The following is a 72,089-nucleotide window of genomic DNA, read 5'->3' on the forward strand; positions in this document are numbered from 1 at the left end:
GAAGAGTGGGGTAACATCTCACAGCAAAAACTGGCAAATCTGGTGCAGTCCATGAGGAGGAGATGCACTGCAGTACTTAATGCAGCTGGTGGCCACACCAGATACTGACTGTTACTTTTGATTTTGACCCCCCCTCTTTGTTCAGGGACACATTATGCCATTTCTGTTAGTCACATGTCTGTGGAACTTGTTCAGTTTATGGCTCAGTTGTTGAATCTTATGTTCATACAAATATTTACACATGTTCAGTTTGCTGAAAATAAACGCAGTTGACAGTGAGAGGACGTTTCTTTTTATATATATTTCTATTCAACAAGGGGGGTCAATAGGGCTTTAAATTACTGAAATGTTTTGTAAATATAGCAACAATAACATTATGAACAACTTACTATAAGATTTCACCTTTATAACTGTAATCTAAATATGATCATACTAAATTACAATACAGTACTGTCACTATTTCATTTAACTGATGACAGAGAATTTTCTCCTAAACGTCCACTGAATGGTGCAGAGACACCATTCAAATGTGTCCAGACTCGTTACAACTTCAGCTCTAAGCACAAAGTGATTTCATCTGTCTGTGACCAAGAGAAAGTGGTCTTGTTTCAATTCTATAAAATTATTTCCTATTTTTTCATGTTGAGAGCTCTAAATCCGGCTGAGAATATCACAGCGAGATTAAACCACTATTGTTGCATGCATCTGCTGGACTCTCCCGTTTCATACACACTATTGCAAGGACAGCTGTGAGTTTCACAGGGATGGGAAATCGTTCCTTTGACACGTCACACCCTATGCAAATGTTTGTCTGAAACCTGACACTTCAAGTCATATCCGCTGAGAGAATGAGAGTGGAGAGCAGAGAGATGGGGCTTTTTGGGCACTATAAGTCACTGCACCCTACAACATTCACAGAGCGCCAAAATGTCAGTCGGAACCGGTCCAGAACCTCTCAAAGTCTCCCAAATAAAGGACTTAACATCTAAGAGAAAAACACTCAATCAATGACCAAAGACTTAACTTATCCATCTATGGCAGGTATGTAGTCGCCAAAGACACCAATAACGGGTTATTATCCCACGTGTTGCTGATATTGAACTCCACAAATGCGTTAATGACAAACAACAACAGGCCTCACACAGCTATAGAAAGCTAAAGGAATCACAAATAAGACATTTAAGTCATTTAGATAGTAATTTAGTTAGTTCCTGACTATTTAAGTGTCAAGCACATTTAAAGGTAGAGTCAGTGATATGACGTAGATGCAGAAGGTAAACAGCATAGTTGGTCATTTTCCACAACAACTAGGAGCGTTAAAGCGCGAGGCTCAACTTCTCTGCTGTTTTGGTCCCGTGGTGTAAATTACTTAAGTAAAAATACTTTAAAGTACTACTTAAAGACACGCTCACTTAAGCACAACAAATTCGCACACGTTGGATTTGTAAAATATCACTCTAATTGCAAAATTCGGATGATATGTCGTACGTATTGGAAAATTCATGTGATATCATACAAATTGCAAAATTCCTAACATATCACGAAATGGATGATGTAGTACACAATTGGATGACATAGTACACAAAAAATGGGGACCAGTTTTGGCTCGTGAACACCACTTTCAAAACTACTGGCTGAAATTATACAAAAGTTCGGGAGTGCATCTTTAAGTTGTTTTTTTGGGGGTATCTGTACTTTACTATTTTATTTATTTATATTTTACTTCAGTCATTTTCTATTAAGTTATCTTGAGTACTTTTTCCACCACTGCCCGTGTGGCTACCACATTGTAAAAGTGTAAAGAGAACCCGTGCACATGTGCAGATACTGTGTGTAACTGTGTGGGAGCGAAGATGCGTGTGGGAGCGAAGTCTTGCATCTTGCTCATCGCAATATCTGCTGGTTTCCTGGACACAGATTAACACAAATACTGGTCTAGAAAGCAGTGGAGATTCTCCTTTGAAAGTCCAGGACTAAACTCTGTATACTGTAAATCTGAGCATAGACCTTATTGTCACTGGCCCCCCTAGCTGTATAATACTTTAAAAACAAATATTTCAGATTTTCTCGGAAGTCTGTAGCTTTGATGTCGCGTGTAGATCTCCGTAACCAAAGATCCCATTTTCACTTGAAAGAGACTTTATGAGCCATGACTGCCTGATGTATTTTCCCCTTCTTTCTGTTGATTTAGCTGTAATACTTTCTATGGTGAAGACATATATTATTTTATAGTTTTTTTTTCTAAATTTCTTTGATTTCACATCCAGTAGAAAATGAAACTTTTAGAACAGGTTTTATAATCTGAATCATACAACTGAATCATATTAAAATGGTCTAATTCACTACATGAAAATAGGTTTATTTAAGCAATAAGACCAGAGGGGGTGTGGTATATGGCCAATATAATCTAATCAATTCAAATCAAACTTTATTTGTCACATGCACCGAATACAACAAGTGTAGACCTTACCGTGAAATGCTTCCTTACAAGCCCTTAACCAACAGTGCAGTTCAAGAAGAGTTAAGAAAATATACTGCTCAAAAAAATAAAGGGAACACTTAAACAACACATCCTAGATCTGAATGAAAGAAATAATCTTATTAAATACTTTTTTCTCTACATAGTTGAATGTGCTGACAACAAAATCACACAAAAATAATCAATGGAAATCCAATTTATCAACCCATGGAGGTCTGGATTTGGAGTCACACTCAAAATTAAAGTGGAAAACCACACTACAGGCTGATCCAACTTTGATGTAATGTCCTTAAAACAAGTCAAAATGAGGCTCAGTAGTGTGTGTGGCCTCCACGTGCCTGTATGACCTCCCTACAACACCTGGGCATGCTCCTGATGAGGTGGCGGATGGTCTCCTGAGGGATCTCCTCCCAGACCTGGACTAAAGCATCCGCCAACTCCTGGACAGTCTGTGGTGCAACGTGGCGTTGGTGGATGGAGCGAGACATGATGTCCCAGATGTGCTCAATTGGATTCAGGTCTGGGGAACGGGCGGGCCAGTCCATAGCATCAATGCCTTCCTCTTGCAGGAACTGCTGACACACTCCAGCCACATGAGGTCTAGCATTGTCTTGCATTAGGAGGAACCCAGGGCCAACCGCACCAGCATATGGTCTCACAAGGGGTCTGAGGATCTCATCTCGGTACCTAATGGCAGTCAGGCTACCTCTGGCGAGCACATGGAGGGCTGTGCGGCCCCCCAAAGAAATGCCACCCCACACCATGACTGACCCACCGCCAAACCGGTCATGCTGGAGGATGTTGCAGGCAGCAGAACGTTCTCCACGGCGTCTCCAGACTCTGTCACGTCTGTCACGTGCTCAGTGTGAACCTGCTTTCATCTGTGAAGAGCACAGGGCGCCAGTGGCGAATTTGCCAATCTTGGTGTTCTCTGGCAAATGCCAAACGTCCTGCACGGTGTTGGGCTGTAAGCACAACCCCCACCTGTGGACGTCGGGCCCTCATACCACCCTCATGGAGTCTGTTTCTGACCGTTTGAGCAGACACATGCACATTTGTGGCCTGCTGGAGGTCATTTTGCAGGGCTCTGGCAGTGCTTCTCCTGCTCCTCCTTGCACAAAGGCGGAGGTAGTGGTCCTGCTGCTGGGTTGTTGCCCTCCTACGGCCTCCTCCACATCTCCTGATGTACTGGCCTGTCTCCTGGTAGCGCCTCTATGCTCTGGACACTACGCTGACAGACACAGCATACCTTCTTGCCACAGCTCACATTGATGTGCCATCCTGGATGAGCTGCACTACCTGAGCCACTTGTGTGGGTTGTAGACTCCGTCTCATGCTACCACTAGAGTGAAAGCACCGCCAGCATTCAAAAGTGACCAAAACATCAGCCAGGAAGCATAGGAACTGAGAAGTGGTCTGTGGTTACCACCTGCAGAACCAGTCCTTTATTGGGGGTGTCTTGCTAATTGCCTATAATTTCCACCTGTTGTCTATTCCATTTGCACAACAGCATGTGAAATTTATTGTCAATCAGTGTTGCTTCCTAAGTGGACAGTTTGATTTCACAGAAGTGTGATTGACTTGGAGTTACATTGTGTTGTTTAAGTGTTCCCTTTATTTTTTTGAGCAGTGTATTTACCAAATACTTTTTTTTTAACTTTAGTGTAACACAATAACATAACAATAACGAGGCTATATACAGGGGCTATATACTGGTACTGAGACAGGTTAGAGGTAATTTGTACATGTAGGCAGGGGTGAAGTGACTATGCATAGGTAATAAACAGCGAGTAGCAGCAGTGTACAAAACAAATGGGGGGTTCGTCAATGTAATACTCCGGTGGCCATTTGATTAATGGTTCAGCAGTCTTATGGTTTGGGTGTAGAAGCTGTTAAGGAGCCTTTTGGACCTAGACTTGGCGCTCCGGTACTGCTTACCGTGCGGTAGCAGAGAAAACAGTCTATGACTTGGGTGACTGGAGACTCCTGACAATTTTATGGGCTTTCCTCTGACACCGCCTATTATATAGGTCCTGGACTGCAGGAAGCTTGGCTGAAGTGATGTACTGGGTCGTACACACTACCCTCTGTAGCACCTTACGTTCAGATGCCGAGCAGTTGCCATACCAGGCGGTGATGGAACCAGTCAGGATTCTCTCGGGTGCAACTGTAGAACTTTTTGAAAATCTGGGGACCCATGCCAAATATTTTCAGTCTCCTGAGGCGGAAAAGGTTTTGTCGTGCCCTCTTCACGACTGTCTTGGTGTGTTTGGACCATGACTGGTTGTTGGTGATGTGGACACCAAGGAACTTGAAACTCTCGACCCACTCCACTCCAGCCCAGTCAATGATAATGGGGGCCTGTTCGGCTAGCCTTTTCCTGTAGTCCACGATCAGCTCCTTTGTCTTGCTCACATTGAGGGAGAGGTTGTTGTCCTAGCACCACACTGCCAGTTCTCTGACCTCTGCCCTATAGGCTGTCTCATCGTTGTCGTTGATCAGGCCTACCACTGTTGTGTCGTCAGTAAACTAAATGATGGTGTTGGAGTCATTTTTGGCCACGCAGTCATGGGTGAACAGGGAGTACAGGAGGGGACTAAGTACACACCCCTGAGGGGCACCAGTGTTGAGGATCAGCGTGGCAGACATGTTGTTGCCTACCCTTACAACCTGGGGGCAGCCCATCAGGAAGTCCAGGATCCAGTTTCAGAGGGAGGTGTTTAGTCCCAGGGTCCTTAGCTTAGTGATGAGCTTCGTGGGCACTATGGTGTTGAACGCTGAGCTGTAGTCAATGAACAGCATTCTCACATAGGTGTTCCTTTTGTCCAGCTGGGAAAGGGCAGTGTGGAGTGTGATTGAGATCGTGTCATCTGTGGATCTGTTGGGGCGGTATGCGAATTGGAGTGGGTCTAGGGTATCCGGGAGGATGCTGTTGATGTGAGCCATGACCAGCCTTTCAAAGCACTTCATGGCTACCGACATGAGTGCTACGGGGCAGTTATAATTTAGGCAGGTTACCTTCACTTCCTTGGGCACAGGGACTATGGTGGTCTGCTTGAAACATGTAGGTATAACAGACTCAGTTAAGGAGAGGTTGAAAATGTGCTACTACACCAGCTCTGACGCGCATCGGATGTGGCAGGGCTTATTACGGACTACAAAGGGAAACCCAGATGCGAGCTGCCCAGTGACGCAAGCCTACCAGACGAGCTAAATGCTTTTATGCTCGCTTCGAGGCAAGCAACACTTAAGCATGCACAAGAGTACCAGCTGTTCTGGATGACAGTGTGATAACGCTCTCGGTAGCCGATGTGATTAAGACCTTTAAACAGGTTAACATTCACAAAGCCACGCCAGATGGATTACCAGGACGCTTCTGGGTGAGCATTTTCTTGTTTGCTTATGGCCTTATCGAGTTAGTTGAGTGCGCTCTTAATGCCAGCATCGGTCTGTGGTGGTAAATAGACGGCTATGAATAATATAGATGAGAACCCTCTTGGTAGATAGTGTGGTTTACAGCTTATCATAAGGTACTCTACCTCAGGCGAGCAATACCTTGAGACTTCTACATGAAAGAGGTTTATTTAAGCAATAAGACCCGAGGGTGTGTGGTATATGGCCAATATACCACGACTAAGGGCTGTTCTTACGCACGACGCGGAGTGCCTGGACACAGCCCTTGGTCGTGGTATATTGGCCATATATCACAAACCCCAGAGGTACCTTATTGCTATTATAAACTGGTTACCAACGTAATTAGAAAATGTAAAATAAATGTTTTGTCATACCCATGGTATACGGTCTGATATACCACGGCTGTCAGCCAATCAGCATTCAGGGCTCAAACCACCCAGTTTATAATTATTTATCTTAATTACAACACTGTGGGGCAATATTCAGGAGGTGTTTTGCTGAAATACCCTTTGTTTTGATACTGTTTTGGATACCTTTGCAGGTTTTAAATTGTTACTAAATTGTTACTACTGATTAGTTTAGCAAGCTTTAATTACATTTCAGTAATCAATTTCAGAAATATTTGTACCACACTGTGAGATACAGTCCAGTAATACCAAACTTCGAAATGTAGGTCAGTCAAGCCATCATAACATATAACAAAACCATAACACCACAACATCCAAGCTTCATTCATCCAACAAAGAATAGAGATGTCCGCTTACAAAAATATATGGGGAGCTTGTTTGTGAAACCCTGTGAAATCACGTTTATCTGATTGTTGGAAAAAAAATGCTAAGTGGAAGACAGAAGCTTTGAAAGCAGTCGTTGGCACCGAGGATGGTCATTGTCTGTTATTTATGACTCCCTCCCTCTCTTTCTCTCTCCTCTCTTTGTACTTCCCTCTCTTTCTGGGTGAGTTCCAGCCAGAGGGAGCTTGGTCATCATGCGTCTCTCCTGTCTCCGACTCCTGCAGTTCCCACACACTCTGTCCCAGACTGAGTCATACAGTATGTACTGCCACACACGCACAAGCGCGCACACATACTTGCGCACATGAATCCATGCACACAACTGTGTTTTCATAACACAGACTGCTCTATGAGGGGTGTGGTTGCTGTGAGTGTATCTTTCTGAGTAGGCATTTTCCTTCAACAACTTTAAGCACACTCTTTTCTCAGCCAAAGTATTGCTAAGAAGTGACTTAGTTTGATGTCCTGATCAAAATGTAAGGAGCTAATTTATCATCAAGCCAGCCATGACGAGCATCTTTACATCTTTGGTCATGTAATTGAATATACCAGAATCAGGTTTCTGTGACGGATTCAAGTAATGTAATGTCAGCCTGGTCTCATAGACTAGACTTAACAGAGTAAAAGCAAATCCGGGACACTTAAATTAGTATGATATGTTAGGTATGGTTACATAAGACAAAAACGAAAGTAGGGTGGTTGGTCGGGGTTGAAGGTTAGGCGTATAACCAAACGTTTGTGAGTTCGAATCTCATCAAGGACAACTTCAGCATTTTAGCAACTTTTCAACTACTTACTACTTTTTTGCAATTTACATGTTCGCTAACCCATCCCTAACCTTAAGCCTTTTTGCTAACCCTTCCCCTAACCTAAACCCTTTAACCTACAGTGGGGGAAAAAAAGTATTTGATCCCCTGCTGATTTTGTACGTTTGCCCACTTACAAAGAAATGATTAGTCTCTAATTTTAATAGTAGGTTTATTTGAACAGTGAGAGACAGAATAACAACAAATATATCCAGAAAAACGCATGTCAAAAATGTTATAAATTGATTTGCATTTTAATGAGGGAAATAAGTATTTGACCCCCTCTCAATCAGAAAGATTTCTGGCTCCCAGGTGTCTTTTATACAGGTAACAAGCTGAGATTAGGAGCTCCTAAGGGAGTGCTCCTAACCGCAGCTTGTTACCTGTAAAAAAGACACCTGTCCACAGAAGCAATCAATCAATCAATCAGATTCCAAACTCTCCACCATGGTCAAGACCAAAGAGCTCTCCAAGGATGTCAGGGACAAGATTGTAGACCTACACAAGGCTGGAATGGGCTACAAGACCATCGCCAAGCAGCTTGGTGAGAAGGTGACAACAGTTGGTGCGATTATTCGCAAATGGAAGAAACACAAAAGAACTGTCAATATCCCTCGGCCTGGGGCTCCTTGCAAGATCTCACCTCGTGGAGTTGCAATGATCATGAGAACGGTGAGGAATCAGCCAGAACTACACGGGAGGATCTTGTCAATGATCTCAAGGCAGCTGGGACCATAGTCACCAAGAAAATAATTGGTAACACACTACGCCGTGAAGGACTGAAACCCTGCAGCGCCCACAAGGTCCCCCTGCTCAAGAATACATATACATGCCCGTCTGAAGTTTGCCAATGAACATCTGAATGACTCAGAGGAGAACTGGTGAAAGTGTTGTGGTCAGATGAGACCAAAATGGAGCTCTTTGACATCAACTCAACTCGCCGTGTTTGGAGGAGGAGGAATGCTGCCTATGACCCCAAGAACACCATCTCCACCGTCAAACATGGAGGTGGAAACATTATGCTTTGGGGGTGTTTTTTGCTAAGGGGACAGGACAACTTCACTACATCAAAGGGACGATGGACGGGGCCATGTACCGTCAAATCTTGGGTGAGGACCTCCTTCCCTCAGCCAGTGCATTGAAAATGGGTCGTGGATGGGTATTCCAGCATGACAATGACCCAAAACACACGGCCAAGGCAACAAAGGATTGGCTCAAGAAGAAGCACATTAAGGTCCTGGAGTGGCCTTGCCAGTCTCCAGACCTTAATCCCATAGAAAATCTGTGGAGGGAGCTGAAGGTTCGAGTTGCCAAATGTCAGCCTCGAAACCTTAATGACTTGGAGAAGATCTGCAAAGAGGAGTGGGACAAAATCCCTCCTGAGATGTGTGCGAACCTGGTTGCCAACTACAAGAAACGTCTGACCTCTGTGATTGCCAACAAGGGTTTTGCCACCAAGTACTAAGTCATGTTTTGCAGAGGGGTCAAATACTTATTTCCCTCATTAAAATGCTAATCATTTTCTAAAATTTTTGACATGCGTTTTTCTGGATTTTTGTTGTTGTTATTCTGTCTCTCACTCAAATAAACCTACTATTAAAATTATAGACTGATCATTTCTTTGTAAGTGGGCCAAAATCAGCAGGGGATCAAATACTTTTTTCCCCCACTGTAGGTTAAAGGGTTTAGGTTAAATGTTGAGACCGAGTCGGCAGACCATTCCTTAAAAATGGAACTCTATAGGAGAAAGCCCTGCCTCCAGCTGTTTGCTTAGAAATTCTAGGGACAGTTAGGAGGCCTGTGTCTTGTGACCGTAGCGTACGTGTAGGTATGTACGGCAGGACCACATCGGAAAGATTGGTAGGAGCAAGCCCATGTAATGCTTTGTAGGTTAGCAGTAAAACCTTAATCAGCCCTTCCCTTAACAGGAAGCCAGTGTAGAGAGGCTAGCACTGGAGTAATATGATAACATTTTTGGGTTCTAGTCAAGATTCTAGCAGCCGTGTTTAGCACTAACTGAAGTTTATTTAGTGCTTTATCCGGGTAGCCGGAAAGTAGAGCATTGTAGTAGTCTAACCTAGAAGTGACAAAATCATGGATTTCTATTTCTGCGTCATTATTGGACAGAAAGTTTCTCATTTTTGCAATGCTACGTAGATGGAAAAATGCTGTCCTTGAAACAGTCTTGGTATGTTCCTCAAAAGAGAGATCAGGGTCCAGAGTAACGCCGAGGTCCTTCAGTTTTATTTGAGACAACTGTACAACCATCAAGATTAATTGTCAGATTCAACAGAAGATCTCTTTGTTTCTTGGGACCTAGAACAAGCATCTCTGTTTTGTCCGAGTTTAAAAGTAGAACATTTGCAGCCATCCACTTCCTTATGTCTGAAACACAGGCTTCCAGCGAGGGCAATTTTGGGGCTTCACCATGTTTCATCGAAATGTACAGCTGTGTGTCATCCGCATAGCAGTGAAAGTTAACATTATGTTTCTGGATGACATCACCAAGAGGTAAAATATATAGTGAAAACAATAGTGGTTCTAAAACGGAACCTTGAGGAACACTGCAATTTACAGTTGATTTGTCAGAGGACAAACCATCCACAGAGACAAACTGATATCTTTCCGACAGAAAAGATCTAAACCAGGCCAGAACTTGAACGTGTAGACCAATTTGGGTTTCCAATCTCTCCAAAAGAATGTGGTGATCGATGGTATCAAAAGCAGCACTAAGGTCTAGGAGCACGAGGACAGATGTAGAGCCTCAGTCTGACGCCATTAAAACGTAATTTACCACCTTCACAAGTGCAGTCTCAGTGCTATGATGGGGTCTACAACCAAAGCAGGAAGTACCAGTGACTTGCTCAATATGGAAGAGGTCAGATGAAGCAGATGCTAAGCTAAAGGACTGTTTTGCTAGCACAGACTGGAATAGGTTCCGGGACGCATCCGATGGCATTGAGGAGTATACCACATCAGTTGCCGGCTCATCAGTAGGTGCATTAATGACGTTGTCCCCCACAGTGACTGTACGTACATACCCCAACCAGAAACCATGGATTATAGGCAACATCATCACTGAGCTAAAAGGTAGAGCTGCCGCTTTCAAGGAGCGGGACTCTAACCTGGATGCTTATAAGAAATCTCGCTATGCCCTCCGATGAACCATAAAACAGGCAAAGCGTAAATACAGGACTAAGATTGAATCCTACTACACTGGCTCCGACGCTTGTCGGATGTGGCAGGGCTTGCAAACTACTACGGACTATAAAGGGAAGCCCAGCAGCGAGCTGCCGAATGACAACCAGACAAGCTAAATTACTTCTATGTGCGCTTCGAGGCAAGCAACACTGAAGCATGCATGAAAGCACCAGCTGTTCAGGACAACTGTGTGATCATGCTCGCCATAGCCAATGTGAGTAAGTCCTTTAAACAGGTCAACATTCACAAGGCTACAGGGCCAGACGGATTACCAGGACTTGTACTCCAAGCATGAGCTGACCAACAGGCAAGTGTCTCCACTGACATTTTCAACCTCTCCCTGGCCGAGTCTGTAATACCTACGTTTCAAGCAGACCACCATAGTCCCTGTGCCCAAGAATACCAAGGTAACCTGCCTAAATGACTACTTTTACGCTGCTGCCACACGCTGTTTATTATCTATTATCTATGCATAATCACTTTACCCCAACCTACATGTACATATTACCTCAATTACCTCGACTAACCTGTGCCCCCGCACATTGACTCAGTGGTACCCCTGTATATAGCCTCGTTTTTTTATTAAATAAACTAAACTCTCATTTTTCTTAACTGTATTGTTGGTTAAGGTCTACATCTGTTGTATTCGGCGCATGTGACAAATACAATTTGATTTGATTCAAGGGCCTTTATAGCAATTGCACTTTGACCCCAGTCAATAAATAAATATATATTTTTTTTTAATCTTTATTTTAACAGGGAAAACAGACTGAGACCTGGATCTCTTTTACGGCTGTGCCCTGTGTAAACATGTTGACATGTACAGTTTTAGGCATACAGACTAGAACATTTCAAACATACAAAACATATAACACATTTGTCCGTGAAAGATCCTTCATAGTAATCAGAGAGGAATGAAAATAGTTGTCAACTTTTAAATAGGCTAATGGCGAATGTCTGTTGAATGTCTGATATAAAACCTTCTTGACTTTGGTAAATGCAGGGTGTTTCATTTTGCCACGGAGGACGCATTCAGTCTTCAGTGAGGTCCGGAGGGCTGCATTGAAAATTGGTTATATTTCCTTGTCGAAATCGATCCATATTTATTTTCGATTATACCTGTCTAGCTTTCATTTCGGTGATTATTAGTGAGCTGGACATAGACAAAAAAAATATGAATATAGGTCCATTAACATTTATACACAGTTTCAATTGGATTTTTGATTTCATTCAAAAGTATATTGAGTTCGCCCCCCGGTGTCACCTAATGTAGCAAGCATAAAAAGACACCTGAGCGGAGTCCCCACATAGTATTTTCAACCTAGCTTTGAAACTGGAAGCATCCGCTTTCTTCCGACCTCGCGGAAAGTGCACAAGTGCTATGTTACAGATCATAACTATGATGTTAGCTTGATTTTCTAAAGTGGCTTTGAAATGGTTATAGCCGAGCGGCTTTGATTTCATGACCTAGTAGCCATGAAACGGTTTCCCAATGTCGCTATCATACATGGGATCAATTCGGTTGTCTCGGTTTTTATACAGGACTACAGGGACTGAGGACAAGGCTGGGTAGGGTGTGTCATGAATGTTTTGATAGAGCTCCCGTTCATAAATGCATAAAGACACAAACATGCATACGCATAAACAAAGACACGCCTAACCACCCACAAACCTCCTCTCCCTTAAAGTGAGACTGGGGCAATAAATGCATATTTTGCTGAGAAACCAGGAAGAGAGGAATTGGCATTCATTGGCTGGGAGTCAGCTGAGAGCTCACAGTGGTGGAGAGTGTGTCCAAAACGGTACCCTGTTCCTTATAAAGCGCACTACTTAAGTAGACTGAGGCAATAAAAACTTTAGTGCACTATATAAGGAATAGGGTGCCATTTGGGACATAACTTGAGAGTTGGGAATGATGAAGTCTGAATTTTTGCATCCCAAAATAATAAAAACAGGGGAGGCCGCAATCCCAAAAAGACGACTAAACTCCCACATCCTCTGCTTATACCCCAAATGATCACTAGATCCTGAAGACTTTCACTACTTATCAGACTCCATTTTGCATGAGAAGTAGGCTATCCTCCCATTGACAAAGTTTGTATATTTGCATTGCAATACACGGAGGTTTGTGCCCTTGATGCCGATTGGCCGACAGCTGTGGTATATCAGACCGTATACCACAGGTATGACAAAACATTTTTATATTAGTAATAAAGCAACTCAGGGGTTTTTGGTATATGGCCAATGGCTGTACCCAGGCACTCTGCGTTGCGCATATGAACAGCCCTCTGCCGTGGTATATTGGCCATATACCACACCCCCTCGTGCTAAAACACACAAATGCTACTTTCCCATTTTTCAACCGCAGCGTAATAAGTAGGGACAAATCAAGTTGACTATAAATGAAATAAATCTCAAAGTCAGGTCAAGCAGGAGGAAAAAGCTTGCTTGTTTTTTCCATTTGGAGTGATTCCTCTACAAATGCATTTGCAAGTGTCTCATTCTGACTATTTTGGTGAAAGACAGGCTTGTTCCCACGCAGGTTAGGGCTGTGTACAAACCTTTTAAACTCTCTCACGTGTCTGCTGAGACTGTTAGTTCATGTGTGAGAGAGGACAGGGATAGTCGAGGCTCAAAGGCTCATCATTGTTCAACACTCAACAGCAAATGCGGCTCATCCGCCATGTCATCAAGTCTACACCTACCGACTTACGGCACCAGACAGACCATTTGCCCCAGAAAGCAATGGAATACAAAGACTAAGCTCTTTTTGTACAAAATATTTTAATAAATATTACTTTCCAAAAAACAAAACAAAGACTTGCCAGGAACAACCCCCTCCCCCCAAAAAATACTTTAATTCTCAAGTTCTTAACACACTAAAGTGAAATGTACACATACTTTCTCTTATATCATGATATTCAGGGCAAACAAAAAAATAAATTAAAAAAAGTTTACAGCCTTGTGGTCTCCGTCCAATCCAGAAAGGCTATGTGTCACATGACAGTTTTACAGTGTTCTTATTGGATCTCCTCTCTTCAAGTATCTCAATGGTCGAGTTTGTTTTGCATGGCCTGGTGACCCAAGTTTGCTCATTGTAGACCATTCCATTGGTCCTTAAGTGAAACCTCCACCCACCTAGGGCACCGGGCCATGCAAAACAAATTCCACCCTTTATTAGAGTTCATTACAATATATGGAAATAAGATGCAAAGTAATCGCATACATCGAAACAGTTACATTTTCTACAAAGATTCTAAGGACATTTTTTCCCTGTTCTTGACACTTGTTATGCTGTACATGCAAACATCAGGCTATCAACAAAAAAAAGCTCCCTTAAAAGTATTTAATTGGCAAGCAATGTGTCTGCCACATTGAGTTGTTTCAAATGACCCTCCATGTTATTTTGTCCTTTCCCCTGCCATCCCGTTTACATTTAAGTACTTACAAAAAGAGTCCTGGCAAATATACCATAGAAATGGTTTCAAAACAAACAAACTTTTTTTTTTTTTTTTGGTGGACACAAATGCCCATCTAAATTGTTCAAAAATAAACTATTCTTTCAAGAACACTTTTGGCATTTATGAAACAAAGTGAGGTTCAAAAGTATTTGGACAGTGAAACATTTTGTTGTTTTGGTTCTGTACTCCAGCACTTTAGATTTGAAATTATACAATGACTGAAGTTAAATTGCTGACTGTCAGCTTTAATTTGAGGGTATTTTCATTGATTCATGTGGATGTTACCATGATTACAGAAAGTCATGAATGATGAAAAATGAAAGTTCAGGCATGCATATATATATATCTCACTCCCTCCACAAAATATGCTATTCTCATGTTATTGGTAATGGTGAGAGGTTAGCGTGTCTTGGGGTATGATCTTTGTGCCTCCAACTTTCTCACTCATTCACGATTATCTGTAATCATGGTAGCATCCACATTAATGTAGAAGTGTTCAGAACCATTCTATTCATATTTACAATAAGTGACTCCAAAATGACATTAACATTTAGTTCATTTAGCAGACGCTCTTGAAATCAGAGCGACTTACAGTAGTGAGTGCATACATTTTTCGTACTAGTTCATACTGGTCCCCCTGTGGGAATCGAAACCACAACCCTGGCGTTGCAAGCCCCATACACATGAGACATTATTTACCATTCAATTCTATTGGGCACAAAATAATCTGAAACAAACAGAAACAGCATCCAACAAGTTTGTAGAGTCACAAGCTTGATGTAGTTGTTGCGTGCTAGGAATATGGGACTAAATACTAAACTTTTAACTACTTTAATACACAGTGAATTTGTCCGATGCTTTTGATTCCTTGAAATGGGTAGACCGTGTAGAAAAAGGTCATTTAAAAAAAGTTAACAATATGGATGAAAATACCCTCAAAATAAAGCTGACCGTCTGCACTTTAACCTCAGTCATTGTATCATTTCACATCCAAATTACTGTAGTACAGAGCCAAAACAACAAAAAATTGTCAATGTCTGTATATATTGGACCTGACTGTATATATTGAAACAATATTTTCAAAAATAAGGAAGTTGTACGCTTACAAAGCTGTCAAACCTTCAAATCTAAACAATGCATATAAATAAAAGGAATGATATTAAGGCTCTTGATTATTAAGTTAATAAATCAAATATACACAATGATTAATAAAAAAAAAATATTTACAGATCTATACATCATTCTACATTGACACAAATTCTTCATATCGGCAGCAACTGCTGACAGACTCAACCTGCCCCAAACAAAAATAAATAATATGTTTTGATAGTTGCTGTGGTATGGTGATGCGGAAGCGTGTACAAATACAAAACCAGTTAGAGGCTAAACCCACATTAATATTAAATTGTACACTTCGTATGACTACCGGGTGAAAGCCTGTTAAAAAGCCTTCGACAGCAGCTTACCGAACAACGTAGAGATGTTCTTACACGTACATCAATCTCCATTTACAGAAGTGCCGCCTCGAAGTTAACTGGTTTTTCGTAAAAAAAAAAAAAAAACGCGAACGCAGCACCCGGAAATCCAGCCAAACCACAGCCAACCGTTATTGCCAGTGTAAGCCAGCTTGTCGAAACATAAATTAAACACATGGAAATTTGTCTTCTTTGTGAAGGGTAAATCACAACTTTTTGATTCAAAAATATGACAACAGTATCAACAACTTTGGAGCGCCCCTCAGTTGACCTTCCAACGATGAGAAACCGGTTGAAGTGGTCAGGCCAAGGTCACCAAGCTGTGCGCTATACAATGAATTCCATTCGGTTTAAGCTCTGCGCCGACTCCAAGTCTCTGTTGTCCTGTTTGTTAATCCAGTTGGGGTGTTTGCCGGCCGTGCTGAGCGGCTGTGGGCTCCGCTCCTCCCGGTCCACTAGCGTATACGGTGTCTGCCTTGGGAACCTAGCCTTTTGAAACCTCTTCTCAGACTCCTCGTCATCCGAATGGTGGCTACCCACGTCTGAGTTGTTTGTTCTAATTTTGGCGTTGATAAGGGAGTTCTTGTCCTCGTAGTGATAGTGGTTGGGGTGTTCTTTAACTGGGGGTAGGCCATTGGCCAGACTGTGTTTATCGATGGGGTTCTTGATCTGGTTGAGCTGCTCGCGTACGTTGTTGACTGCGTTGTTGGTGTCTTCGGCTGTCGTCGCAGGGGACGACGACTGGGTGTTGACACCCGTGTGGGTGCTGGGCTTTCGGCGCCGCTTGATGCACCAGATAAAAGCAGAGGCCACAGCCAGGAGCCAGATGATGATGACTACGGACACCAGCAGGGGGACCAGGTAGTCTGCTGGAAGGAGAAAGGGAGGGAAGGCATTAGTTATCAAAGACTAGAACAAAGGAGGGAGACTCAGATATCAAAAACGATAGTTTAAGCAGAAGTTGACAGCAGCAGAAATGTGATCTTCTCCCTCTTCCAATTAACAATTTTGAACTGCAAAATTCCCCAAATCCTTCAACCAGGATTTCTGGAAAACATGGGAAATGTTCAGGAACTTTTCAAACCTGGGTACGTAAAACCATCCCACTACTAGTGAAGGTCAATGTCCTTGCAGAAACAAAAAAAATGGCTGCCTGTGCCCTCACCATTGGGGTTGTGGATCTGCCTCCTCTGGACGCGGACCTCGATGATGGCTGTGATGATAGTGCTGTTGCCGTTTCGCTTGCTGACCAGGTCTATGAACTTGTCTGTGATCTCCTTGATAGGGGCCTTGCCTCTTCTGGGGTCCTCCGTCGACTAACAAATAAGAACTAATTTAGTTAAGTCTTTGTACAAGAAACGTGTAACTTCCATATATCGCATTTGAAAGAATATTGAGTATACTGCGAGAAACAGGACAAATTAATCCTTATGCAAATGTAGTCATTCTGAGGATAAGACTGTCTGCTAAATGACTAATGTATGTTTCAAAATGATCATTTGCTTGTTCTTGACAATCATGGAATTGAGGGCAACATCTTTTGCCAAGCTGTACTTACGATGGCTACATGGATCTCGTTGTTGGCTGTGGCCGATGGCTCGCATGTCATGGACACCGAGTACTCCGACGAGAGGTTCCTCACCACATACAGACTCCTTAGCTCGCTGCAGATGTTCTCAACAGTCAAGCCCTGCCACACACAGAGAGATCAAAAAGGTTCAATGTATAAGTTCAAGTATTAAAGTATCGGCATCACAGTTAATCAAAAACTGCATACTGCTCCTAGTCTTACAAAGGAATATGAAATTGCTGCCAAACTGGATGTGACAATGGTTAAATTGACTTCCTAGTCTAAGTTTGAATATTTTTATGATGTGGCTTGTGCCAACTCACCTGTGGCATGGTGTCCTTGTTGAAGGTGAAGGTGACGTTGGCACAGTTGCTCTCGGGGTGGCACTTTGCGTGGGGCTTGGGACTGTGGGAGGCCGACCAGCACTCGCCCTGGCTGGGGCATGGCTTGACAAAACAGCACTCGTCCCGGACGGGCACACACATCTGACCGACCGGGCACTCGCCACCGCTGTGGCTTTTACTGTGGACCCGGCAGGATTTGGGACCGCACCAGATCTGGAGGGGGACAGGAATGTGGTCAACTGTGGTGATAATTTGTGGTCATTCATTGCATAGCTAGCTCACATCACTATGGGGATTGAATATGGTACAAACAAAACAAAAAAGACAGCTTGTAAAACCTGTGGTTTCGTACCATTGTACAGGTGACCTTCCCATTGTGGCACTGGCAGGTGTTGCAATCGTCGTCCCATTTGGTCCCGTCCACGGCCACCAGACCGTTGACAACACAGGGTCTCCCAGTAACTGCAAAGCAGGAGGCGGCGATTTTAGTCTCATCAAGATTGGACATTAAAAACATTTGCTATAGAGGCCCAAAATCCTAGATGTACCGTGTTCTATTCAGGTTGACTGTTTACACCTACATTGACTCTTGTTAAGACTTAGGTTCTTGTGATGTTAATAAAGCTATTGTACCGTGCGCTTATACATTGTTAATCTGATGTCCTGTTTATACACTGCTCAAAAAAATAAAAGGGAACACTTAAACAACACAATGTAACTCCAAGTCAATCACACTTCTGTGAAATCAAACTGTCCACTTAGGAAGCAACACTGATTGACAATAAATTTCACATGCTATTGTGCAAATGGAATAGACAACAGGTGGAAATTATAGGCAATTAGCAAGACACCCCCAATAAAGGAGTGGTTCTGCAGGTGGGGACCACAGACCACCTCAGTTCCTATGCTTCCTGGCAGATGTTTTGGTCACTTTTGAATGCTTGCGGTGCTTTCACGATAGTGGTAGCATGAGATGGAGTCTACAACCCACACAAGTGGCTCAGGTAGTGCAGCTCATCCAGGATGGCACATCAATGTGAGCTGTGGCAAGAAGGTTTGCTGTGTCTGTCAGTGTAGTGTCCAGAGCATGGAGGCGCTACCAGGAGACAGGCCAGTACATCAGGAGACGTGGAGGAGGCTGTAGGAGGGCAACAACCCAGCAGCAGGACCGCTACCTCCGCCCTTGTGCAAGGAGGAGCACTGCCAGAGCCCTGCAAAATGACCTCCAGCAAGCCACAAATGTGTATGTGTCTGCTCAAATGGTCAGAAACAGACTCCATGAGGGTGGTATGAGGGCCCGACGTCCACAGGTGGGGGTTGTGCTTACAGGCCAACACCGTGCAGGACGTTTGGCATTTGCCAGAGAACACCAAGATTGGCAAATTCGCCACTGGCGCCCTGTGCTCTTCACAGATGAAAGCAGGTTCACACTGAGCACGTGACAGACGTGACAGTCTGGAGACGCCGTGGAGAATGTTCTGCTGCCTGCAACATCCTCCAGCATGACAGGTTTGGCAGTGGGTCAGTGATGATGTGGGGTGGCATTTCTTTGGGGGGGCCGCACAGCCCTCCATGTGCCCGCCAGAGGTAGCCTGACTGCCATTAGGTACCGAGATGAGATCCTCAGACCCCTTGTGAGACCATATGCTGGTGCGGTTGGCCCTGGGTTCCTCCTAATGCAAGACAATGCTAGACCTCATGTGGCTGGAGTGTGTCAGCAGTTCCTGCAAGAGGAAGGCATTGATGCTATGGACTGGCCCGCCCGTTCCCCAGACCTGAATCCAATTGAGCACATCTGGGACATCATGTCTCGCTCCATCCACCAACGCCACGTTGCACCACAGACTGTCCAGGAGTTGGCGGATGCTTTAGTCCAGGTCTGGGAGGAGATCCCTCAGGAGACCATCCGCCACCTCATCAGGAGCATGCCCAGGCGTTGTAGGGAGGTCATACAGGCACATGGAGGTCACACACTACTGAGCCTCATTTTGACTTGTTTTAAGGACATTACATCAAAGTTGGATCAGCCTGTAGTGTGGTTTTCCACTTTAATTTTGAGTGTGACTCCAAATCCAGACCTCCATGGGTTGATAAATTGGATTTCCATTGATTATTTGTGTGTGATTTTGTTGTCAGCACATTCAACTATGTAAAGAAAAAAGTACTTAATAAGATTATTTCATTCATTCAGATCTAGGATGTGTTATTTTAGTGTTCCCTTTATTTTTTGAGCAGTATAGTTAGGTAAACACCACCTAAAGAGCTATAGCACAAGGAACAAAAATTCAGACTAAGTTTTCAACTAAAATACAGTCAATTGTAATGGCAAAATCCAACAGGGATGATCATGATGGAAAATGTATTTATTGAAGACAGTGTGAGCCGCTAAAGGAACACACGGAGGGTATAGGTCTTACCTTCTTGGCATCTGGGGCCGGCCCTCCCTGGTGGACACAGGCAGCGGTAGCCGTTGATCTCGTCGACGCAGGTGGAGCCGAACGCGCAAGGCGACGACTGGCACTCGTTGATGTCTGAGGGGACCAGATTGGCAACTGTTAGGGTACTACTCCATTTCTGTCACTTCATCTGTTCATCAATCTATATGCATCAGTCCATCTAGCCTACTGACTAACAGACTGAGTGACTACAAATCAGACTTCCAAATGAAACACGATACGTCTTGGAACCATTTTCCTTAGACTGATATTGTTCCCAGAGCCACAGACCAAACTGTGCTAATTACAAAGTAGTATAACGTCATAAAAAAAATATTTAAAAAATTTGAAGATCAAATACTTTCAAACTCTACCCTAGTTTCATTCCTAGTTAACAGTTGGACTAACTCTGGGTGGTCAAGTTATCATTGGGAATGAGTGCAGGTGATCAACTTCTCCACCTGAGCTCTTTAACTGGATCAAAGGGCTAACCGCAGCGTGAACTTTTCTAGCCAACTCATAAGCCCCATCCTCCATTGTGTTGTCCTACAAGCACCACCAAATCCAAAAGACAAACCTGATTTAGCCCCGACTTAACTGACTTTTGTCACAGCTTAAGAATAGTAAAGGGGGTGAGGGGAGAGGAACGCAAAGGGTTAACACTCACTAATCCTGCAGTCTGGTCCTGCGAATCCTGCGGCACACTCACACCGGTACCAGTTATCGCCGTCCACACAGGTTCCACTGTTATAGCTGCAGAGAAAAGGATTGAGACAGAGGTCAGGGGTCATAGTTCTTAACCAATAAGAATTTACTAAACGGGTAGGAAATATAATTCCATGTCTTAGAAAGTATCTAAATAAGCATCACTCAGAATTCCCTCTGCATTAAATGATTTCACCACAAAAATAGTTTAACAGATACATTTATTTTATTCTTAAAATGGCGTTGGGTAGAAGAGGAAGTGGAACAAGGTACAATGTCTGATTGTGAAGACTTGAGCAAACAGGGTTACGTGAGTTGTTTGTGGCTCTTTGTTGACGGTGAGTGTATACGCGAGCGTGTGTGTGTGTGTGTGTGTGTTATCAGCAACAGGACATTCCTGAGGGCAGATACGTTTACTGGGTCTAATTTGGCTTGGGATTGACTTACCAAGGTTGGGGATTGCAGTCGTTGGAATCTGTAAAATGAGAAATAAAAGAAAGTTGGGTTAGACAGAGGTTGGCTGATTAATTAGGGCCGATTTCAAGTTCATATATCAAATCGGTAATCGGCCTTTTTGGACGATTACATTGCAATCCACGAGGCGACGGCGTGGGAGGCTGGCCACCTGTTACGCGAGTGCCGCATCAAACTTATCTTAGAAAAAAAGCAATCAATCTTCACATAATCACCAGTTAACCTAGTAATATCATCAACCGTGTGTAGTTAACTAGCTTGTTTTGCGGTGCCTGTTAAATTTATCGTCGAATCACAGCCTACTTCAACTTCGCCAAACGGGTGATGATTTAACAAAAGCGCATTCGTGGAAAAAGCACAATCGTTGCACTCATGTACCTAACCATAAACATCAACGCCTTTCTTAAAATCAATACACAAGTATATATTGTTTTTACCTGCATATGTAGTTAAAAGAAATTCATGTTAGCAGGCAATATTAACTATGGAAATTGTGTCACTTCTCTTGCGTTCAGTGCAAGCAGAGTCAGGGTATATGCAGCAGTTTGGGCTGTTAATGACCATATTAATTACCAGTGTTGACCATATTAATGACCAAAGGCTCATATTTCTGTGGGTTTATTATATTATAATTAAGTATATGATTTGATAGAGCAGTCTGAGTGGTGGTAGGCAGCAGCAGGCTCGTAAGCATTCATTCAAACAGCGCTTTACTGCGTTTGCCAGCAGCTGTTAGCAATGCTTGAGGCACAGCGCTGTTTACGACTTCAGGCCTATCAAATCCCGAGATTAGGCTGGCAATACTAAAGTGCCTATATGAACATCCAATAGTCAAAGGTATATGACATTCAAATGTTATAGAGAGAAATAGTCCTATAATAACTACAACCTAAAACTTCTTAACTGGGAATATTGAAAACTCCTGTTAAAAAGGAACCACCAGCTTTCATATGTTCTCATGTTCTGAGCAAGGAACTTAAACGTTAGCTTTTTTACATGGCACATATTGCACTTTTTTTCTTCTCCAACACTTTGTTTTTGCATTATTTAAACCAAATTGAACATGTTTCAATATTTATTTGAGACTAAATAAATTTTATTTATGTAATATATTAAGTTAAAATAAGTGTTCATTGTTCATTCAATATTGTTGCAGTTGTAATTGTCCTTATTACAAATATATTAAAATATATATAAATAAATAAAATCGTCCGATTTAATCGATATCGTCTTTAAAAAAAAAATTGGTCGACCTCTAACACAGAGTGAATGTTTGAATACTAACTCAAGACGAGTGTGTGGCTAGCTGAGAGGCCACATACCATTAATCTAAGAAATAAAATAAGTATATATAAAGTTTCCCATTAAGATTTAGCTAGATACATTCTTTACATAATGGACGAAGGCCAAACTGTACTCATCTACTGCGGCAGGTTAAAATGTAGCGCAACTGAATATTACACTATCAAGTTGTTATGAACAACTATGAGCGCAAAAAAACTACAATTCTCTACTAAAGATGTATTACCTACCCCAGTCACTGGGACAAGGGAGGACACACTCTGGGATCACTCACTTTGGTTGCAGGTCAGGCCCTCCCAGCCCTCTTTGCAGACACAGGTGAACGAATCTCCACTGACCACACAGGTGCCTCCGTTCTCACAAGGGCTAGGCAGACAGCTGCTGTTCTTAGCTGGAGAAGCAAACAACCTTTAGCCAACATGCTAGCTAGCTGGAAAATGCTACAAAGCTAGCTGCAATAATTTAGCACGGCTGGCTATACTACATACCTATATTACAGGTGGCACCCTCCCATCCGGCGGCACACATGCATTTGAAGGTGTCCCCTTCATCGTAGCACGTTCCGCCATTGTTGCATGTAGCCTCGTCACACTGGCTCTCCCCTGGAAGCAAAACAAGACTGCACGTTAGCAACTGTTCATAGTCAATGTCAGGAAACCATTAGGCCTCAACACATACAGGTTTAATTTATGCACATAAACACACCCTTTCGAACAGGTACAAGCATGCACACATGCTTACATCCAAACCACACGCATACTTCCCACCACAACACACTTCACATGGCCGCCCCAGGGCGAAAAAAGAGAAGAAAAAAATGCGCGATTCTGTTGTAAGGGGGGGCTTACTTGAGTGACATGTCTTGCCCTTCCATCCGTTCTTGCACTCACAGTAGAAGTCGTTCACCAGGTCCCGGCACGTGCCGCGGTTGCGACAGGGGTTGGTGTTGCAGTCGTCAATGTCTGAGAAGACAAGACGGAGACAAAACATGAAATGACAAAACTAAAAACTGCCTGTTTGGCATCTTCACGGAGAAAGAAAAACACGCAGAGATTTTTCTGCCATTTTAATCCTTGTCGGGCTGCCTAAACGCTGGGGTTTTTTTCAGATCGCATAAGTCACATTTTCAAAATGGAAAAACACTAAGTGTAAAATTCAATGACTACATCTGGTTTTAAAGTATGTATTAAAGATAATGGAACTATATCTTTTTTTCATAACGTGATATTTGTTAGTTCTGAAATCACCAAAATAAAAGCTAGACAGTCAGGGAGAATAGAACATTCTTTTGGGAATTAACTTAGCAGTATTCATTTTGTTATTATGTTTGAGCAAAAGAACACCGCATTATCCATGGCAAAATGCATAGAATTGCCGAAAACTAGCTTTTTAAACTGAAACATTCTCAACTGTATGGCAAAAATGTTATAATTCCAAGAAATTAGCTTTAAAACTGCAACAAAAAAAAAGAATCTCAGCTCCATGGAGAAATGTGTAGAATTGCAGCAAATTGGCTTAAATTCTAAAATGCCTCTATAATTTTCTCTAAAATGTAGCCGCGCCGACGGCCGACTTCCCTCATTGCCACCCCAAACACCTAAGCCTTTTTTTGAACCAGAAAAGTTTCAATATGGGCCTAATGATCATTCATATCCCCCGTCACTTGAAGGTTTGAAACAAGCGGGATTATTTGGTAGCACTTTGTGTGTTGCCTATGCATTAGGAATGCAATATGGAAGTGTTATGTTTAGCCTACCAGGTGTTATAATATTGAAGACTTGTTATCAGCATTAAGAAGCAAGACAGGAAGTCAATGCACTGTTCCACCTGCATGTAATGCATAAGCACATGTATAGACTTGTGTACCACTGTATGAATACTTTTGTAATAACACAAACAAAAAGAACCATGAGCTTTTATGAACACTTGTACTACGTTGTGGGTGATTGTAGGCAACTTGTATATTACTTCAATAACCATGTATTATCCACCGGTGGGTCAAAGAAAGTGAAATCCATTATTCATATAAACAAATACGACTACATAACAGTATTGTGTGGCGAGAAGAAAATTAACTTACTGTTGTCGCAGTTGGGTCCCTCCCAACCCTCGGCACAGATGCACTGGTAGAGGCTGACTTTGTCAATACACGTTCCCCCGTTCTGACACGGGCCGCTTTCACAGTCATTTATGTCTGAGAGTGTGTGAAAGAGGAGAAAAATAAGCAAAAGCCTGAGGAATAAGCACAATATCAAGCCATGCAATCAAGGCGTGCACCATGAAATCCCTTCAAGGACTTATTTACCATTTCCAATTTTCTACAGTTTCTTAGAACAAGTGAACAACTCACATTGTTTCCACATTACACATCCAACGGCGGACTTGCAGTTTCCCTAGTGCCCCATTTATTTTGGCTGTCGTCTCCGGTCAAGTAACCTCCCACCAAAAGCCCTTCCCAAAACTCCCTCTTCTGTCACCCAAAACCACAACAGAGAGCTTGGTGTTGGGTGTGTGAGTGCGTGGGAGAGACAAGGCCAGGCAGACTTCCTGGCTTAAGAAAGTGAGAGTTAAGGGTGGGGAGGCATGGAACCCCCCTCATTTAACAACTTCCCCACCCCCTGACAGGCTAGCGAAGGCTGGACAGGGTCATTAATCAAGGCCTGTGTCTGAGAGACAGCATAGGCCTCGCCTGGGGCCTCCAGTCCTCCATTAGAGCTGATAACCCAGTGACTGGCAGGGCCAGGTCTAGCCCGCCTGACCTCTCTGGGCTAGGGAGCCGGCAGCTAAAACAGCCATCCATCAAACAGGGAGCTAATAATTATCGTCAAGGGGGGGGTCACCACTCTCCCCTGAAAGAAGTGTTGGTGAGAACAAAGTCGCCAGGTTTGGAGGGAGCGAGAGCACGCTTTGAACCCAAGGATGCATGTGTAGTGACAGAGAGAGTTCTTGTCAAGCGCCAGGAACAATCGTTATAACGGGGAGGGAGATTCTTGTGGTGTACTTGTGGTCGGAACGAAGCAGGGCTTTTAAAGAAGATCTGCTTCTCAAGAAGGGCCCATCCTGTCCTCTACCACCCCTGCAATAGCATTCTCCCTCCATGCTCTGCCCTATCCACCTCATAATTCTGCCACATCTTCTCATCTATCCATGCCTCCATCACACCCCCACATTGATCCCTTAATTCACACATTAGCCATCCACCATCTAGCCAAGGCTCCATCCATCCACCTCCCTAGCCATCCTCCAGTCAGCCATTCATCCACCCCTTGGAACTGGGGGAGTCACTTACTCTCATGGCAGTATGTCCCAGTGAAGCCCTCCTGGCACTCACAGCTGAACTGGCCCCCAGCCTGGCTCCGGCAGCGCCCGTGGGGCCCGCACACATTGGACGAAATCAGACGCATGCCCCCAGGGGTGCTGTTGGATGCCACGGCAACCGTGCAGCTGTCAATCACTGAGGGAGAGAGGGCAAGGTCAGGACAGTGTTCATATATGGCAAGGTCAGGACAGTGTTCATATATGGCAATCACAAATGTTGATCTGTATTGCACAGAACTGACATGACCACACATCATATAAACCTTCACAAGCGCTTTGGGTGCTAAAGCTTCTAATAAATAAATATTCAACAGATGCAACATGCCAAAGTCCTCCTAATTTCTTCAATCTGTGGTGTGTGTGTGTGTGTGTGTTTAGATAAAAGTAGTCCAACTAAATACAAGCGTATTAGCCCTTATCAGGGTTACTATCAAAAATGCACGCGAGCACACACAGAGAGAGAGAGAAAATGAAGGGGGGGGGTCTATCGTATTTTTAGCAGGAAGAACACACAGAGCACTTCAGTTTGCCAGATTTTTCTGGGGTGTTTTGGAGAGACAAAACACAGTCTAAAAGGGAGGAGAGGAAAAATGTAAGAAGCAGAGGCAATTTCAGAAGGAGGAGTAGGGCGGGGGGTTCTTAAAGGGAGTGTCTTGTCAAAGAAGTAGTCTGGCAGCAGTAGCGGCTCGAAAACATGAAACCAAATCTTAACTCTTCCCATGGTAACGAGGCCCTGGGGGACCGGCGGAGAACGGGTTTGTGCCGCGCGGGCTTGCTAACCTTAGGTCTTCACACACACACACACACAGGTGTGACACACACCCAGCACAATGGCCTCAAATTAGCAGATTAGATTACAGGCTCTGCAGGTTAAAAAGCCCCCCTCTCAGATTTACAGTAAAAAAAAAAGCAAAGGGAGATGAGTGACCTACATTTTTTGGGGGGTTAGCCTTCATTAGCATTAGCCAAGCTAGCCGAAACTGGCTAGGCTAACACTGAAAACCAACAGACTTTTACAGCAGCGTAAAGACTGCACAAGGCTGAACCAAAAAGAAAATAAGAACCTTGGCAGGGTGTGGTACGACAGTGGTCCTTCAAATGGGAACAGTTCTTGCCCTCGTAGTCTTCGGGACATTTGCAGAAGTAGTTGGTAGCCAGGTTGAAACACTGGGCCCCGTTTTGACATGGGTTCGGCATGCAGTAGTCGATATCCAGCTGAGAACAAAAACAGAGAACGGTTTAGACATATGCCATGTAAAGTAATACCTGCCATTTTACCTTTTTCATAATAACCCATTGTAGACTTCACCACGGAAACCTGCTAAAGACCCATAAACAAACGCTTAGCGGTGGGGAGTTGGAGGAGGCGGGAAAAGAGAAGACAGACTTAGCCCAGACGGAAGGTTCACAAGTGCGACAAAGCTCCGGTTTTGCGTTGCAAAGAGAAACGATCGCAGAAAGAAACGCAGGTGCAACTACAGTGGGGTGGGATGGAAAGGTGGCAAAAATAAAAAATAAAACAATTGAAGAGGATATCAATGAAAACAGATCATGGTGAGAAGATTCACGCAGGAGGGAGGTAGTCAAGGAAAGTTGGCCCTAACCACCGATCTAGGACCATCTCCAATCCTAACCTTAACCATTAAAGGTATGGGGAAATACGGTATCTGACCGTGGATCAGTGGTTTGAGGTGACTGCAACTTACTCTGGATTTATTCAAGATAAGTTGGCCCTAACCACAGATCTAGGATCAGCTTATACTACCTCCAATCCTAACCATAAACCATTACAAGGATGCAGCAATATCTGCTCCTGGATCAGTGTTGTGGTTTGAGGTGACTTGGACCAACTCTGGGTAGGCTCTGGGCACAGTGAGGGGGTGTGGTGCCAATCTCTGCTCACCTGACAGAAGTTGCCAGAGAAACCGGGCAGGCACAGGCACTGGAAGCCGTTGACGTCGTCCTTGCAACGTCCGCCGTTCAGGCACGGGCCACTGGCACACTCATCTACGTCCTTCTCGCAGTGCTCGCCGCCGAAGCCCGACGGACAAACGCAGCGGTACCCGTTCACCATGTCCTAGGGAGGGGAGGAAAGGGGGGGGGGGAGGGAGAAGAGAGAACAGGGTGTTGGGGGTGAGTGTGGGAGGTACAGAACGGGGTGGTGAGGAAAACAAGCCAGTGTTAAATTAAAGGGTTGGAAAATAATTAAGACATTTCTTTTTCCTGGCAGGGGACGAGAATGTTTATGGTAATCTGATCTATTGTAGTCATGAAGACCTTCCGCCTACTCCCTCCCTCCCATTCTCCACAAGCATTCATGTCTTCTGCCCCGCTCTTTGTTAGCATTGCCCGAGCAACTCTGTCATGTCTGTGTTCTGAAAGCATGTCTCAGCAGTTTGCTATTTTTAAACCTGCCATAAAGGGAAAAAAGGGGGAGAAAGAGGGGAAGGGGGGAGAGAAAGCAGCCAAAAACAACTCCAATATGCCAGGAAGTATCCGAAGTATGTCAATCGACCAGGACCGGTACATTCCAGAAAAATAAGAACACATCTATGTCCCAAATGGCACCCTATTCCCCATGATAGGGTTCTGGTCAAAAGTAGTGCACGATATAGGGAATAGGATGCCATTTGGGAGAAACCCAATAAACCTACCTTGCAGGTTCCCCCATTTTGACACTGGTCCTGGCAGTCATTAATATCTGCGGAAACAATTTGTAACAATCAAATAAAAATAAACAAACGTATACAATTTGAGCTCCGCCGAGGAGAGGCCTTGATAAGGCTTCCTTGTCAAGATTTCCCACAAGCTTTCCTCAAGATAAGCCTTGTTCGAGAATGGGGGGGGGGGGGGGGGGGGGGGGAAGGAAAGGGGTGCGACTCATGCGGGGCCTCGGTGCTTCACGCGATTGCTTGAGCGCCCATGTTATTTGGATGTTATCGTCTGCCCGGCTGTGCAAGCAGACAATGACTCGAAAAAAATTTGCATTATTATTAGTAGTAGTATTTGTTTTTTTCTCTCGTCCAATTTCAGACGGACCACTCCAGAACTATTAGTCCAGGACCAAATAAATACAAAAATAAAAACACTGAGCCAGCCTCAGTCCTAGCCGTCATTGTCATAAACTCACTTTCAAAACTGACCCTAGAACAGTTGTTTAAAGTTGCTACTGGCACTTGACGTGCCATTCCATCATTTTAGAACAGGGGTGTGCAACTTTTGACTCCGGAGATTGAATGGCAGAGTGAGCAGGCTTTTGTTCTACCCTAGCACGAACACACTTCAACTAATCATGCTTTCAATTGCCAACCATGATTAGTTGAATTACCCATGTTAGTGCTGGGCTGGAACAAAAGCCTGTTTCCCCTGCTGCTCCCTGGAACCAGACTTGCCCACCTCTGCATTAGAACAAGCGACAGGCCTTTCCATTGACAATTAAAAAAAAAAAAAAATAATAATATTTTTTTACTCACTGGTGTCGCAGTTCTGGCCCATCCAACCGGGGAGGCACTCGCAGAAGTACCCTCCAATCAGGTTGCGGCAGGAGTTGGCATTCAGGCAGGGGTCGCCTTCGCACTCATTGGCGTCTGAAACCCACAAAACATTTCATTCCTTCATTGGGCATGCAACTGCGAGGTGTCGGCAGCCATAGGAATAGAATTTAGAATCGTTTCCCCCGTCATCCACCCATCGACTTGGGGATGCCTATTCTAGGAATTTTATTTCTATGGTCTTTTCTGGTGGTCTGCTGCGGTTCGCATTCAAACCGCGTCAGAGCCGGTCCCCATGGCGAAAGGCAATTGGGGACAAACAAACACAAAATGTGCCAGGCGGGGTGAAGGGTAGTGGATCAAGGCAGCAGTGAAGAGTTATCCTCTTGCTCCTCACACTAAGGGGTGAGGAAGGGGTGACAGACACATACGGGTGAGAAGGAGTGTGGGGGGGTAGTTGTTAGCGGAGGGTGAGAAGGAGTGGGGGGATAGCTGTTAGTGGATTAAGACAGAAGTGAAGAGTTAGAGGCACCCATCCTCTCACTCCTCATTCGAAGCACTTTAAAACACACTGCCATTCCTCAAAAGGATGATCCCCCGGCTTAAGAAACCCCACATTATCCCTGCCCCCAGAGGATTCCCAAAAGCAGCCATGGAATGGAATGCCGAAGGAACCATGCCCGTTTCCAAATCCTCACACTAGAGCGCCACCAAAAGACAAGGGTGGTATGACGAATATGCACTTAGAAGCTTATCTAACGTCAGTTTGTAGATTTCCCCCCCTAATGGTTAAGGTTCAGATTTGGAGAGTGCAAGCTGTTCCTAGATCTGTGCCCGAAGGAAATCCTCTAATTGTAGCAAGATGGTTAGAAGTTGCCCTCAGTTTCCTAGATCGGTGGTTATCTTCAACCATTAGTGAGAGAAGAGATATTTGATCCTGTATCAGTGGGGCAAATAAAGTATATAATCTACCAACTCCGTAGTGGGCATAGAGATCTATACTCTCTCAAATGGTAGTAGGATATATAGATGGTAGTGGGATAGAGAAGGACTAGGTTGTTGTTGTTGTGAGATAGAAGGTAGAGGTTTGTAGGATATAAGAGTACTCAGTTGTTTCTATGATAGAGGGGATATAGTAGAGGTGTTGCATGGGGTTTGTGGGATATAGGAGGTTAAAAAAAAAAATGGATAGAGGATGACAGCAAACCTGGTGGTTGTATGATAGAGGACGTGCAGGGATTTGTGGGATAGAGGAGGTGTAGTTTTTTTTTTTTAAGGTGGGGGATAGAGGATGAATGAGAGCTCAGTGGTCGTATGATAGGGTTCAAACTAGATGGCCAAGATGCAAAGTTAAAACTTTGCAACTTGGCCAAATAGTGACGACCGTATGATAGAGGTGCAGGGTGTTGGGATAGAGGACTGACTGACCGATGAGGCAGGTCTTGCCACTCCACTGGAAGGGACAGGTGCACTTGAAGCCGTTGACCTGGTCCTGGCAGGTGCCCCCATGGCCACAGGGGTTGGGGAAACACTCGTCCACATCTGGGGGGGGGGGGGGGGGGGGGGACGACGACGACGACAAGTGTGTTACGACTACATGTGGAATGTCAAATCAAAAGTCCATGACTATGGCTAGGTCTCTAGCGCTCGAAAGGCTGATGGCGTCATAATGACATTAAAGTCATGTCCCCGCCGTCCTTGCCTATTCCTAAATAAGTCTATATAACACACTGTGGTTGTTCAAATCTTAACCCCTATTAATAATCAAACATAACTGGAGTTCTAACCTGTTTTAGGAGGGCATGTCATTCATCTATTCAATTTACAATCTCAAAACGGTAGTGGAGAAATGTCAACAGGGACAATTTCTTCACATCAGTCATTGGCGAACAAGTCGCTTACAAAGAAAACAAGCCTGGTTGGCACCATGAACAAAGCGAGAATGGTGCTCGCTCCCTCTGTGCAAAATAAGGCACCTGCACATCAGCAGTGCTCTACAACGGTGCTGAAGAATGAGTGTCGTCACACTTTACCAATGCAAGGCAAGAAATAACGTTCGTATCATGAGCACCAGCGACAAAGAGAAAACTATTATGAACTAATACCCATCAAAGCTATTTCAACATACTTACTTTACACAGCTGGATGCGTATTAAGTAAAACTACTTTGAAGTACTACTTAAATATTTGGGGGTTACCACTGCATTCCTAAAGAAAATATGTACTTTTTAACTCCCATACATTTTGAATGCTTAGCAGGACAGCGACATTGTCTAATTCACGCATTTATCAAGAGAACATGTGGTCTCCCCTACTGCCTCCGATCTGGCGGTCTCACTAAACACAAAATGCTTCGTTTGTGAATGACGTCTGAGTGTTGGATTGTTCCCCGGGCTACCTCCCCAAAAAATAATATCATCCCGTCTCGTTTGCTTAATATAAAAGGAATCTGAAAGGATTTATAGCATTTACTTTTGATACTTAAGTATATTAAATATACTTTGAAACCTTAATAGAAAATGACTCAAGTATGACAAGTGGAATTTTTTCCACCGCTGTACGCGTTGCCATATATAGATCAACTTATACAATGCGTTTTTCCTATGAGAAAAAATGATCCTAATGTTTTCTATAGGTTGTGGATTTTTTGGGGGGGATCAGATGGCACAGCTGCACAGTGAAAGGAGAAACTCGCCGCTGGCCTGTCACTGTGTTCTACAACGTGCTTGACTTGGCTGCCATCAACACGCGTGTTGTTTAAGCTGTGCATGAACCCCACGAGCAGGAGAGACTTCATCATGGGTCTAGCACACGGGCTACGTGAGAGACATACGAGGACCAAGGCAGCAGCAAAGATTCCACACGAGCAATTGCGCAAGCCAAGTAGAAACTGCCAGGTGGGCAGATCCGCTCGCAACAAAACAAAACCTGTTTCAGCTGCAAGCGACTTGTTTGTGCGAAGTGTTGCAAGCGACAAAAATTTGTGTTGACTGTTAGAACAAGGGACAACACCTAAATAAAGAGCCAACTGCTGCCATTACGTGAAGATGCACAACATCCCAAGCACAAGCAGGGCCACAAATACTGTGTTTAATAACTGACAATAAATGGGGTATTTTTGACTGCGGTCATAAAATCGACACATTCATTACAATGCCATTATTTATTTTGTGCCGATTTTCACTATTTATCGTCAAGCACAAATGGTGCCAATACTGATGTTTATGCAACTGAGATTTTCTTCAATTGACCACGCGTCTTGCTGACAGACCATGTGTCTTGTTGGTTTGGTTACTTGTATTTGTGTTGTCGTTCTAAAAAGAAGCGGTTACTGTGTTCCAACGCACATGCTTTTTGTTTCAGTTTTAACGAAGGCACTCCACAAATAAAATAGATTTTTCACTTGAAATTCTACGTTTAGTGATTTTTATATATATATTTTTTTTTACATACAGTACCATAAACTAATGAAAATATTATGTTCTTTCCCCCTCAAAATATTTTACTTTAAATGTTGCCTAAGACCTTCATAAAACACGACCAAGATAATTATTTTTACGATAGTCAAATATATTTCATATATGCTGTTAGAATGTTGATGTCCAAAAGACGCGCCATCGGCACGAACAAGGCCAGTATAACATTGAATTTAAAATGACCTAAAGCTCAGGTATTACATACTATAATGTATTACTTACTGATGCTGCAGGAGGGGCCACTCCAGCCGGGGCCACACTGGCACTCGAAGCCCTGACTGGTCTCCACACAGCTCCCTCCGTTAAAACAGGGCCCCGACAGACAGGCATGCTCTGCTATGGGCCGAGAGACAGAACAAGAGGTAGATCGAGCGGGTAAAAAGGGAGAGGGATGGGAGTGAGACGGGAGAGAAAGAAAAGGGGAGAGAGGGGAAAGGTGGAGAATTAAACTCCTAAACTCAGTTAGTTCTCACACTGCATGAGGGTGAGGTGGGTTTTCCCCCTCGCTGCTGTCGGTTCCCAGCAGCTCTCTCTGGCCCAGCATGGCTACAGCCAGTGGAGTGGAAAGCCCCTTTGACCTCTCACTAACCAGCTCTGGACCACACCGCAAGACGAGGAGCGAGAGGGGGAAGGAGAGAGATAGGAAAAGATAAAGAGTGCTGAGTGCAAGAGAAATAAACAGAACAAGAGAAAGAAAGAACAACATTTCTCACTGAGAAAGACACAAAGCGAGAGACAGAAAGAGGGAGAGAAAGAGGGTCCGTTCCCCCACTAGGCCTACGTCGTTAGAAAAAACAAACAAAAAACATCCCCTCTCCCATTTCACTCTCACTAGCCCCCCAGGGCCCTAGCCCTATAGCCTTAGCGTTTACTCTAGCCAGCTAGCAGGAAATCGTCTGTCACGGCATGCTGACCCGCCAAGCGACGCACCGTGACTTCCACCCAAGCGTAAATCATTGTCCATCCCTTCGCGGGAGGACGAGAGAAGACAGGAGAGAAGAGAATAGCAAACTCAAGTCACGACGGATTCCTCCGCTCAAATCAATTAATGCTGCATTCTTTGGCTGGCAGATCGAGGTAGCGTCCCAAATGGCACCCTATTCTCTATGTAATGCACTACACCCCTGGTCAAAAGTAATGCACTGAATAGGGTGCCATTTGGGACTCCCGCGAGGGGGGAGGCCCTGAGGGGGAGATGACTGTTGATTGGTGTCAGCGGGCTAGGGGCAGGGGAGGAAGAGAGGGGGATATAGGGAGGGAGAGAAGGAGCACAGGAGGGGGGGTTTAATGTTGTTGGGTATGACTGGGAGAGAAAAAGAAAAGGAGAATTCAGGCTTGGCTGGAATCCCCCTCTTCTTTCCCTCGTTCTCTCCCTCCACTCCCTCGCTCTCAAGATGACCGGCGATAGTTTTCAAACCCTCGCTACAAACAGAGGTGGCAACTGTCCCAGACAAACACAGAGCGGGCGTGTTTGACTGCCAACGCCTACAGGGAGCTTTCCCCTCAATTAGCTGAGTCATGCCTCCATTGACCCCCATACAAAACAAGGGCCATCTACTTATCCTAATGATCAAATTCAACCCAACTTCATTGAAATGTTCTCAACTCAAAAAAACAAAAGAAATTACATATACAACTCTATGACATCCCTATGATCAAAACTCAAACTTTATAGAAACCAACCTTGATTCAAACAATTGACACAAGGTTAGCTCCGTTACTGCGTCTCCTTCCGTTCCCGTTTCCCTTGACGATACCTTAATGAGGTCGTCACCTCCTGGCCGGAGTGACGCGGGAGACCGCCCCACGAACGGAACCTCCCTGGATGGGGTTAAGCACGGGGCTGACCCCCCCTAACCCCTGAACCACGACCCCTCGACTTCCCACCCCGTCGCACCACATGACTCAGATCTCACCGACCAGTCTTGAGAAAACAAATACCTTTTTCTCTCTCAATCGTCACCAGAAAATGAAAAAAGTTGAGTGGGATTCTCCAACGTAGTAGATTAGCTGCGCTTGAGTGTCCAAGACTAATTTCCCTCTGGGACAATAAAGTTAATCTTATCCTATCTTGTTTTCTACTCCAATTTCACTCTCATAAGGAATAAACATTGAGTGGAACCAGACCCCAGACACTACAAGCGACTTACCTATTTACACACACGCACACACGCGCACACGCGCACACACGCGCGCGCGCCAGGCGACTCACCTTTCTCGCAGTTGATACCAGAGTAGCCGTCAGGACAGGCACAGTGGTACTTGTCAGGTCCAGTGTTGCTGCAGGTCCCCGTGTTCTGACAGGGCTGGAACGTACCACATGTGTTCAGGTCTGGAAGACAGGGGAGGGAAAAGTACGAGTGTGTTGGTGCTTCACAGCAAACGGATGAGTGTGTTTGTGAGGGCACCAGTTATCAGCTGTATATCTAGCTACAGAGCAGAGGGGTATACCACAAAGCAGGATCAACGAGTTAGCCAGCTAACTTGCCTAAATATTCATAAAAAAAAAGAATATACATCTCTCTCACACACACACACACACACACACACACACACACACACACACACACTAATTGACTCAACAACCAAAAACATCTAAGTTTAGCTAGAACCAGAAAATCAGTAGGCCCATTTATGGTTGTTATCAAAGTTAGCTGGCCAACTCAATGACCATGCTTTGTAGTATACCTCTCTGGTGTGTATTTGCATGTGTGTATTTGCATGCGTGCATGTGTATGCTTACCTTTGTCGCAGAGCTGGCCGCCAAAGTTTGTGTCACAGAGGCACTGCCACGGTTCCACGCAGCTTCCGTGCACACAGCCCGGGTGAGGGATGCACTTATCACAGTACTCGCCCTGCCAGCCGTACAGACACCTGCAGGACACACACACACACACACACACACACACACACACACACACACACACACACACACACACGATAAGTATTCAATGCACGGGACAACTGATCTTAACAAAAATACACATTCAGTGCTCGACACTATCCCGCTTAAACACACACACACACACAATGTAACACACAAATGGGTTGGGCTGGGCTAAGGCTGCTCCTTGAGTAAGTAAAAGTGCTTGTCTGGACAGGGCACTAGCAGGGGTAAACTTCTCACTGAGTCATTAGGATAACAGAGCGAATCGTACACACACACACACACACACACCACTTATCATTCATTCCTGGTATCCATGCCCAGCCCACCTTTGCTTCATGCAATGGATAACTATCCCAGATACCCAATATATACACCTCCTACCGAATACATAATTTGCTACTGAAAGGCTTGAATGAGAGCTGCAAAATCTATCAAAATGGAGGAAATGTGAAAGCATCAAAAGTACCCATTTCACTGCAGCCTCCCGTCAGAATCAGATGCGCGTTTGAGTTCAGAAGAAGCCATAGAAGCTTCTCCGGAATGGCCACAACATGCTAACTTCTCCTACCGCCACTTCCGATTGTTTCTTGGCTGTGAGACTAAAGGGGCTAAATCAAAGCGTTGCGCTGAAGGGAGGTGAAGGAGGATGGGGGTGGGGAAACAGACAGGTGAAAGAAAGAAAAAAAAATCCTTTGAATTTGACAGCGGTCTTTGAGACCAGATTCCACCACCGCCACCATTGAGCTCTCACCACTCTGGGGGTCCCTGGCAGACGTGTGCAAAGGGTGGTCGCGATAATGTCCAACCACCCCACATAAACTCCCTTCCCAAAACATGCAAAGGTTCGGGCCCTTCACGGCTCTGGATGATGGGAGGGGGATTCATTGGGTTGTGCTTATTAGGGCACGCAATGTAAAACTTTAAAACAGTCACTTCCTGCTTCAGTCTGTATTCTTCTGTTTGGTGCCTAACGAACACATCACGTTCAAGGGTTGCGAGTTTGATTGCCACGTATAGTAACGTATACAGTGTTATCTAAGACACTGCCAAAACTGACTACGTCTCCATCGAGTCTTGTGCCAATCCAAAGTGGACAGAACACATGGTATTGGGAATTCCCCCTGCCAATGGTGTCATTTCCATGTGGAACAAGGGTGTTGCCGAGTGACAACAAGTCGCAGTGAGATTTTGAGTCTGGCTCTTTTCAGGGAGCTTTTTACTAACTTCGGTTAGATGAAAATGGTTGTGTTGGGAAAAGGGGTGCTTACTTGCAATCTCCGGGCAATTTACAGGAACCATGTTCAGTGCTGCAGCCTTGCCTGCAAATAGCTAAGAGAGAGAGTGAGAGAGTGAGAGTGAGAGAGAAAGAGAATGAGGGAGGAAGTAAAGGAGAAAGCGAGAGGGAGAGAAAGAAAGTCAAGTCAAGTGTGGTGATGGTGAGAGACAGCAAGAAATTCACAGGGGGGGAAAAAGTAAGAGTGACAAGAGAAAAAACACAAAGAGTCAGCATGATGATGTCAGACAGCTCCCCCTCCCCCATCTCATCTCCAAACTCGTGGGAATGTCCTAAGCTCCAACCGGGGCAGTAATCCTACAAAATCCAAGACTTATCCCGGAGCTCTGCCATCGCTCCCCGCTAGGATACTAAGGCCTAGGGGGTGCGCTGGTGCGTTGCAAACAGCCCAAATTCCAAACGGCAACGCTAACTATTTGTAAAAGCCTGCCGGGCCAGCCGTGGCCAAAATCTGCTGCGTTAAGACAATATGCCCTCGTGTCAATGGGTGAAGAAGCCAGCTTGACCCCCACCCCTAAATTATATGATTTAGCCTAGTGTTCATTCTCTCCCTCTGGTCGGTATTCACCTCAACGCAATTGCTGTCAATTGTGGGCCATTGTTACTTTCAATAGTTTTGGACTTGCCATAATGACAGCATGCTAACAAAAGTCGCTAAAGCACAAGTTGCCCTTAAAAGGCCCACTTATTTATGTCATTTAAATTATATATTCCAATTGATTGTTGATGAATGTCACTTGATGAATGCCTTTTGAACTTTGTTCAAATGTCTAACCTCGTGTAAAAAAAAAAATTACTTCTTCAGCTTTTGACTTCACGTTGCTGTAAAATTACAGACAACTACTTTGGTTAAATCCCTCCCTCTTACCAGTGCTGCATTCTGGTCCAGACCACCCTTCGAGGCAGGTCTTGTTGCCGTTGTGGTCGCAGTTGTAATGGCCAAAAAAGTCGTTGCGCGGACGGCAGAACTTGTTGCAGCCGAAACCGTAGTAGTGCTCATCGCAGCTGACCCGGATCTGGTACTCGAACTGGCCCACCGGCCCGTTGTGCTTCAGGCTCTGCCACTGGCGGCTGGGGTTGATCATGCCCGACTGAACAGCCTTCTCGATCCTCTCGCCTCCCACGCCTGACGGAGGAAAATGGATTGCGGAGAGAGAGAGAGGAGTCAGAGGGACTGGTAGGAAACACATGGGCATAAGGTGGAGGGGGAGGCAAAGACAAATGCAGTCATACAGACAGACACAATACATACACAGAAGAAGTCAACACACGATGTGAATGCCCATTCAGCAAGCCCAAGTGTCTTGCTTTGGGTCATTTTAATGCCACTTCTCGGTCTTTACTAGTACAGAGTCTCCAAATATCAGTGGGTAAATGCCCAAACATGAATTACCATCCAAGTCTACTGCTGCCAACAGACATAAGAGGTGATGCTCCCTTCTGTCCCTGCCCCCTTCGCCACCCTCTGCTACCCTTGCACCCAAACAAAACTCGACCTCGCCGGGGTCAGCACTCGAGGGAAAGAGGACGGCATCCCTACCATGCCAGCGCTGCCATGTCACTATGTTAGGGCAGTGACTGCCCTAATCCCATTTTCCATGAAGAAGTCCTCTGGTAGTCAAGAAATACAGAAAGGCAGTAAACTGTCCAAAACAGTCTGCCCACTTAAATTCTGTTCAGCCTCTGCGAGCTTTGACAAGGGGGCGTGAAAACGAACAAAAACTTAAGCGTCGAGTTTGTTTACTCTTTACTTGGAGGGAAAGCTGCTTTGTTACGGCAGTGCTAGTTGTAGTGGCGGGCCGTAGTAGTAATATTCCATGCCGTTCTAGAACCCTGTGCGTGGTATTTCGCCAGTGGAGTGCAAAGTGTGGTCGGGGTGAGGTGACGCCCTCTCACTACCTGAGGCCCGGAATAGTTTGACGGCGAGGGGGTTGCGGTTTGGCAAAATGGACAAAATTAACCCAGGGTCCTCGAACCCCAAAAAAATAAAGACCTGGAAGCAAACTGTGACCCACCATATCAAACAGGAAAACCCTGGGACGGTTGACGGTGCGAGAAATAGCCAACCTCAAGAAACTGTACTGTCCTGGTGATTTGACCAAACATTTAAACCTCTCAGTTCTGTGGTGAATACCGCTCGGGGGAACGAGTCGAGTCGGCACCAACATGATAGTTACCTCGGTAACTTGTAATTTAAGCTTATGTAAGCACAATTTAGAGACGCTAACTCTAGACTAAGGTTAGCCGTAGCAGTGTTTCCGGATAGCATTAGCAGCACAACTGTGATAGGCTTTTAATGAGTCTGCTTATTGGAGGCTAACTGGCCACGTGCCCAGGGCACTTAGCTTGTTGACGCTAAGTGAGACAGTCAATATTTGGCCTGTCCTCGTTTGGCCCTCTTCCTTGGCAGACGTTTTCATTGATCTAGCTGGCTTGTTGTGTGTGCTTGTCGGCGGGAGGGCTTTCGAAAAATAAAGTCTTCAACCTCACACTAACCTTTTTGCATTTGGGCTTTATTGGCCCGAATGCGATGATTAGTTTCATGCTCGATGTAGACTTGGCTGTGGTGGAACTACTGCCCTGCCCTCCTTCTGGGCCAAAGCACACCTGGACAGGGGTCAGCGTACCCTGGGGCCGATTTAACACTGGAACTATAATGGTTCCCTGAGGAATGCCAAATGCAACACAGCCTTAACTCCCACTGACTGCCTAACGGCCGGGCTGAAAACAAACAACGCACAAATCTGTAGTGTGATCTCCATCTCCTCCTCACTCTCTCCCTTACCAGTCTATACTACCGTCACTGTTTTCTGAATGAGAGTATTGTGTAAAATGACAGTTGAGAGCTAAATCGATGGTAGGGGAGTACGAGAGCCAGAGGGAACGACTCAAGGTTCTTTATGCTTGATAGTTTTCTGCCCAATGTTGGTCAGTAATACCAACCAATGGCTTTTCAAATGGGGTGGGGGGATGAATGTGAGTATCATAAAGGCCAATGTGTGAGTGTGTACCCCACACAGAATGGTGGCATGACCATGGCCTGCCATCAGTCAAAGCCTATAAAAACATTTTTATAAGCACAAGTAAAATTTCCCTGCCCCCCACCCCCCCTTACCAAGAAATGAAGGGCCCCCCCCACCCAACAAACACACACCTCTGCCCCTTTACACAAATGTGACCGCTTTACAGGTTCCTTATTTTTGTCCTGGGATCACCACTTCCAGGTCACGGGGTCATGTGGCTTTTGTAATGTGAGACCAAATGGAATGAAATATATATATATAACATAATGGTGGGGGATAATACTCACTGCCCGTAGAAGAGTCGTTGTTGAAGTCCAAGGCCTCCACGATCAACGTATAGGACCTCTGGAGAGAGAGAGAAGATTGATAAGACAGAGAGGTGTCAGGTAAAATAAGTCACAGCTGCGTTAATCCTTTCACCCCTGGCTGATACAGGTTTACTTTTAGATTCCTTTCTGCATAGTTCCTGCTAACAGAGTTGGCTATAGGCTACTTCTTATTTAGCCTACTGTTTGAATGGACATAACATATTGGCAGAAATCTAAAGAATTGGGGAAGAGAAAGTCCTATTTGAGGTAATAACTGTTCTTAGATCTGGTATAACATCAATGCAGTGTGTACCTTTATCAATAAAACATTTCTTTATAGGCACACATTCACAGGGAATAGTGTAAATACAGCCAAACTCCTTCCCATTCGTGAGCACACACACACACACACGAGCCGCAAGCGTATGGTGGCATTTAACGCCGTGTCTGTCCATTGGCCGTTCTCCATATGTTGCAGATTAGAGAGAGCGCGGCTATACCCCCCCGAGGCGCCAGCAGCCCTCTGATCCGGGCGGGCTAAGCCACTCTCCCTTCCAGCAACCCACCCCAAAACTAACCCACTGCTTTCTCCTCCCCGGATAGAGCGAGATCAAGGGTGGCGATAGAGCAAACCGCTGGCATTGTTTAAAAACATCCTGGGTTCCTTTCCTTTAGTGTTCCCTTCCAGTGCACCGTGAGTAGTTAAGTGTGGAGCGACTTGAGGGCGCTGTAATAGGTAGAATAGAATGGTTTTGAGGTAGTGGGTTTGCATATCTGCTGTGTGTGCGCGCGTGCGTGTAAAAGGCCATTTCAGTGTGTGTATACTTGTGTGTGCGTCGTGGGGACGGGGGTCCATTATTTCGGCACCTCTTTGAAACTCTGTCTCTCTTAAGGCCCCCATCGCTCTCACCGGTATCGGATAACAGACAGCGGAGAGCCGTGGAGTGCTGGGCTGGGGGGGGGGGGGGGGGGGGGGGGGGGGGAAGTGTGTATGCGGGCCTTCATTCATTTGAGACTGTTGTGTACAGTATCATGAGTTTATCTGGGTGCATCATATATCGGTTTGTGTGTGCATGTGTGCGCAAATAAGCGTACGTGCATGCCTGAATGCAAGTGTGTGTGTGTGTCCATACTTGGCTCCAGTCAGAGGGCCTCTCTCCACTCACGACACTCACTTGCCAACAGTCACATGAGCACTCCTTGTAGCACTTGTCAATGAAGCTCCAAAAATATGAGGGGGGGGGGGAAAGAAGGGTGTGTGGTGGTGGAAACAGGGAGCGATGAGGGGGTTGGGGTGGTCGGGGCAGACAGCACTCGCTCGTTCTTTCCCTCCCTCTCCCTTGGAGGCATGCCCGGCCTCTTGTGTGGGGTTTATGGCCTTGCCACTTTGTCCCATTTAAACAAACACAACGCTGGTTCGCTGGCACACATAGCCCTGCACAGCCTAGCAGCGGCTGCAGCTAGCTACATTGTTCCATTGAGTCACTGATCGTTATCTTATATGGATGTCAGTCTAATTACTGGTTATTACTCCCAGGAAATCCAGATGATGTCAAGATTTGAGGGAAACCACACAGCAGCACCAACTGTGTGTGCAGCCATTTTGCATAACATGATAAGTGATCATAACCATTGAAATGGAGAGACAAGCTAAACTGTGGTAGCCAAGTCAACTCAACTTTCTTGTACTATCCAAAGCTTGCGAATTTCACTTGGCTAGCTTCACAACTTAAAAAGCACTGTCCTTAAATAAACTCCAGTAAAAACTGTTCTTTCCTCACAAATATAAAAAAATATTTCAATACATTTCCCCCTCCCAAACCCATTCGGTTAGTACATGCCACCATTCGACTGTGCCAAAGTAATGTTTACCAAAACGGTAAATAGTAGCCAGGTAAGAAACCAAAGCACACCATCCCTTCTTTCCCCAGACTAGTGGTGCCTCGCCCACTTTCTCCCCTACGTCACGCCCTCCTTGCTGCAATACGATTGAGTATTTTTGGAAGGGTGCCTAACTACATGCTTCGTACCCAGTTTTGGTTGAGGACAGAGGCACGGCTGGGCGCTTTCGCTAGGCTGAGATAAGTGTGGGAAAAAGCAAGTGAAATGAGCAGACAAGCCTGGGCACGTCCAGGAAGGGAGTCGGCAGGGTGAGTAAGTGCCTGTGTTTTGCAGAGCAGTAGGAGCAGGGCTCACGCTATGGTGGCCTGAAGGGGAACTTTTGGGGGAAAAAAAGGATTAAGTCATCGTTGCCCACATTGAATGAAACCACAATTGTGGATTTTTTTTAAATCATGCTTTATTCACCACCGGAAGCCCTTTATCAAAGGTCACCTGATATGGGGCCAGTTTCACAGACACAGATTAACCCTTGTCCTGGACTAAAACACATTTAATGGAAATTCTGCATTGCAATCCTTTCTTGGTCCAGGACTAGTCTTAAATCGGTGTCTAGGAAACCAGCCAATAGTGTTTTGACATTTACAAGCTTTCAATGCTTCTCGAACATAAAATGTCCAGTATATGTGTTGGGTCCAAATGTCCAGTTTGACATGAACACTAAAACGAAACTTCTATCTGGACGTGTTGTGCTGAAGATACAAGCAGGCTGTTCGGATTACCCTCACCTCATAAGTCACTGTGTGCTTTCCAGTTTTGTACTGTCGGGACCTCTCCCTCTTTATTAGGCATTCCCCCTGCCTCTCCTGAACACACACACACACACTAGGCCAGATGCAAGGTAGATGAGGCTTTTACAACAATAAGGGAGATGGAGAGAGGGATGGAGAGAAACAGAAAAAGAGATGGGGAAACGGAGGCAGACAGATGGATTGGAGAGAGAAAAGAGAACGAGAGATGAGCGAGACTAATAGAATAATGCTTGCTGAGAAGTGAGAGCAAAAAAAAACCCAAATGAACAGAGAAAAAAAAATCCAAGCATCAATGTTGTCACTCTGGCTGAACTCCAGCCCGCTGTTTGACCGTGGGTGGTGGGAGGGGTCTATCCCCACTGGTCTCTATCCTTCTCTAGGCTTTGGCTCTGGGGGCTGCTGGCTGGTGGAATAATAGGCCTACCGGCATTACGCGAGTAAGGCAACCGATGGGCCATAGGGGCCGAACTTCAAAATAATGGCAACTTCAGCACAACGGTTTAGTCTGGGAGCCGCCGAACGAACCGCGACACTGCTGAGTCTACTGCTGCATCCTGTTGCTTACCCCCAGCCACATTATTCCCATCCTGGCCTCCCATTATCTCCCATAATCCTCGCTGCCAGCCCGAGGCTATTGTTCAGCCCCCCCCAGTTAATATAAGCTGTCACTGCTTCTGTCTGGCTCGGGCCGTCAAGCCAGGGGCCGAGAGAGAGAGAGAGAGAGTAGAGAGCTCCTCTCTCCAAGCTCTAAAAAAGAACAAGAGGAGAACAGTGGCCTGTGTCACATGTGAGAGTTCAAAAAGGCGAGAGGGAAAATAGGGGGAATGAAAAGTTCAACCACAAGTAAGATGTCGTTGGCGATACTTTTGGCCATGGCAAGAGGCTGCCATTTGAGAGCCCAATAAACAGACTGACGCACAGAGTGAGGTTGTCTTGGGTCGCCCGTGCCAATTTGGGGTCGGGGTTGTGGACATATAAAACAGACCCAGGGCCACTCTAGCCTAGCCCAAAACGTCTAGCCAAGCCTGGGGTGGATTTTTCATTAGGAACCAACAGAAGCAAACGGACCAAAGCGGGGAGGGACGTACCTAAAGTCATTCAATAAGAAACTCATTTTTGTTGCAAAAATGTTTTCCGTTGTTAAATGTTTGTCAACGGTGTGCACTAATGAATGCGCCCCTGCTTCTTCGAAGTAAGGGGACGGTGACTGCTTCATTTAACACACACCAGTTACTATAGGGTGGCAGGGTTAAAAAGATGGAATGTCTTGGGACCAGTCAAGCGCAACCGCCCAGGTTGACAAAGGGCGGTGGGGGAACAAGAGGCCTTTATACTGCCTGTGTTAAGGTCAGGGGCGAGGGTCCACGCCCAGACCTTTGTGACTTAGGCAATGTCGACTGCCCCTATACAGTAGTGGCATCGTGTCCAAAACGCTGGCTGACTGTTCAGTTTATGAAATATTTGGGAATATTCCATACTCAGGAATCTCAAGTGTCCACACCTGCGCTAAACAGAACAAAACATTGGCATAGCTCCAAAAGCCCCTATTTCTAGGAATATCCTCTTTACAATCGACCTAGAATTAAAACATTTTTTTTAATCCAGACCCTAATTCTATACGAAAATCACTATAAATCCAACATTGCCCTTCCACAACACACATTATTCTTCACCCATTAGGTCTAGCCATGGAGAACACTGTAAGCAAAGGGTTTGGGGGGGGGGGGGGGGGGGCTGTCTCCATTAACCATGCCCCCCTTGCAGATGCTCTCCTCCCTCTCTTGCTCCCAGTTCCATTTCTCCCAGTGGGAGGCCTCGTTACCTAGCAACTCCCTCAAACATCCAATCCCTTCATCCCATTGATGACCTGGCACCTCTTCATTGAATGCTGATGAGGCACAAATGTACAATTCATACAAAAAAAGTGTGAAAAAAAGTGTGAAAAAAAGCCAATTCCCCATTCAATATTTCATTAAGTTTTCCTCTGAGCTTGTCTTTGTTGTATTTCTGGGCGAACAATCTTGAGTAATTAAGCATGTTTCCAAATTGCTAGGTAGAAATTGGATGGAAAAGAAAGTATGCAATAGGACAAAGGCTCCTTAGCTAGGTCTTTTCATAGTGATATTGGAGCATGTCTAGAAAACCATTTGGGGGCCACATCATTGTGTGTCCAAAACATATTTCGATGCTGCCAGGGCAACTTATCTGCATTGAAATATCACCAGTCCACTTTGGTTGTCATGTTCTTTGGTCAACTATGGCCTAATCCTTGAAAATAATTGCTGGGTTCAACTAGCCTACCTCATTCAAGATTTTTCCTCTCAATTCTCAAAAATGACAGTATAATCTCAGAGAGACAGAAAAAAAAATGAGCTCAAAACATGGATGGCTCATGGCATGAAAATTGTGGCATGGTAAAAAAAAAAAAACGTACACGAGAACAGTCAACCAGAGGAATGTGTATAGTTAATCGAGTGAAGTCTCCGCTTCCTAGGAGCGCACTGTGTGTAAACGCCGTGGCTAGATAACCCAGCTGTTTTATTGCCTATTCTTGCACAAGCCATTGTTTGAGGCTCGGCTACTGGTCGCGCTCTTTGGGAAAAGGCAGTGGGGAATGAATCCCGTTTAGGCAGCGCGTCACCGGCAGATTGATGCGACGCTACAGCTCTTCGTAAACGATTAAACCTCTTCGGAATTGCCCAGATTTTTGGTTGAACATTTCAGCCTATTCCCAATAACTATCGCATGAACACTAGTGATGAGCATTCAGACAGCGCAAGCTTATGGACCACCTCACTTTATTCTCTGCTATTCTGATTGAACAATAACATACTGTTTTTTGTAAGAATAAGGTAACCCCCTAAAAAAAGTGGCCCATGAACTTGCATTGTGTAGCCTTGCCTGCCTCACATGACATGCTGACATATCCAAAAGTTACTTAATTTGCCCATCGTTTTTGTAGTCTATTCCATGTCCATTCATCGAAATTGCACTTTGCTTGAGACAAAATATTGGAGGGTTCAAGTTCTCAGCAAACTCGCGCGCCCGAGAGGGAGAACGCGTTACATAAACATAACGACACAATCAACTCACCGGCCAAGCGAAGCTGAACGGTAACACAATCCTGGACTTGTCACTCCTCATGTTCCGCAAAGAAAAAGTATTCCCTCCGACCACGGGTGTTGATGCCGTCCCGAAACTGCATGGGCCCGCCGAAGAGACCTTCAACTGGTACTCCTTTAGACACACTTTAAAATAGGTATCACACTCGTCCCTCGTGCATTTGCGATCTGCGGCGTTCCGAGATCCATCGCAGCACACACCAGTCTGCAGTTCGCCATTCACGTTCTGCATCGACACAATTTGCAATTCGAAGTGTCCTGATGCCACAGCCACCTGTTTTTTTTTGGGGGGGGGGGGAGAATGTGCAACATTACTTTATTTGAATGCGTCTTGCCTTTTGATACCTTCATTTCAGACTGTCAATCAACATGTATGCAAGCTTGAACATTTCCACCTGTAGAAGTAACGTCAGCTAACAGCTAAATAGAAGTAGATAGCTGCAACAAATCTTAAAGCTAAAGTAGGTAGATAAATGTTTGTTAGCAAGCTAATATCGACATTAGCTAAGTGTGTGATTTGTAGTTACTAACTTGCAACAAACTATTGCAAAGAAACCCCCTTACTGTTATTTCACAGAGGCACGCGTTACTGCTTATTTTTTAACTTTGGAAAAGCAAATTGATGGTGACATGAAAACATGCTCAAGTTTAGTGCATCCTCCTAAACCCACAACCAGTTTTTGAAAATGTGCATGTAGAAAACTGTACAATTAGAGTAATACTGTATGGACAAAAGGTGCGAAATAGGCTTGAATATTCACGTACCTTAAACCACATGCATTGCAAGAAGACATGAATAGAAAAAGCAGCACAGCTTGAACTCGGTCTCAAAATCATGCCTTCTGTTTGATAGTGCCGTTTGCTGCGAAACTAAAAGTCCGGCCGACCTACGGCTCTATATACTCCTCCGATTTGAACATGCACGAGTGGAGAACAACACCTTTTGTAAAGAGCATAGATTTCCAATGCAAAATGACCTGCCCCCTTGTCTCACTCTTTTGTCCTTTTGACTATTGTTCTTTTTCTTCATATATTTCTGATCGCCTCTGATACAACAATACCAACGAGCTAAGAAAGCGCCGTCTGTGTCTGACTGACTGTCCCAGACTTCACAGCATGTTCAGGGGAAGAGGGGGCGGGGGCAAATCAAATTGCTGTTTAATATTCATAAGTAGGAGAGGCCCTGAGATCGAAGCCACACCCAATGTTGAATATGCATGCATGTCCTGCATCGTGTGTTTACTCCACAATCAACTGTGCGAGTGCCATCATACACCACACCTTCAAATAAGTCCATAGAGCACACAGAAAAGTACTTAGCATTTGCTTCATAATTATACATTGAGATTAAGCCTCGTGCAGTGGGTTTATTGATCTTGTGTAGTGTAATCCAATCTGGTGGTAATGAGCAAGATAGTTAATTATTCGTCTTTTATTGGTCACATTTACATATTCTAATGACGCTACTAAACCTGACCAAGATGATACAATGATGTGAAAACCCCTTGATGTCTCTGACAAGTACATGGGATATGTCCAACAAAATTCATGCATATTCGCAGGAAAGCCATTTGATGATGTAGCCATCATCATCATGTGTCTTATTGTCTTGTTTGACAAGGAACATGCCTGCATCCTCATACATCTACTGCCTATTTTCAGTGAGCTGAGACAATAGTAAAAAATCCATATGATCCACATTAATATCATATTATGTTGCGGATACCCCTATAGTTGACCCCACTGACACGGCCATTGTGGAGCCCAGTGACAAAGAAAGCCGAGCTATATCTCCAAATCCCAAACGGACAGCTGTGTGGTATAAGGAGATTTGCTGTTTTCTGTGGTTGTCCCACAAATTATGATTGAAAAACCAGGAGGACACCCGTGAGGGTAAGGGGAGACTTACCGCTGGGTCCCCCTATTGCGGTGACTGTGAGAGAGCCCTTTTTCCAACGAAGTCGCTCCCTGTTCAAAATTTTAGCATGAAAATAATCGCATAATGGGGAGTGCACTGGAGAGCGATGGGAGGGTGAAGGGGTGTAGTAGGGGGGTCATTGATTCCCGTATGAAATAGAGACAAAGGTGGGACAGTCTTTATTCTCAAATTAGAGCAGCTGGGCTCTTCCCCCTTAAAGAGCCCCCATGAATAGATTATGGCCCCTTAACTCAATAGAGACAACCCCCTTTTTTTCAATAGAGAGACCCCCCTCTTTGCATTGGGGAAAGTGTCGCCTGGATAACTGCGTGACATTTACCCGACGACAACAACAGAGAAGGAGGGTTTAATGAGGCAAAGATAGGCCCCCAAAGGTTTTCAATGGATTAAGTCGACGGTTGTGGCCGAACGACAAACCTCTCTGCTCGTGCCTCGGTGTTTCGGCTAAATCTGAAAAGGCAAGTGGGCTGCTACTGCCTGCCTGCTGCCCGCAGGGATCAAATCTCTGCGACGGTTGTCGTTCGTCCATTCACTCTGTTCTCAATCTACTTAGGGAAAGGAGACAGCATGCGCTCTATGATCCTGATGAAAGCTTTGCTTCGCTCCTGGCAAAGAAGAAAGAGAAGCCATTGGAGCAGAAGCCAGTGGTTAGGGGTTAAGCTGATATGGCGCCCACTTGCATCTGGTGTTCTGGGCCTTGCAGTGCCCCTTCGGTCTAGTCAATGTGCGAACAAAAGCACGATGAGAAAATTGTATCCAACGCAAGCATGTGCTACAACCAGAAGTCTGAATATACTGTATGACATGTCCATTGATTCTTTTGTCTCCAGGATTCTTTTACAAACCAGATCATTTTGACCCATTGATGTAGATAGAGTCCCTCAGAATTTTGGGGTGCATGACGCCTGGGGACCTCAAATCCTCAACCTTATAGCATGTAAGGTTGAGGATTTGAGGTCTCCGGGCGTCATACATCCCAAAAATCTGAGAGGCCACAAAATATGGATGGTTGTGGGGTGGTACGGAGGTTTGAGAATTTAGCATTTTTCAAACACCTGAAACACCTTTTTCCTGCAATCTAGAGCCATAGTCATTATGCTTAATTCTATGTAAAAAAATATGTTTCATTTTCTGAATATATCAACATGCCTCTTGAGCTGTCTGTATCGTCCTGACTGGAACCTAAATATGCTTCTCTGCATCTCTGCTAAAATCTAGGTAAAAGATTGAAGGAATGTGAGTCTTATACATTTAGTATTTGCTTGCTTTTCTAAAGTCTACCAACATTGACAGCAGGCATGCCAGCTAAGATTCTTTGACAAGCTAGCTACTCTAACTTCATTGGTAGCTAGTTATGAGGTTGGGAACCTATCTGGGCTATCTAAAGCCAACTTCATAATATTGCCAGGTGGCTAGTAGTATTACAGAGAAAAAATAAATACAGACACACAGTCTTGAAGGAGTACCCACATATGCTGATCACTTGTTGGTTGCTTTTCCTGCACTCTGCAGTCAAACTCATCCCAACCATCAAGGCAAATGGTGGCTACTTTGAAGAATGTCATATATTTTGATTCGTTTAACACTTTTTTGGTAACTACATGATTCCATATGTGTTATTTCATAGTTTTGATGTCTTCACTATTATTCTACAATGTAAAAATAAAGAAAAACCCTTGAATGAGTAGGTGTGTCCAAACTTTTGACTGGTACTGTATATATATACAGAAGTATGTGGACACCCCTTCAAATTAGTGGATTTGGCTATTTCAGTCACACCCATTGCTGACAGGTGTATAAAATCAAGCACACAGCCATGCACTCTCCATAGACAAACATTGGCAGTAGAATGGCCCGTACTGAAGAGCTCAGTGACTTTCAACGTGGCACCATCATAAGATGCCACATTTCCAACAAGTCAGTTATTACATTTTCTGCCCTGCTAGAGCTGTCCCAGTCAACTGTAAGTGCTGTTATTGTGAAGTGGAATCATCTAGGAGCAACAACGGCTCAGCAATGAAGTGGTAGGCCACACAAGCTCAGAGAACGGGACCTCTGAGTGCTGAAGTGCGTAGTGCGTAAAAATCGTCTGTCCTAGGATGCAACACTCACTACCGAGTTCCAAACTACCTCTGGAAGCAACATCAGCACAAGAACTGTTCTGTCGGCTGCTTCATGAAATGGGTTTCCATGGCAGAGCAGCCGCACACAAGCCTAAGATCACCATGCGCAATGCCAAGTGTCGGCAGGAGTGGTGTAAAGCTCGCCGCCATTGGACTCTGGAGCAGTGGAAATGCTTTCTCTGGAATGATTAATTAATCACGCTTCACCATCTGGCAGTCCAACGGACAAATCTTGGTTTGGCGGATACCAGGAGAACGCTACCTGCTCCAATGCATAGTACTAACTGTAAAGTTTGGTGGAGAAAGAATAATGGTCTGGGGCTGTTTTTCATGGTTCGGGCTTGAAAAACAAACAGTTTTTGTGCTGATGTTGCTTCCAGAGACATTTTGGAACTCGGTAGTGAGTGTTGCATCCGAGGACAGACGATTTTTTACGCGCTACGCACTTCAGCACTCAGAGATCCCGTTCTCTGAGCTTGTGTGGCTATATATAAAACAATGGATGCATCGCAATAGTGTAAAGTTGCTTGCTCTCCTCATCTCTTCTCCTTCATCTGCACTTCATCCACAACAAGGAGGGTGACTTTCACTTAGTTCCTTTCATTCACCCTCAAGTTATTTCCCCTTAGTGATGATGGAAGAAAGGAGATGAGGAGAGGATGCCACTTCAGACTATTGAGATGCATGCAGCCAGTGTGTAGCACAGGGGGGAGCGGAAGGTAGTTGTGGTTGCTTTTAGATGGCTCCATCACGTGTGTGTGGCTTTACGAGCTGAGAGAGAGACTGAGGCAGGATGGTGTAGGAGAGATTTTTTCTGAGCAGTTGTTAAACAAGTTGTGTAACCCTTTACCACCTTACTTGCTTCCCAGGTCAAGGTTTCTCATCATAACATTGTACAGGATTGTGCAAAAAGGTTTGCCAATTCCAAATATATCAACCAATAAGCTTCAGAAATGGTTTGGGCTAGGGATAAGTGACTTGCTCAAGGGCACATAGACAGATTTTTCACCTAGTCGGCTCAGGGATTCTAACCAGAGACTTTTTGTTTACTGGCCCAACACCCTCATCAGCACACTGATAATCCCAGACCTAGGAAATGTTTGGGTGTCACTATTCTAATTTCATGTGCTCACTGTCCAGTATAGAGCGCACCAGTTTGTAGTCGTAAAAAACGGAAATTAGTTACCTCTGGTTTGTTCAGCCATTTCTATGGGGAAAATGAATGGGGTTTTGGTATAAATGCCGAAAATAAGGTCTGAGGTTAACACAGGCTTAGGAGATATGTTTTGTTCTATGAGATAATATCAGTCAGTTAACATGACCTTTATGAATTATGAAGCCTTTATGTGCTTTATGTCCTTTTTTTGATGACATAAATGCTTCAAAATTCACAAAAACTGAAGTTAGCTGATTAAGATTATCTCATAGAGCCACATGTATAAGATCTCTTAAGACTGTGTTTACCATAGACCTTATTTTCGGCGTTTATCCAAAAACACTCCAAAAACTCTATTCATTTCCACATAGGTTTTGTCTAACAAACCATGGTGGAGTTAGTGTATACAAATATTTGCCATTACTGTTGCTCTCTATTCACCTTCCTTACCCCACGGTTCAAATAACAAGGGGGCTAGGCACCCCCATAGCAAATCACCCCCCGCCATAACAATTTAAATATCCTTGTTGGCCTCCTCCCAAATTGTCAAAGATATCTACGTCCCCCAAGAGAAGTACTCTCAAGAGAGGGAGCACACCCTCAAGTCTATTTTTAACTATTCTCCTTACTTACACCACCCCCTGGTGGTGGTGTGTAAAAATACCTCATTGTCATACATCGCTAGATGGACAATATCATTGATGGGCTTTCTTCTTTTGCAAACGACTAAAGCCTTGTTCACACTGCTGGCTTTAATGCTCAAATCAGTTTCGTCTTCAAATCCGTTTGGGACTACTGACTGTCCAAACAGCAAGTTACAAGTGGCCAAATCGGATTTGTGTGTGTTCAGACAGCAGTCATTAGCTGACACGGATACGCTAGTTGTCATAGAAATGACAGGTGTGTGTGCAGTGGTGTAGGCTGATTGGTGGTGGTGCTTCATATCACTCAGAAGTTATGTGGCAAAGGTGGTTAAGGTGACAAAAATGCCTGCCATGAACATTTCCTAGTTGCTTTGAATGTTCAAAATCATAGGGTAAGAACACTTTGAAAGCCTTAAAGGATAAGATGATCCAACATTCAAAACAAGTCCTTTTCAGCTAGCCACAGCAGTCAACTAGCTAGCTAGGTAGAGGTTTAGCTTTCTAGCACATTCACTAATTTGTTTGTAAACAATTAACAAGCTAGTTAGCGACAATGTCATGTTCTTGTCAAACTGTCAACAGAGGAGCTAGCAAGCAGCAAGATATGCCGAATAACAGTATAAAAACCTCTTGAGGGTAAATAAATCAGATTTGACCGTCACATGGCCAGGAATCAGATTTCTATCTGACTTCAACCCGCCTTCATAGGTGATTTGAAATGTGGCTTGAAATGTCAGATTCCATGTGCTTTTTGGCTGCTCAGACTGCAGGAAAAATAACAGATTTGAATCAGATATACAAATAGGATTTGAGTCACTTCAAACTGCCTAATGTGAACACGGTTTAAGAGTCTCACTCCCATAACTCAAGTCTCCTACTGATGACTCACTCTCTTTGCAACCACTATCTGTCCTTTTGGTCTCCTTCCTCTTTGTTTAGTCATCCCTCTCTCCCACCCTTCCTTACAAACTTTAGGGTGGATTAACAAGTGTTGTTTTACTGTATTTGAAAGGTCACGAATTCGCCATTGTTGACTCTTAATATGTCCGTGTGTGTTTGATCTCATTTTTATGAACAGTCAATAAGAATGCTGTCCTTTTTGTCTCTTCCACTAGGCATTAGGCCTGCCAATTTCGTGATTTAGTTTGTTTTCATTGCAGTTGCCCTTGTAGCAACAGAGTGGACATTTTCTGTAAATCTGCAATGAGGTGGGCCGCCACAAATTTTTGAAGTTTGGACATCAGGTCTATTACTTTCTAATTCTCTGCTGCCAAGTGCTTTCTGTATTTTGGCCCCGTTTTCCACACTCTCTGTCTTTTTTTTCTGTCTCTCTGTCTCTCTCTATCTCTCTCTCTCTCTCTTTCCTCCCTCCATCCCTACCCCCAGATGAGACAGCGCTACGTTCTAAGAACTGAGCGACGCGGCGGGCTCTGTCCATAGATAAATGACTGATTCTCTCTACACTGAGGCCAAACACTTTGGCTGTGTGAAAAGTTCCCACGCTTTCCCACTTCACCTCTCTGCCTACAACCTCAGTGTCATTCCCTCCCGTAGGGAGGTGGCTGTGGGTTGCGAAACGGCGGCTCTACAGGTGGGTTAATCAGCTACCAATGTAATGTTCCAGCCTGCACCGCATCAATGATTCATTCGGTTACTGGTTCACGAAGCCAACACACTTTCTCAGGATAGCCAGACAGATTGTCCAATAGAAAGCCAGGGGGGATGGCTGAATGGCTGACTTCATTGGGAAATCATTGTGTAGTCTTAATGTGGTCTGTCGTCGGTACTGTAGTATGTCAGTTATGCATCACATGCAAGTCAAACAAATGCATTCCTCAAGTAGTCATTCGAGTAGTCATGTATTGAGCAAAGGGCGTATAGTAGTCAAACAACTTTTGATACGCTACTATTGTCAATAAAGTGTATCTTTAAATGATTGAAATGTTATCAATGCTTGCAGGGGGTTGTGTTAGTTTAGCTAGCATTGGCGTTCAGAGTATCCCCCATCTGCTTTCGATTACATGTTGTGAGTCGTGTGTTTACTGACAGGGACACTGGCTGCTCATCTGGGTTGACCATTAGGTACTTTGCTGGAACTGCACATGTTAACCTCTGCCTGTTGCGGGATGAAAGATGTCTGTTTGTGCACGGGATTTTGGGTCATTGGCTTTTTCCCATGTTCCCTGAACATCAGTCCACTCTCAATGTGTTGATAAAGATCACATCATTCTTTCATTTCTCAGACAGGCCTACTATCAATATAACAGGAATTTAGGCAACTCAGGCTTAATTTCCCCAGTAAAAACAGTATTACTGTGTATTAGCAATGCTAAAATGAGACCCCAAAATGTTTCAGTTCAGATAGTGTGTTCTAAGTTAATCTAGCCAGCCCTCCTTTAGAGAAAAACATTCAAGCTCTGTCTTTTTTGGCAGGGCTAACCAATATGCCAGTGTTTACTGACAAATGCAGAGAGAGCCCTCGAGTCTGTTTGAAAGGAATGCAATTAAACTAAGCTCCTTCTTTGTTTTGTTAAATGAAATTGCTTGGCAGGAGCACCCATCGGTAAATAGCATTCTTATGACAAAGGGTTTCCCTTTTTGGTTCACTCGAGATTTATCGTATTCATTTGAGGAATCATAGTGGGTAGCTAAAGAATGGTGCCAGGACATCCCAGGACTTCAATAATAATGAGGTGTCAACTACCTGGCTCAATGTAACACAGATAATTTAGATAAAATTGTATGTTTAATGACAAAACTTTGTATAACATAGTACTCTGGTTTCGCGGTTGTATTGGTACAGTATAAATAGAGGCAAGTATGTTTAATGACAAGACTTCATATAAAAGAACACTATGCGTCTCAAGTGGCACTCTATTCCATATATAGTGCACTACGTTTGACCAGGGCCCAAAGGGCTTTAGTCGAAAGTAGTGCACTATATAGGGAATAGGGTGCCATTTGGGATGCAGCCTCTCCTTTTCTGGTTGTATTGGTACAGTATAAATAGAGGCAAGGGAGGGGTTTTCTTGGTATGCATTCTTATGAATTGACTAATTATTTAAACAAAGGAATTATAAACATGAATCATTATAGATAAACCACACAATATACACCTCTGTTATTGACTCCATTCCAGGCATTACTATGAGCTGTCCTCCCCTCAGCAGCCTCCACTGGTGTGAGTGCACATGAGCCATATCTCTTCATTAACGATCACCCAGCCCCGTATGAATGAATTACGTTTAATGAGTTACAAAGTCATTACAGGCCTCGGAAGACATCCCTTTTGATGCTTTGTTCCCACAGCTCTGAGAGATGACACAGTCATTAACATGCTCCTTGTTTGGATCTCTACCTCAATAGGCTCCAATACGTAACTAATGAGGGTGTGTATGGGGGGGAGGCCCCATCTGGCATTCCGATCACTGTTGTCTTACTCTTCTTTGGTCCAGATAGACCATTTACCAACAAGGAAGGGGACTCAGAACATCTTTTGAATTGAAATCCAGTGTTAGTTGCTCTATCCATCCCCCAAAAATGTAAGATAAAACCGAATCCACCTCAAAGGACATTTGGTGGGGACCCACCCCACCCCCAATCTAGATTTGCATATAACCAGAGACCTCAAATCTCAGGTATTAGGCATTGGAGTCCAATCTCCCACTGCCCTGCTCAACTCAGTTTATAATTCCATACATTTTTGATAAACCTGCCATTGCATGATGTTGAGCTAAGCATCAACCATTTTGCATTGTGGCAAAGTGATCAGGTGATTCAATCGGTTGGTTTGAAGAGTAGTTTATTGAATGTATTCTTTAGCTTTTCTGTTCTCATTGTAATGAACATGAAGGGAGACAGAGAGATGATTTCAAGCGTGGGGGCGCAGCAGGTGTTTATTGCAAAGGACCACAGGAGGCAGGCGGCTGGGTCCAGAGGCAGGCAGAAGGTCATACACAGGGGGTCCAAAAGGGTAACAGTACAGGCAGGGAAAAGGCTAGTAACGTGGTTCGGGAGATCAGGCAATAGGTAGATAACAGGAAAACCGATAGGCTAATGTACAGGCAGGGAATAGGCGTCATTAGTGAGGCAGGCAAAAACTATCATACACGGGAGGAGTAAATCACAGGAAACCCAGCGCTCTGAAGGCCGTGTGTCACAAAACAAACAATACCTCACAGTGATGGGGTGCAAAGAACTGAACTAAATAGTGTGTGATAATGACATACAGCTGTGTGAACAGGTGATTAGAATTCAGGTGATTGGGATCTGGAGAGTGAGCTGCGTTCAGGGGATCTACGTGTTTGAGGGTGTGAGTTGGAAGCAGACGTTACACTCATTGTGCAAAGAAGTTTACCTTACATTGTGTTATTTTCTCTCATCTGACAAAAGGAGATCCAAATGAGATAATGAATATTAATTCGTCATATGCAAATTTCACAACACCGAAATCGCTACTAAGCTGCTGTATAACTGTTTACCACTGGCGTGTAAAGACTTATTTGTGCATGGAGCAGAATTCATGACACACCGAGTAATACATCTCCGAATATCGATGAGTAATTATGTGAATGTTTATGTTGTCAAAAGGGTTTATTCGCTGGAAGTTATTCTGTCAAGCATGTGTGTTTCTTAGTGTGTGACATCAGTCCCTCTTGGTTTAGCTTGCTCATTAACAGAGGGAGATTGTTTGAATGTCTGGTGACAAATGTGCCTGGGACCACTTGAATTAGCTACAATGTCTTCAGAAAGTATTCATACCCCTTAACTTATTCCACATTTTGTTACAGCCTGAATTCAAAATAGATTAAGTTGATTATTTTTCTCACCCATCTACACACAATACCCCATAATAAAAATAATAAAAACATGTTTTTAGAAATGTTTGCACATTTATTGAAAATGAAATACAGAAATATCTATTTTACATAAGTATTCACTCCCCTGAATCAATTCTTTGTAGAAGCACCAATGGCAGTGATTACAGCTGTGAGTCTTTCTGGTTAAGTCACTAAGAGCTTTCCACACCTGGATTGTTCAACATTTGACCACTGTTCTTTAAAAAATTATTCAAGCTCTGTCAACTTGGTTGTTGATCATTGCTAGACAACCATTGTCAGGTCTTGCCATGGATTTTCAAGTAGATTTAAGACAAAACTGTAACTCGGCCACTCAGAAACATTCACTGTCTTCTTGGTATGAAACTCCAGTTTAGATTTGTGTAACGGCTGTCTGAAGAGAGAGTAGACCAAGGTGCAGCGGAGTTAGTGTTCATCTTGAATTTTAATAACCGTAAGAACACTATACAACAAAAACAAGAAAACCGACAGCCAAACAGTACTGTCAGGTGCAAGACACTAAACAGAAACAATCCTCCACAAAACCCAAAGGAAAAACAGGCTCCTTATGTGTGACTCCCAATCAGCAACAACGAACTACAGCTGTGCCTGATTGGGAGCCACACACGGCCCAAAACAAAGAAATACAAAAACATAGAAAAATGAACATAGAACGCCCACCCAATGTAACACCCTGGCCTAACCAAAATAAAGAACAAAAACCCCTCTCTATGGCCAGGGCGTTACAATTTGTCTTTGTGTTTTAGATTATTATCCTGCTGAAATGTGAATTAATCTCCCAGTGTCTGGTGGAAAGCAGACTGAACTAGGTTTTCCTCTAGGATTTTGCCTGTGCTTAGCCCCATTCTGTTTCTTTTTTATCCTGAAAAACTCCCCAGTCCTTAACGATTACAAGTATACCCATAACATTGTGCAGCCACCACTATGCTTGAAAATATGGAGAGTGGTACTCAGTAATCTGTTGTATTGGATTTGCCCCAAACATAAAAGTTTGCATTCAGGACAAAAAATGTATTGCTTTGCCAATTGTTTTACAGTATTACTTGAGTGCCTTGTTGCAAACAGGATGCACGTTTTGGAATATTTGTATTCTTTGCAGGGTTTCTTCTTTTCACTCAGTCAATTAGGTTAGTATTGTGGAGTAACTACAATATTGTTGATCCATCCTCAGTTTTCTCCAATCACAGCCATTAAACTCTGTAAACGTTATTTGTCACATGCGCCGAATACAACAGTGAAATGCTTACTTACGAGACCTTAACCAACAATGCAATTCAAGAAATAGAGTTAATAAAATATTTACTAAATAAACTAAAGTACTGTATATATATATTCTTTTAATCAATCAAAAAGTAACACAATAAATGTACAGAACAATAACGAGGCTATATACAGGGGTTACCAGTACCGAGTCAATGTGTGGGTACAGGTGAGTCAAAGTAATTTGTAGAGTGACTATGCATAGATAGTTAACAGCGAGTAGCAGTAATGTCAAAACAAAGGCGGGGGTGTTCAATGTAAATGTAAATAGTCCATATACTACCCACCACTGCAACCTGTATGCTCTTGTTGGCTGGCCCTCGCTTCATATTCTTTGCCAAACCCACTGGCTCCAGGTCATCTATAAGTCTTTGCTAGGTAAAGCCCCACCTTATCTCAGCTCGCTGGTCACCATAGCAGCACCCACACGTAGCACGCGCTCCAGCAGGTATATTTCACTGTTCATCCCCAAAGCCAACTTCTCCTTTGGCCGCCTTTCCTTCCAGTTCTCTGCCTCCAATGACTGGAATGAATTGCAAAACTCACTGAAGCTGGAGTCTTATTTCTCCCTCACTAACTTTAAGCATCAGCTGTCAGAGCAGCTTACCGATCATTGCACCTCTACCTAGCCCATCTGTAAATAGCCCTCCCAACTTCCTCATCCCCATATTGTTATTTATTTTTTGCTCCTTTGCACCCCAGTATTTCTACTTGCACATTCATCTTCTGCACATCTATCACTCCAGTGTTTAGTTGCTAAATTGTAATTATTTCGCCATTATGGCTATTTATTGCCTTACCTCCCTAATCTTACTACAATCTCACACACTGTATATAGACTTTTCTATTGTGTAATTGACTGTATGTTTGTTTATCCCATGTGTAACTCTGTGTTGTTTGTGTCGCACTGCTTTGCTTGATCTTGGCCAGGTCGCAGTTGTAAATGAGAACTTGTTCTCAACTGGCCTACCTGGTTAAATACGTACATGTGAAATATATATATGTATTTTTTTTATAAAAAAATCCGACATCTGTAATACTTGAATGAAATGGAGCTTCATCCAGTTTGTTGAAGTTCGCTTTCTCTCATGGCAGTGTCTCTCAAATCGGCCTTGTCAATGTATTTCAATCAACAATCTCATGTGGATGACTGAGTCTTCCCATAATATACGCCCTGGATGTGGTGGCCTTACCTAATAGAGTTGCAATCGACTGTAAATGTCCTAAGGGTCTTTAAGGTGTGCCAATGTGAGATAGAGAGATAAAGGTAGAGAGCAATATTCTTAGCCAACATGTGGCTTCTCATTTCAAGAGTAAAGGAGGCACTCAAGGAGTGTCGTTCTCTGATAGACGGGTCTCTTTCCCCTACCAACCTCTCTCCTCGCCTCATGCCACCATTACGGGTTTTCCTACTCCATGGTCGATACGGAGAGGCATTCAGCGGGGGAACGGGGGGGGTCATGAAACAACATACCCCCTCTCTGCTTCCCTGCGCTGCACCGTGAAGAATCACATGATCAACCATCCACTTGTGTAGGAACCTGGTACGGCTACACATTACCGCGGCTTGGTCATTCCAGCAAAGGTGGAGAAAGGAAGAGAGTTGAGTGGAGAGTCATTGAAAAAAATGCAGGGTTTTAATGTGACGTCCGTCGTATTATTGGAACCAATTCAAAGTGCAGGAGTTGTTCATTGCCTTGAGCCAATAAAATAACAAGATCAGGGAATCTCTTGAGTTTGACTCCCCCGGAAATACTTGATAAAATTCCCATATGAGTGGTGGAGCATTACTAGTTCAGACTTGAATAGGGATGGTCGACCTTGTTCCATTCGTACAATCTGGAGAGCTGCATGGATAGACGGAAAACCACCAGTGGAGTCGTGCTCTGTTTTTAGGTGAAGGAGCACATTTTGTAAAATGTTTATGTTATAATTTCTCAATCAACGTTTGTACTGATGGATGTAGCCTATTGAATATCATTGTAGAATAGGCTCATGTATAAAATTCCAAGAAAATGTTATATTTTTATTACCCTCAAACAACAAGTTAGACATACCTAATTTCTAAATAGGCCATCTTCACTGACAATTGTGAATGATAATTCTTCATGTTTTACCGGTGAAATGTCCAAACTGCATGCCTGCCAATCATTTGATCTCAATCGGTTTTATGGGAATATGCCTTTAGATCTTCTTGAATTACTGTTTCGTGAGCAGATGGTCTTAACAAACTATTAGCCTTTCTTATAGGCCTCTTTTGTTTCAATCTAAGCATATATCCTGCCTATTGGCATGCGGTGTTGAGTTTTGGCATGCGGTGTAGAGTTTTGGCATGCGGTGTAGAGTTTTGTCGCAGGATTTTTGTTGTTGACTATTCAGCTTCAGATAAGAAATGACTGAGGAGGTGTTTTTGGTGTAACATATTATAGGCCTACTATGCTACCGTATATGCTGTTATATTTGGTTCTGTTAGGCTATGTAAAATACTAATGAATCATTATGTGATCTTGCGAGATATTTGATCTTGCGAGATATTGATTCAGTTTTGATCTAACATTAGGCTTACTAAATGAGCACCATTGTGGGAAATGATAATATTCTATTTGTAATATAATCATAATAAGTGGTGAATATGACTATTAGGCGTAGGCAACAGATCTTGATGAGGGTTATTTTAAGCAAATTGAGCGCCCTTCGCATAGTGGTGCTGAATGGACAGCACCGTAACCAAGTGGTCACATTATTGTTCTGGGTTCCACTGCGCAAGAGGGGTCCGTGGAGTTTTATGAACTTCAAGGCAGAGACGCAGTGAATTTGGATCCTAGATCTCGTTGGTGGGATGATCAGGTTCATGCGGTGGATCAGTTTGTCTGCCTACACGATAGAGGTGGTGCATTTCTATAAGCTAAACACTCAGACAGTAGGGCGAGTTCAAGTGCGTCGTACGTGAACCCTAAGTTCATAACAAACTGTTTTGAGGACAGCCATTATTGCAACTCTTGGTAGAGTTTTCTGTCTGTGGCTGTTCTTGTTACATCAGATGTGGCCTGCTCAAAGTGGTCAAGACTCCAACCGATGGGCCTCTGCAGTCTGCACACATGCCTACAGCTATTTATCATTTGCGCCACCGCCAGAGAGAGAGAGAAGACAAGGAAGAAACCATCATTTACCTACCTATAGGTTGCTATAGCCTACATATTTCATTTGTTTGTAATTCTATCGTTTTCATGGAATTTTTGTGGTAAATTATAAATGAATTATATTTAATTATCTGAATTAATTTCCCAGAAATATTTTTACCAGCTCTGTGTATTCTCAACTTAAAAAAGGTGAGGAGGGCGCCGCTCCCCCACGCTATGGCAGCACTACATCTCTAAAAACCACATTGACCGTTTGATTACCTAAGAGGCAGGGATGTGTGTATAGTTGAGAAACATCTGGGTCCTCAAGTAAACGTCCGTCAGAATTATTTGACTAGTGAAAAAGTCATGTTTCAATCATCTTGGGGGGGATCAGGTTTTGCTATAACCAGGTGTTTTGAGGTGGATTTTCCATAACTTTCGCTAAATAGTCTCACATGTGAAGCACCGTGTCTGTAAAATGTGCTTCTGGTTGTTGGAGATATTGCATATAAGCCAACCTTGTTAGACACAGAGTCTGCCAGTTATTAAACTTAACTTCTCTATAAAGAATTAAATTCCACAGACAAGTTAGAGACTGTTTAATTCAGAGCTGGCTTTACATCAGTTGTAAAAATTACACAAAAAACATACACTGACACATACAAACACAAACACACACACACACACAAACGCTTTTGTATGACTTCTATAATTAGAGACTCACAAATCATTCATCCATTTGGTGTAGGAAAAAGCCTGGTGTGGCAAAATGTTAGATCTGTGTGCAAAATTAGAGCAATTGTACTTTTCTCGTGGGATTGGCGTTTGTGAGTTTTCTCGAAACAAAAGTTCCTCAGGGGTCAAAGGGAAAAACAACTCTTTGCGAACACATCACTCCCCTTCATTATTCACCCTCCAAGAAGTAAACGAAGCGTTTTTGCGACATTGTTGTTTGTTGTGTCTGCTGGCAAAATATAGTCTGGTCCTTAAGTCCGCCCTCCAGTCCATCGATAATATTCGAAGGAGGAAATGTAATTCTCTGTATATTTTTGGTACAGAATTAAGTAATGCAACTGGGGAGTGGGTGGAGCAGTGGAGTAATCCATGTGCATTTATGTCTGGCCATCTGGACTGGACACACACACACACACACACACACACACACACACACACAGACACACACAAACACACAGAACCACATTTGGGGCTGGGCTAACCCTCAGTAGAACTAGTTCTACAGGCCCAGGCCCACCTCACACCAGATCACTCCAGTCCAGACGACTGTGGGAAAGAAGGGGGAGGGGAATGTGTAAGAAAACATATGTAAGAAAACAAAATAGTAAGTTATACCTTTGAAACACAAGAAGGAGGAAAATGAATGTTTCATCTTGTAATGCGCGTTTCATCAGAACCTGCCGACTGCTATAAATCCATGTCACACGAAGCATGTCAACTCTAAGAGATAAATGTGTATGTCCATAGGCCGAGTCCCAAATGCCACTTTATTCCGTATTTAGTGCATGACCTTTGACCAGGGCCCATAGGCCTCTGGTGAAAGTGCACTATATAGGGAATATGGTGCCCTTTGAGACATACCCTCTGTGTCTGTGCAGGTGGCCTACATCAATGGGAGGAGGGCACACCCGTAATGCAACCTGACGACACACATATTTTTATTATTTATTTCACCTTTATTTAACTAAGCAAGTCAGTTAAGAACAAATTCTTGTTTACAATGACGGCCTACCCGGCCAAATCCGGACGACGCTGGGCCAATTGTGCACCGCCCTATGGGACTCCCAATCATGGCCGGATGTGATGTATTCATTTGTGTGTTTGTGTGTTATTACAAATACTTTAACTGTACGTGCTTATGTATGATCATGCACAGTATGTATGATTAAACTTTTTTTGCCAACGGGGCAAACTCAACAAACTGGTCTGTTCTCCTTAAAGGCTCAACCCTGTAAGCAGTAAGAAACAGCACTTTCCATTTGTTTTGTCCAAGGGTGGAGTCCTAGACTTCACATGTAATTTAAACTTCCACAGCGACAATTCATTGATGTCAATGAGAAATTCACGGTAAAGTTTGAGTGACCCTCACATGTATCTTAAACAAGGACTTGTCCCTTTTCCAGGGTGGGGTGTGGGTAACTCCTGTCCTGGGGGGGCAACACTGTGTGCAGGTTTAGTACAGCTTAGCTCAGCACAGTTCAGCTTGACTAAACACAGCGTAGTTTGGCTCGGCGCAGCTCGGCTCAGCACAGGTTAGCTCGGCTTAACACAGTTCGGCTCAACCCAACACTGTTCAACCCAGCACAGTTCAGCTTTGCCCGGTTTAGCACATTTTGTCACAGTTCAGCTCGGCACAAAAGCAGCCTGTTGTGGCCATGCGGCAGCCATCTGATTTATGCAGCCCTGCTGACAAAGAGAGAGAGGATGAGAAGAAAAGCAGATAATGCCCACTAACCCCCAACAGCTGCCTTCCCTGTCCGCTTTCCTGTCGGGCAAATGGAGGGCTGAGTTGAGGAGCTCACTTCAGAAGATACACATATTCGCTCTCATGTGTTCTTTGTACACATACAAGTCCACATGTGTACATACGCACACACAGGCAAATGCTTGCTTCCGGTGACATCTCAGACATGCTAAGTGACAACCGTGGGGCTTTAAATTTCCCCACCCCTCGCACATTCCCAAAGAAATAGTAAGTGAGTTTCGAGCAGCATGGTATCACTCTGCTTCTCAGAGATACATGACATGCCATAATGAAGACTAATCATTTTGCACTTGAAAGGCTGCCATTCCTTTGCTTGATAGGTTCACCTACTCACACCACCCAGCCAGACACAGAGGCAGACAGACAGACAGACAGGCTTGAATTTAGTTGCACTTGAAGCAGAGAAAGGAAACCTGGGGTACCACACATCACGCCCAACTTCAGAGAGAGGACAAGGTTGAAAGCGCGAGAAAAAGAGAGAGCGATGTTAGATATGACAATGTGTTCCTGTATTTATGCTTTGGCAACGTAAGATAAGGTACTTTCATGCCAATAAAGCTAAATGAATTGAGAGAGAGATAGTGAGGGGGAAAGAGACAGAGAGCGAGGGAGAGAACGATATAGAGAAAGAGCATCGTTGGAGCTTATCTAAATGTTGACTTTGAGTGGTGTTTAGGAACCAGATTAATGGGGAGAGTCCAACTTTACCAGCCAATGACCCTTGGCTTGGTTGACCTCTCACATGACCTTTCACATGAGGTCAGCCCCAACAGACACACAGACTCTCTCTCCCTATCCCTCTCTCTTTCTCTCTCTCTTGCACATTTGTGGGATTTTTTTGTAATTTTTTTTTTACATTGGAGTCTTTCCACATCCCTTTTGATTAGCTCAGGGGATTTGGTCAAGTGTGAAACGCTCAATAGAAACAATTGATCCTTGATTGCGATACGGGTTTGGAAACATTAGACAGTGAGTCGGAACAGTTACATGTTGGCCCCGCTGTGGTCAATTGTTCAAATGAGAACCCTATGGCTGAATGGCGTTGGGTTCTCGAGAGCTATGGTTAGGTTAGATTTAAATTATAAAGCCAATCTCAGTGACTTGGATTTAAAAGGAATAGCATTGAGACTGGTGCAAAAGATATGGTGGAAGGAAACTCTTTAAGTTTAGTAGTACATGTAAGAATCAAGTCAGCTACCTAGATGTTTTTTTTCTCTGTTAGCTAGTGATAGCTAGTAATAGTGATGCACAAGCTAGGCCTTTTTGAAACATCGCCATCTCCTGGCCACATTTAACAGACGGGGCTGTAGTGGAGCAGGTTGAGCGCTTCAAGTTCCTTGGCGTCCACCATCACCAACAAACTAAAATGGTCCAAACACACCAAGACAGTCGTGAAGAGGGCACGACAAAGCCTATTCCCCCTCAGGAAACTAAAAAGATTTGGCATGGGTCCTCAGATCCTCAAAAGGTTCTACAGCTGCAACATCGAGAGCATCCTGACTGGTTGCATCACTGCCTGGTACGGCAATTGCTCGGCCTCCGACCGCAAGGCAGTGCGTACGGCCCAGTACATCACTGGGGCTAAGCTGCCTGCCATCCAGGACCTCTACACCAGGCGGTGTCAGAGGAAGGCCTTAAAAATTGTCAAAGACCCCAGCCACCCCAGTCATAGACAGTTCTCTCTACTACCGCATGGCAAGCGGTACCGGAGTGCACAGTCTAGGACAAAAAGGCTTCTCAACAGTTTTTACCCCCAAGCCATAAGATTCCTGAACAGGTAATCAAATGGCTACATGGACTATTTGCATTGTGTGCCCCCCCAACCCCTCTTTTACGCTGCTGCTACTCTCTGTTTATCATATATTCATAGTCACTTTAACTATACATTCATGTACATACTACCTCAATTGGCCCGACCAACCAGTGCCCCCGCACATTGGCTAACCGGGCTATCTGCATTGTGTCCCGCCACCCTCCACCCACCACCCGCCAACCCCTCTTTTAGCTACTGCTACTCTCTGTTTATCATATATGCATAGTCACTTTAACCATATCTACATGTACATACTACCTCAATCAGCCCGACTAACCAGTGTCTGTATGTAGCCTCGCTACTTTTATAGCCTCGCTACTGTATATAGCCTGTCTTTTACTGTTGTTTTATTTCTTTACCTACCTATTGTTCACCTAATACCTTTTTTGCATTGTTGGTTAGAGCCTGTAAGTAAGCATTTCACTGTAAGGTCTAGACCTGTTGTATTCAGCGCACGTGACAAATAAACTTTGATTTGATTTGAACAGATTCAGTAGCATGAAAACCCCCCAAAAGCAAGATTTTTGCCCAAAATAAATAACAAAAACATAACATAATTCGTGATGATTTTCATTTTATTGTAGTTAGTTTTGGAAACAACTGTATGTTGCAACAAAAAATGATATGGTATTGAATTCATTAGCGTAAAGATTATAATGTTGCAACTTCCATAACAAATGATGATACAGTGGCATGAATGGAAGTTTACCAAGGAAACTGCAAGCAATGTTTTCAACATTGTGATTCACACACACCCAGTGGAATATGGACATTTCCAACGGAGGAGGCATCCTACAGTATGTTTGGGCCCAGTTTAGCCGGTGTGTGTGTGTGTGTGTGTGTGTGTGTGTGCGTGCGTGCGTGCGTGCGTGCGTGCGTGTGTGTGTGTGTGTGAGGCCTGAGGTCTGGCTCTCTGTTCAAATGGCACGGTGCTTTGCTGGGAATGTGTAATTACGCAGCAAAATGCTTTGATCCAGGTTTTTCCATCAGGCCCAAATTGTCCTCACATTGTGCAGTCCTGTGGATCCTTGGGACTCTCAGAGGGATGGAGGCTCCTTTCATGTGCACCCCTCTGGAACTCAAAGTATCCCGCCCCTGAAAACTGAGCTCCCTCTCTTTCTCTTTCTCCACCGCTCTCTCTTTCTCTCCTGCGCACTGGCACGGACGAAGGAATGTGTGTGAGAAAAAGAGAGGAGAAAGTAAGTGTGTCTGAGAAAAAGAGGGAGTGAGTTGGTGAATGGGCGAGAGTGTGTGTGTGCGTGCTTGTGTGTGTGTGAGAGAGAGAGAGAGAGATGTACATAGACAAAAACAGACCGAGAGGTAAAATACAGTGGAGAGGACATCGCCTAACATGCCTGTATCAACAATGAAGTCAGCCAGCGTGTTTCAACATTATCACCCCACAGAACAGGAAAACACCCCTTGGGTCGTGATATCCTTAATTACATAACACCCTTCTTCTGAGAACACTTCTCCCCCTTTCTATCTGTTCAAACTTCACACAGTCTCTGGACTGAAGGAACAAATTGTGTGCCCTCTCGGTGTAATCTCCAAATGAGCAACAGATGCTCGGTTTATAAAATCATAAGACTCGCTTTAGATGTGCACTCTGAACTGTAGAGTCCACAGCAAATCTACAGTATGTCATGGACGTTCACTTCTATTCTCAGAGACTTTGTACACGTTTACGAAAGTACAGTAAAAAAAAACGTAGATGTAGACTGTATAGATAGGCATCTACACAACATATGCTTCTGGCTTATAAAATCACAGAGGTTCTCTGTGGGCACTGTACAGCAAGTCCATGTCATGAACGTGGACTTCTAATAAAGAAGTCCATTAACTTCTATTCTCTGAGACTGAGAAATGTTCAATGTTGATGCCTACAGATATGCATCTGTAGTAGGCATCTGACGATCAAGTACCTTTTACTGCAAAATGGCAAAGTTTCCTTTTGAGTGGCCCCTGCCAGGGCTTGAAAACCAATCAAGGGTGTGACATGCTTTATGGGAAAGATGTTATTTTTAGCTTATTCTATGTGATCTGAGGCCAAAGGGGGAAAGAGCCCCAAGATTGTAATTGTATTGGTATTGTTCAGTTGGAGCTAGTTCACATAGGATTGGACACTATGTTAAAAAAAAAAGTTCAATATCTAATTAGCCTTTAGTTACATTGTTGAGGTGGTGTTTAGAAACCTATTAGCATTGGTTGTAGCAATAAAGCTAGTTACTCCGAGATGCCACAAAATGGACGATGGTCCTCTGTTTTCCCAGTATGGGCCCTAATACAATGTCGTTTGTGCGTTTCTCGAGAGCAGTTGGAGTTGCTAGACACATGCTATGCTCTTTCTCCACCCCTTCATGCTTGCAAGGCTAGCCATCCCCCACTGCACACGCTCCCCAACGCACCCACCCTACAACACCTCACCCAGCTCAGTCCAGACATATAGGAAACCTCAGGAGACCGCAGTGTGTAGAGAGGTTTTTTTACCCCCCCCCCCCTCGCCCACAGACCACGCCGCACCACTGTAGTCACCACTCTGGGGTTGACATGCATCTAATGCTCTGGTAGAACTGGTTCCCATTTAGATTTCAGGTTGAGTGAGAAGAAAGCCCTCCCTCGATCCCTCCCTGCTAATGGAATCTGAAGGGTTGCCTGTTGCGTGCCTGGAGTGGGAGCTGTGGTCCTGTATTGAATCAGCAGTGTGGTTTCTAGCCGCAAATCTGGCAACCCTGTGATTGTTATGAGTCTATTACCCTCTCGACAGGGTTTTGTTGCCATGTTTGTGACGGACTCAATCGAATTGAATCTGTATTGCCGCATTTGGGCAATAACTATTTTTCCATGGTGGAATAAAATCGCAGAGTGATTGTGGGTACTGTGAAATGGTAATAGATGGACCCCCCCACACAGGTACATGCTTCTAGTTATCATAATAGGACATGTGGGCATGGGCAACAGTTTGTAAATGAAGTCACTGAGTACACAAACAATAAATTATTATCTTTATTGGTCCATTAAACAGAGACAACAGTAGGGTGTAAGATCACGTGACAATATCTGAAAGCCGAGTAAGAATTCTACTGTTTGACTGGTGCTCACTTTATAAATCATGATATTTTGATCAACTGAATTAAATTGAAATAATCTTTGCACAAATATCTTCCTTAATATGTTGTGAATAATGTGTGTAACTGTCAATGTTAAACCGTTCGTGAGCATGTCTGTGAAAAAGGGGAGCTCCCTCAATCAGTGTGGCCAGAGCGGTTTGATGCTTCTGACAACCACATTTCCAGCTCTCCTGAAAATACTACTTTTCACATTCATCCATTTCGGGAGATTTGATTTTGTCCAATCATAAACAAGTTGAGTACCAACTCAAAGTGTACAAGTTGACTGATGCCTGGAAGGGGTTTTGTGGAGAAAGCTAAAAACTTGCCGGAGGGAGAAGGTCAGCAAGCTTTCATCGACACTGTTTGACCATATACATTAAGAAACTCTAAAAATCGTATATAACTACACAGATCAGATTCTTCGTGAACATTTAGATAGGCTGCTGTCAACATTTCAGGCTGAATTGTTGAAGCAATCATAGATTTACCCGAGTAGGTGGCTAACAAGCTGTTTAGCTAGCTAGCCACCGTTCGCTAACGGGAGAGAATGGGGCGCTCTACTTGGCTATGGAGGAGATGTTCTCTCTCAATGCGCTCTGTCTCTCTTGCTCTTTCGATTTGGTGAAACTAAAATAAACTTTAATGCATTTAAACCTCAGGATCTTAAGAATAATTTGATATGCAGCAATTGAGACTGCATTTAGAATTGCTGATGCGACCAGAGATTAAACATGGAGGTGACAAGCTGATTTAGCAAGTCTGCTAGCTAGCTAGGTAGGTAGCTGAGGGGGAGAGAGAAACATTGCTTGGCGCATGTCTCTCTTGCTCACACACACAGGAGAGAGAGAAAGGAAGGAAAGGGGGAGAGTAGGGTGAGGAAGAGAGAGTAGTAGGCAGGGAGGGATGAGGAGAGATAGAAAGATGGGGGAGAAAAGATGGGAGGGAAGGAGAGGACCACTGGCTGACAAATGCCCTCAGCAAGCACTGCCAGTCTGTTTTTTGTTTGTTTGATATTAATAAGCTTGTATTCTTACCATCTTTAACAGATATCTTGCTCGTCTGAATGGCCTCTTCTACCCCTCTGACAAATTAGTCTGTATAATGTTAGTATACACACACACACACACACACACACACACACACACACACACACACACACACACACACACACACACACACACACACACACACACACACACACACACTGACAGTAGTCTAAGTCTATGTGGGGAAGTGTAAAAGGTGGGACAGATGTCCAGTTAATGTGTTAGCCCATGATCATTATGCTCAGAGCATAAACTCTCAACACAGTCTACATTTGAACCATCAAAAGTAATCTCTCTCTCTCTCCCCCTCTCTCTCTCCCACACACACTTTATTGGTTGTTGTGTGACATTACAGATGCTCATGTTTTGTTATATTCTCCAAATGTTTAACAGATACAGTTGAAGTCAGAGGTTTACATACACCTTAGCCAAATACATTTAAACTCCGTTTTTCACACTTCCTGACATTTAATCCTAGTAAAAATTCCCTGTCTTAGGTCAGTTAGGATCCCCATTTTATTTTAAGAATGTGAAATGTCAGAATAATAGTAGAGAGAATGATTTATTTCAGCTTTTATTTCTTTCATCATATTCCCAGTGGGTCAGAAGTTTACATACACTCAATTAGTATTTGGTAGCATTGCCTTTAAATTGTTTAACTTGGGTCAAACGTTTCGGGTAGCCTTCCACAAGCTTCCCACAAAAGTTGGGTGAATTTTGGCCCATTCCTCCTGACAGAGCTGGCCTCCAGGTTTGTAGGCCTCCTTGCTCGCACACACTTTTTCAGTTCTGCCCACAAATCTTCTATGGGATTGAGGTCAGGGCTTTATGATGGCCACTCCAGTACCTTGACTTTGTTGTCCTTAAGCCGTTTTGCCACAACTTTTGAAGTATGCTTGTGGTCATTGTCCATTTGGAAGACCCATTTGCAACCAAGCTTTAACTTTCTGACTATTGTGTTGAGATGTTGCTTCAGTATATCCACATAATTTTCTTCCCTCATGATGCCATCTATTTTGTGAAGTGCACCAGTCCCACCTGCAGCAAAGCACCCCCACAACATGATGCTGCCACCCCCGTGTTTCACGGTTGGGATGGTGTTTTTTTCGGCTTGAAAGACTCCCCCCTTTTCCTCCAAACATAACGATGGTCATTATGACCAAACAGTTCTATTTTTGCTTCATCAGACCAGAGGACATTTCTCCAACTGCGGTGGCGATCGGTGCTCGCCTTCTGACGCCTCACGGCCTGTTGCAGGTGCACATGCGCGGTGTCCCAGGTCTCCTCCGAGCGCTTAAACCATTCGTCCACCGCAGGAGCCTCAATCTGGCTCTGATACCAAGGTGCCAGAATCGGCTGATACCCCAGTACGCACTGGAAGGGGGAGAGGTTAGTGGAGGAGTGGCGGAGCGAGTTTTGGGCCATCTCTGCCCAGGGGATGAACGCCGCCCACTCTCCGGCTGGTCCTGGCAATAAGACCGCAGAAACCTACCCACATCCTGGTTTACTCTCTCCACCTGCCCGTTGCTCTCGGGGTGAAAGCCTGAGGTAAGGCAGACCGAGACCCCCAGACGTTCCATGAACGCCCTCCAGACCCTTGACGTGAACTAGGGACCTCGATCAGACACTATATCCTCAGGAAGATGTGTGTAAACAGGGCCTCCGCAGTCTGTAGGGCCGTAGGGAGACCGTTGTGGAATGGGTAAGGGCTGTAACTTCCCTCTGGGCAGGTGCCTAGGGGCCTTGCACTGGACGCACACCGAGCAGGAGGAAACATAAACCCTCACGTCCTTGGCCAAGGTGGACCACCAGTACTTCCCACTCAGATAGCGCACCGTCCGACCGATGCCAGGATGACCAGAGGAGGGTGACGTGTGGACCCAATAGATCAAACGGTCGTGGATAGCAGACGGAACATACAGACGCCCAGCTGGACACTGGGGGGGGGAGTGGGCTTTGTACGTAACGCACGCTCGATGTCCGCGTCCAGCTCCCACACCACCGGTGCCACCAGGCAAGAGGCTGGAAGTATGGGAGTGTGATCTATGGACTGCTCCTCTGTGTCATACATCCGGAACAGTGCGTCTGCCTTAGCGTTCTGGGAACCTGGTCTGTAGGACAGGGTGAAAACAAAACGGGTAAAGAACATGGCCCACCTTGCCTGGCGAGGGTTCAGTCTCCTCGCCGCCCGGATGTACTCCAGATTGCGGTGGTCAGTCCTGATGAGAAAAGGGTGTTTAGCCCCCTCAAGCCAATGTCTCCACGCCTTCAGAGCCTTGACAACAGTCAACAGCTCCCGGTCCCCCACATCATAGTTTCGCTCCGCCGGGCTGAGCTTCTTCGAAAAGAAAGCACAGGGGCGGAGCTTTGGTGGCGGACCCGAGCGCTGAGAGAGCATGGTGTAACGGCTGTCGTCGGAAGAAAACCAAGATGCAGCGGAGGTTGTGTGTTCATCTTGATATTTAATTCAAAAAACAAGAGAAC

At 44.3% G+C, this 72,089-nt stretch overlaps 1 protein-coding gene across 3 annotated transcripts; it reads right to left on the reverse strand.

Moving 5' to 3' along the window:
• Positions 1-15,020: 15,020 nt before the first annotated feature.
• On the reverse strand, positions 15,021-47,173 carry LOC115178908 (protein jagged-1b-like). Of its 3 annotated transcripts, none has more exons than XM_029740331.1 (26): positions 46,796-47,173; positions 46,002-46,304; positions 40,237-40,294; positions 37,795-38,052; positions 36,901-36,961; positions 35,486-35,616; positions 34,955-35,074; positions 32,965-33,075; positions 30,695-30,808; positions 29,249-29,362; positions 28,430-28,476; positions 27,679-27,852; positions 26,840-26,990; positions 25,747-25,911; positions 24,538-24,651; positions 23,306-23,419; positions 22,946-23,059; positions 22,732-22,848; positions 21,129-21,156; positions 20,644-20,729; positions 19,959-20,072; positions 17,894-18,003; positions 17,521-17,754; positions 17,186-17,317; positions 16,793-16,943; positions 15,021-16,496 (listed from the first exon to the last, which is right to left on the reverse strand). In XM_029740331.1, exons 1-26 carry the CDS (start codon positions 46,865-46,867, stop codon positions 15,955-15,957), a joined length of 3,735 nt encoding a protein of 1,244 aa, XP_029596191.1. In that variant the 5' UTR covers positions 46,868-47,173; the 3' UTR covers positions 15,021-15,954. The 3 variants fall into 3 exon arrangements, with proteins under 3 accessions (XP_029596191.1, XP_029596192.1, XP_029596190.1); XM_029740332.1 differs by having other exon boundaries at positions 15,021-16,493; positions 32,965-33,078; XM_029740330.1 differs by having other exon boundaries at positions 32,965-33,078.
• Positions 47,174-72,089: the final 24,916 nt, after the last annotated feature.

Source organism: Salmo trutta, chromosome 38 (genome assembly GCF_901001165.1).
Source record: "Salmo trutta chromosome 38, fSalTru1.1, whole genome shotgun sequence".
NCBI lineage: Eukaryota > Metazoa > Chordata > Actinopteri > Salmoniformes > Salmonidae > Salmo > Salmo trutta.

Bases quoted from the DNA above. Each gene is read 5' to 3' on its own strand.
- LOC115178908 (XM_029740330.1), bottom strand. From the start codon at position 46,867: ATGATTTTGAGACCGAGTTCAAGCTGTGCTGCTTTTTCTATTCATGTC. The intron at 17,318-17,520 runs GTGAGTTGGCAC...TGTGTGTGGCAG, and splicing joins ACAAGGACACCATGCCACAG to GGCTTGACTGTTGAGAACAT. The intron at 16,944-17,185 runs GTAAGTACAGCT...CTTATTTGTTAG, and splicing joins ACGAGATCCATGTAGCCATC to TCGACGGAGGACCCCAGAAG.